Source organism: Halichoerus grypus, chromosome 5, assembly GCF_964656455.1.
Source record: "Halichoerus grypus chromosome 5, mHalGry1.hap1.1, whole genome shotgun sequence".
NCBI lineage: Eukaryota > Metazoa > Chordata > Mammalia > Carnivora > Phocidae > Halichoerus > Halichoerus grypus.
Window position 1 is genome coordinate 87,345,202 of NC_135716.1, and position 72,089 is coordinate 87,417,290.

Below are 72,089 nucleotides of genomic sequence, written 5' to 3' on the forward strand. Positions count from 1 at the left end.
GGAGCAGAATGGTGGTTGCTGTTGGGGACAGGGCTCCCTGGTGTTCTAAATCCCCAGCACACTCCTTTGTGCATTGAACAAGCTTCACAAACACCCACTGATTGGGGCTGGGTGAAAAGATCCTGGGATCCAAATCCTAGGACACTGACAAGGAAGACATGCTCTTACCAACCTCCTTGTTAAATTAGAAAGATATATACACAAGATGTATTCTCTGGTTTTGTTTGTTCTGTTTCTTTAAGCGCTCTATAGTGCTATTTACGTCCTTCACTCTGCGGCAGAGAATTATAACCAGACGGGATCATTTGGAGTGATTACTGAAAGGTGCTTCATGAGGATGAGCTAGCTCAGAGAGGAACCAGCGCCTTGTCAGGAAGAGAGGAAGGCCTGGGCATTTGGCAAATGTTTACTAAGTGGCAGGCCTCTCAACTCGGCCAGCTTACCAATGTAACATGATACATGGCCCGGCAGAAGCACTGGTACCCATAATACAGGCCAGGACGCTGATGTTCAGACAAGCTGGGCAATTGGACCAACTACACAAAATGGGACACAGCAAACCCGGGGATTCTTCGCTCTAAAACCCACACTCTTGCCATGATATCACACCGAATTTTGTACCAGAGGACCTGTGATAGACTTGTGATTGTCACTCACCAGCCAGTGGCCTTCTTTCTGAGGCTCCAATTTCCTCCCTCGCCTCAAGGGAGGGAGTGTTGGGCCACTAGGTGATGCTGGCTGGTTCTCCGGTTTGGGTCTCAGTGGCCAGCCGGCTGTACCTGTCACCGCTAGTCTCTGCAGCCCTCTAGCGGTGCTTTGGAGGATGTGGAGTGGCGCCTTACCTTCCCGTTGCCATATTCACAAAGGGCAGATGCGGGGTGTCTGGGAGCTCGGCGCCCTAAGGCCTTCACTGATGACCAAGACAGATGATGGGGCTCAGAGGAGCCCTAGAGACAGAGATGAAGAGACCGGTCCAGAGCACTGCTATTTTTAAAACTTTGGTCCTGTTTGTTCTACGCTATATCGGGAACTCTCACTCACTCTTGAATGATAAAGAGTGAAAACCCCAAATGTGGATTAAAATTTTCATTTTAAATCCATTTGTGGGATGTACATATACCTGCCCTTGCTTGCCTCCCACCGGCTCTATACCATGAGGCCATCTTGGCGCCAGAGGGAGTGCCAAGAAGACGCGTGGTAGGCGGCACACGCAGGGTCAGGGTCTGGCTTTGCTGCCTGTGCACATCACTGACATCACTGGTCATCTCACCTCTACACGCAGAACGTCTGATCGACAAAATCAGGGGATCGGTGGTAGAGCCCTTGCAAAGTCTGACATCTTATGCGTGTGCCTGGAGTGACTTCTTCTTTAGAATGGCAGAGTTTTACCATCCCATCCAGTCTTTCATTTGGCTATTCTTGCCAACGGAAACATGCTTTTCCGAGAGCTGGGATAGAGGATGTTAGGTAAGGATCTTATTCGAAGCTATAAAGCAGAGTAAGGGGAGCAAGCATGGCCTCATGTTCCATCTGCATGCTGATGATGCCCACTTCTCCATGCACCTTTTCCCTGAGATCCAGACTTAGCACCTCCCTGTTTACTCCATTTGGAAGTCTAACATATTTCAAACGTAACATGGCCAAACAGAGCTATTGATTCCCCACTCACAACTATATTCCCACATCTCAGCCTTCCTCACCTTAGCAAATGGTACCACCATCTACCCAGGAACTCTGAAAGCCCTATTGGATTCCTTTCTTTCACTCATATCCCTGCACCTAGGCTTTCAATAAACCCTTTGGCTCTACCTATAAAATATATCTCAAAGCTGACACTTCTCCCATCTCCACTGGCTGCTAGAACACATCATCTTCTCTCCACCTAGGTTACAGCCGCAACCTCTTTTTTTTTTTTTAATTCTTAATATACTATCTTTATTTTTTTATTATTATGTTATGTTAATCACCATACATTACATCATTAGTTTTTGATGTAGTGTTCCATGATTCATCATTTGTGTATATTACCCAGTGCTCCATGCAGAATGTGCCCTCTTTAATACCCATCACCAGGCTAGCCCATCCCCCCACCCCCCTCCCCTCTAGAACCCTCAGTTTGTTTTTCAGAGTCCCATTGTCTCTCATGGTTCGTCTCCCCCTCCGATTTCCCCTCTTCATTCTTCCCCTCCTGCTATCTTCTTCTTCTTTTTTTTTTAACATATAATGTATTATTTGCTTCAGAGGTACAGATCTGTGATTCAACAGTCTTGCACAATTCACAGCGCTCACCATAGCACATACCCTCCCCAATGTCCATCACCCAGCCACCCCATCCCTCCCAACCCCCACCTCTCCAGCAACCCTCAGTTTGTTTCCTGAGATTAAGAATTCCTCATATCAGGGGCGCCTGGGTGGCTCAGTTGTTAAGCGTCTGCCTTCGGCTCAGGTCATGATTCCAGGGTCCTGGGATCGAATCCCACATTGGGCTCCCTGCTCTGCAGGAAGCCTGCTTCTCCCTCTCCCACTCCCCCTGCTTGTATTCCTGCTCTCGCTATGTCTCTCTCTGTCAAAAAAATAAATACAATCTTTAAAAAAAAAAAAAAGAATTCCTCATATCAGTGAGGTCATATGATACATGTCTTTCTCTGATTGACTTATTTCGCTCAGCATAACACTCTCCAGTTCCATCCACGTCATTGCAAATGGCAAGATTTCATTCCTTTTGATAGCTGCATAATATTCCATTGTGTATATGTACACCACGTCTTCTTTATCCGTTCATCTGTCGATGGCCATCTTGGCTCTTTCCACACTTTGGCCATTGTGGACATTACAGCCGCAACCTCTTAACCGGTCTCAGACTTCCATGCTTTCCCTGCAATCCATCCTCCATCACGATCATTCATAAAAGCAGAGCAGAGCACCCCCTTGCTTAAATCCATCTAGCAGTTATGCCTTTGCACATAGAATCGAATCTTAAAGGCCTTATTTTGCTGTTTCCTGAGTGTCTGCCCATCCAACCCTGCCACTCTCGCCAGCCTCCCTTTCCTCCCCTTGCCCATCACTCACCTCCTGTTGTTCTGGCCACCCTGGCCTTCCTCTGTCCTCAAGATGCCACAGTCTTTCTCTTCTCAGGGCCTGTGTGGGCTTCTCTGCCCCAGAGTCTCTTCCCCTAGATCTTGGTATGGCGTCCCCCTTTCTCTCCATCAGTAACACCTCTTCATCTCAAATGTGACCTCCTCTGAGCAGCCATCCCTGGCCACTTCACTGAAGCAGTCCCTCAGTCGCATCCCCATATTTAGTGTTCTTTCTAACCCTGATGCATGCCTGGTATTATTTTATTTATTTGTTAAGAGTTAACAGGACAGGGTGCCTGGGTGTCTTAGTCGGTTAAACGTCTGCCTTCAGCTCAGGTCATGATCCCGGGGTCCTGGGATCGAGCCCCGCATCAGGCTCCCTGCTCGTTCACTCTCTCTCTCTGTCAAATAAATAAATAAAATCTTTTTTTAAAAAAAAGAGTTAACAGGACTCTCACACTAGACTGTAAGCCCCTTTAGGTCAGAGAGTGCGCTCATCTTGTTCACCGGTGATTCTCCAGTGCCTTCCCTTGTGCCTGTCACAAAGTCGGTGTTCAAAAATACTTGGTGAGGAGCTAACTGACAAGCTGGTAGGCACAGCTTGCTTCCCTAACTCTTAACTCTACAGAACTGTGTTCACCGTCCCAGCACGTGCTTTTGTCATCCAGAGGAAAAACATTTTCCAGTCATGGCACCTTTGCCCCATTCTCTAGTCTTAATTGAACACACTTCCCCGGAAAACCTGCTCTGGCCCAGCAGAGAGGGAAGCAAGGAGGGGAAGTGTATATGTGTGCATGGTGACTGTGTATTTATGTGTGCCCACGTGTGTGTTAGGGGGGAGAGCCGGGATTTCATTTTAGAGTTGAGCGTGGTAAATGATTTTCAGTTGCCTTCTCCACTACTGTGAGCCTAACTTAGTGTAAATAAAGCACCAGGTGGCAGCAGGGGAGTATTACTGCACTTCCTTCCCAGGGAATCGCCTGCTGTATGACGTGGACAGTTAGATACCCTCCTGCACAAAGAGCTTGCGACCAATAGATGGATTGGTTGTCCTTATATAAAGGTCTATATCTTCATTATCACAAACATATGCACTAAGTGCCCTTCTCTGCAAGATATTAGGCAAGGACTGTAGATTCTTAGCAGACCGGGGGGTGGGGGGGGGGCTTGCTTTGTGCAGATAAGGGGAATGTGGATGGCTGCACAAGCCCGGAGCAGGTAAAGGGATGGTCACATATTGCAATTATTTGCTGCCTTGCTGTTTAGTTTATTGTTTGTTTCCTCCTCTAGACTGAAGGTCCCTTGAGGGGAGGGACAAGTCTTTCACCTTTGAACTCTGAAACACATAGCAGAGAGCCTATCACATCACAGGGGCTTAATAAATATTTGTTGAAAACATGAGGAAAAGAAGTTAAAAAAATAAAACTGAGAAGGAAAAACAATGAACATTGTACAGAAAGAAGTTAGGAGCATGCCTTGTATGAAATACATGAGTTGCATGCTCTTAATCCCAGTTTATGGTCATGTTCTTTCTTCTTTTTGTCCTCTTCAAGAAAAGGCAAGAATCCTGCCATGCCTGACTTCGGTGGAATATTGGCCATCTAGAGGAGCTCTTCAGATCAGAAAGTCCAGTTGAATGAGTGAGATTACTAGCCAGAGAAAATCCTCAAGACATATTTTCATTTAGCTGATCAGCACCGCCCACCGTTCTTAGAGCTAAAAAGCATCAGTGTGTGCCTGGAGACCAGATTCTGTGTTTTCTTTTCTTTCTTTCTTTTTAAAAAATTTTTATTTATTTATTTGAGAGAGAAAGAGAGCACGAGCTGGGGAAGAGGCAGAGGGAGAAGGAGAAGCAGGCACCCCACTGAGCAGGAAGCCCTACTCAGGGCTTGATCCCAGGACCCTGGGATCATGACCTGAGCAGAAGGCAGATGCTTAACTGGCTGAGGCACCCAGGCGCCCCAAGATTCTGTTTTCAATCTTTAGCATCTTAGTATCTTTATTACTGCCCACACCATGAAAGACAAAGGGCATGCAGCTTACTTCTCAGCACTTGAGCTTCTCTTGAGGTGAGGTTCCCTTCATGTCTTTTCCATGTCAACCCAGCGCCCCCAGCCCCACAGCAGAGGGGTCCGAGAGCAGGTTTTTCCTCTCTGGGTGAAGAGGTGGTGGGATGAGACAGAGACGACTGACAGCCTTCAGAAAGAGGAGAGGCAGACAGGAAGAGAGCCCTAAGCCAGAGAAAGCTGTCGTCCAGGGCAAGGGACAGAGGAGGACACTGGGAAGAAGGGAGTTGAGGGTGTCTTAGGAGAGGTTAATGCAAGAGCAGCTTTCTCCAGGTCACCTGCCTAAACCTGCAAGTGCAAATTAGATTTCAGATTAGATTTATATTCTGTTCAATTTCATTCCTAAATACAGCTTAAATTCTAAGGACAGAATCATTCCTATGTATTCTCTCCATTCCCCAAATCCTGTTTCCTCCTCCAGTCCAGGGAGTCTGAATTCGAACTTCCTTTAGTGAGAGGGAAAGTCTTTCCTTCCACAATAATGGATTAAAAGTCTTAAAACTGCCAACAGAGGTAGCACACTGGTGCGAATGAATGTCAAAACATACCTGAAAGCTCCTTTCCTGTTGTCTAGGGGGAGGGGAAGGAACCATAGAGGAGAAAGCAGGAACTGGGGACTCTGGCCAAGTGGTTTCTCTTCATCCCTGTGCTGAGAAGAGAGGCTGTGGACCAATCCTCTCTGCAAAGAGCAATGCAGGCATTTCAGCAGCGCCTAATCTCTATTTTCCCATAATCTGTTCCACTTTTATAATAATTTCTAAAAATGAACACAAGCATTTTCTGAATTGTGGATGATTCCCTCTCTCTCTCTCGTTCTTTTAAAGATTTAATTTATTTATTTGACAGGGAGAGAGAGAGCACAAGCAGGGGGAGCAGCAGGCAAAGGCAGAGGGAGAAGCAGGCTTTCCGCTGAGCAGGTAGCCCAGTGTGGGGCTCGATCCCAGGACCCTGCGATCATGACCTGAGCTGAAGGCAGACGCTACAGAAAAACTGCATATGGCCTCCTAGTTTTGGTGCCTGGGTTTGTGTGTGTTTGTGATCACATTCCTGCCAAGTGAAGGCCAAACAATACCTCCAAATTATCTATAGATGAAGGTTTTCTGCTAGTTCAGGAAAGTAAAAGTGCTGGGAGAATTTTCATCACTACCATGTGACAGAGAAAAATCGAAACACCAAACTTGAAAGAATCTGTGCATGTCAGTGAGTATAGCATTTGTATTGTACTCATATTTTAAGTGTTTTCCTTGTATGCCTTGTTCATACTAACTTACTACAGTTCAATAGCAGAAAATAAGTCAATATGCAATAACTAATTTGCTTAAAAGAATTTTTTTAAATTACAGTTTTTTATTTGGGAGGGCTACACCCCTACATTGATTGACCCATCCAAAAATAAATCTGTGGTTAAATGAACTCCATTTTTAAAAAAGAAATTTATCAGCGATGATATGATAATTCAAATGCACAGTCAGAAAAACCAAGTTAATAATAAGATGTTATGTTTTTACCAATAAGCCCCGCATTGGCTCTTCAAGCATTACAGCTCCCCTTTGGGAATTTACAGTACATGTTAGCCTACTTTTACATGAGAAAACTGTTTAAGTACGCCTGCAGTTTTCCAAAATTATTTGACTACATGAAACTATTTTTCATGGAATAATCACTGAGATCTTACGAAGTTCTCCAGAACACAGTAATGAAGAATTGTTCTAGACTAGGGAAAAGCAGATCACACACTTCTCACTGAGGAGATAAGCAAGATAACCAAGTCTGAAGCTTTGATGGGAATGTGGTTCCAGGAGGTGGGAGGAATTAAAAAACAGAAATGTTTTCTTCTGCGAATGCTAATGATTCCTCTGAGGAAGGAGAGGTTGGGAGCATATTGAATGTCCAGGGTGGCTGTGCAGGCTGCTGTCCAATCTACAGCCAAACCTGATGAGGACCACTTGTAGAAGCGAGAGAGACACACAGACAGGGATGCTTTCTTCAGCGTGGCCTAAAGGAGTAGACATTGGTGAAAGTTACTACAGAGCAGATTTCCCTATTTGTCCAGATGTCCAGAGATGAAATGACTGCACAGCACACGTGCTGTCCCTGAGCAGCTCAGACAAAGGCTGAATGGCAATGCGGATACAATTCAAGTATCAATTAAGTGGTTGGGATCAATGGTTTTTAACCTTGAGTTTCTACGAGTCAACTCTTTTGTGATCAAAATTGAGATATGTACCCAAGATAACAATGTACCCTACAGGATCATAAGAACACTTAAGTGATCATCGTGTATTAAAATGTTGACTCCTTAAATCCTCCCCAACAACCCAAGGAGGGAGGCACTGATTTTATCCCCATTTAATGGATGAGTAGCTGTGATGAGGAAACAGTCATGCACATCACTGTCCCTTTAAATTAATGACCACAGACCTCAAGTGGGCACTGATGCTGCCCAGCTATCAAACTACATCTCTCTTCCATTTACTCTTCTCTCCTCAAATCTCCAGCATCTCCCCAGTCCTCGCTCACAGACGATCCTGGTACTTCCTGTGTCATAGAGAAAATTGGAGTAATCAAAGGAACTTCCACAATACTCCTACCAACTCCCATGCATTCTGCGCCCCCACTGTTCCTCCAGCTGAAGGACCTACACACCTAACTAGACCAACTCTCGCACCTGTGCGCCAGATCCCACACTGTATCATCTACTCAAGGCCCTCACTCAGCATTATCCCCTCTTCCTCCCACAGTATCAATTGTCTTGTGTGACCAGTCATTTTCATCATATGCATTCTGCCATTTCTCTTATTTTTGAAAAACTTCATTGCTTTCTCCCTTGCCTTTCTTAACCCCATCCCCCTTCCAGCTGTACCACATTTCTTCTTTGCTTCCCTTTATAGCAAATGCCTCAGTCAGCTAATTGCTAATGCATCCAATTCTTCTCTTGCCATTCTTTCATAAACTGACTCCAATCAGGCTTTCACCTCCACTACGCCGCCCAAACTGCTCTTGTCAAGATCACCGGTGGCTGCCAGATGGCTAGATCCAATGGACACGATCTTAGTCCTCTCCCCTGACCTATCTACAGCATTTGACATCATTGGTCATTTCTTCCTCCTGGGAACACCTTCTGTGCTTGGCTTCCTGGTAACACACTTTTAGCTTTCTTCCTCCCTCACGGGCTGCTCCTTCTCCATTATGTTGCCTGGTTCCTCCACTTCCTCCAGACCTCTTCATTTGGAAGTGCTTCAAGGTCCAGGTTTTGAACTACTTCTTTTCTAATTTCCCTGGTCACCTCACCTAGTTTTATGGTGTTAGAATGTCACCTAAATGCTGTGGACTCCAAATGTGTCTCGGGCCCACACCTTTCTCTTGAGCGCCAAGCTCTTATACTCCACTGGCTACTTGACATCTCCAGTTGGATGTCTAATAGGTGTCTCAAATGTAACAACACTAAGCTTCGGATCTTTTTCAGTGAGTGCGATGCTGCACTGCCCGCATCCCCTTTCAGGATGGAGGCTCCTATCTCACTGGATCACAGCAAAGCCCCCGCCTGAGAATTGCTCTCAGCTGAAAGGAGCGGTCTTGCCTAACGTAACATCCTCCTTGGAGGAATCTCCCTTCCAATGTCTGCTTGGTGTGGGAGCTACAATGGCCTGGTCCCCTTGCCTTGATTTAAGACAACTCTTAAGAGTCATCTAGCTCCACATGAGATCAACTGAAGCCTCTGTCAAAACTGGATCACTTCTCTGTCTGCCCGACCCTACTTCTCTCACTCTCATTACAGGTGGGGCCCTGCAACACTAATCCCTGTCTCAGATCTGTTTTCTGGGGAATATGGCTAAGATAGTAAATATTGAGAATGTTCCTAGGAAACAGACTCTGAAAAAATATTTTGGAACTAGATCACCAGCTTATTGGCTGGGTGTGAAAGCCTCATAACTGGTGGTAGGTGGAGTCCTTGCTATAGTGGTTTTTAAAGCTACCATCATCAATTGTTCTATCAGTGATTGAGAGGGGTGTTGATATCTCTACTATAATTGTAGATTTATCTACTTCAGTTTGATCAGTTTTTGATGCTCTGTTATTAAATGTATACACGGTTAGGCTTGTTATCTTTAATCCTGGTTATATATCTTATTATGAAGTATAGTTTGTTTCCCTTTGTCTGGTTTAGTGATGTGAGTCAGTAAGTTTCATTTTTAGTCTCATATTTGCATATGTTTCTTTTTGTTCAGGGCCCCATTTAGATATACCTTTGCTGAGAAGCTCCTGAAGACAGAATTTATTATTACCTCTGGCAATCATAATGAGCATGGAATCCACTGAGCACAGACTGCATGTGTTTGTTTTAATTTTATTGAGCATAGATTGCATGTATTAATTTATATATGGATTGGCTGCTCTTGGGTCAGACATATATCTGTTGTCCAAAATATGTGCGTGTTGGGTGGGGAGGGGGAGGGCTGACATGATACAACATGACTGTACAGGGCTACTCCTTAGTTAGGGCCTATGGATGTGCCATCCCCTTAATGAAAAGTGGAGAACATGTATACCATCGATGACTAAATATAAGATGAACCTGAAATATAAGATGATTTTCCTTGTAAGATTTATCCATGTTGCTTTTTCCTTAGCTGCAGCTGGGGTGCTCAGTCTTTCCAAGGAAGCTAAGGCCACTGGGGTGAGGCCCTCACTTGACCTGGTGACTAGCACCACACTCGGCAGTGCCCGCTCAGCAACTGCCCACACCATGGCCTCCCTCTTGGAGCTTGCCTGCATCTACTTGACCCTCATCCTGCACGATGATGAGATGACTGTCACGGAGGATAAGATCAATGCCCTCCTTAAAGCAGCAGGTGTAGATGTTGAACCTTGCTGGCCTGGCTTGTTTACAAAGGCCATGGCCAATGTCAACATCGGGAGCCCCATCTGCAATGCAGGGGCTGGCGGACCCGCCCCAGCAGCTGGTGCTACACCAGCAGGAGGTCCTGCTCCCTCCACCAGGTCTGCCCCCACTGAGGAGAAGAAAGTGGAAGCAAAGAAGTAAGAATCAGAGGAGTCTGATGATCACATGCGCTTTGGTCTTTTTGACTAAACCTCTTTTGTAACCTGTTCAATAAAAAGTTGAACTCTTCAAAAAAAGATTTGTCCATGTTGTTGCATGTAGCTCTAGCTTATTCACATCCTGTTTAATATTGCATTGTATGAATATACCATATTATCCATTTTTCAGTCGATATTCATATGGAACTCTATTGCTTTTCAAACTGTATTTAAAATCCTTGTTTATTCTGTCATACAACAGATAAAATTGTGAGGTCATACTTTTAGGAAAAATTACTAAATATATAAATTTCTCTCCACCCCCCCCCCCACCATTTCCATCAGGGATAGCTCTTGCACATCTAAATATTATTTGTTTGATATCATTTAAAGCTAATTAATCTTTTGCCACCTGAAGTGCTTGGTAGTTCAGAATAAAATAATTAAGAGTGTGCTGTAACAGGAGGCTTTGCAAATAGCCTTCTTTTCTGAGTGGGAGTATTGCAAGAGAAATGAAAAACATGTCCACAAAGTACTTATACACAAATGTTTATAGCAGTTTTATTCCTAATAGACCCAACTGGAAATGACCCAAATTTCTATCAACGAAGTGAATGGATAAACATATTGTGGGATATTTATACAATGGAATACTAATTGGAATTTAAAAGTAAAATTATTGTTATACAAAATCTCAAAAACATTTGGTCATTTTTGGAAGATCACACCTTCACTAGGTTGTGAAAGCCAAGCCAAGCCAAGCCAAAAGGGGAGTGGGTTAGGGTAAGGTGTGGCTATATTAAAATGACAAGAACAGTTTTTTGAGGAAGGAACATTTGAGGTAAGATTTTAAGAATGACAATGAGCCAGACATCAAAAAAGCTGGGGGTAGTACTCTAGCTAATGGAACAGCAAGTGCAAAAGACTGGAAGGCAGGAAAGGTCATGCTTTGTTGAAGAAGGGAGACCCCTTGTGGCTGAAGTAGCAGATAGAAGAAAAGACTAGGAGCCAGGAGTAGAGTTGGTATAAGGCTAGAGAGAGAGGCAGGAACTAGGTTATGTACACCTCTACAGCCTATGGTAAGGGACATACTCTTAAAATCAAACCTACTGGGGTGCCTGGGTGGCTCAGTCGTTAAGCGTCTGCCTTCAGCTCAGATCATGGTCCCAGGGTCCTGGGATCGTGCCCCACATCAGGCTCCCTGCTCCGTGGGAAGCCTGCTTCTCCCTCCCCCGCTCCCCCGCTTGTGTTCCCTCTCTTGCTGTGTCTCTCTCTGTCAAATAAATAAATAAAATCTTAAAAAATAAAAAAAAAAATAAATACAAGGATAATTTGGCAACATGTATTTAAAAAAATAAATAAAATCTACTGAGGAATAATGTATATAAAAGATAATATTTATGTATAAATATATATATAATTTATATATTAGTATATTATATATTGGGGCAAAGTGTATATTATATATAGGGATATAATATATATATTTGTTATATATAGTTTAGTTATATGTTATTATATACTGAGGTATAATATGTATTATATAAGATATTATATATATATATATATATATATTTTTTTTTTTTAAGTAAGCTCTAGGCCCAATGTGGGGCTTGAACTCATGACCCCAAGATCAAGAGTCACATGCTCCACCAACGGAGGCAGCCAGGTGCCCCTAGGATATAATATATGTTTATTATATATATAATAAAATGCACTCATTTGAAGTATACAATTTAGTGAGCTTAACATAAATGTCAAATATGGTTACTTCAAGTAACCACTATCAGGATCCAAATAAAGAACATTTCCAGTACCCAAAGAATTCTCTTCTTCCTCATTCTAGCGGACATTATCCATCCTCAGTCCTAGCCAACCTAGGCGATTGGCTTTGCCTATTGTAGAAGTTCATATAAAGGGAATCATCTGAGCTTCTTTTGCTCAGCACAAATATGCCAATATAGTTCAGTTGGAATTCAACAAAATGCTGGAACAATTGTATATCCATATGGAGAAAAATCAACCTCAGCTCTTACCTAGCACCATACTCAAGACTTAATTCAAATTTATCTGTACACCTAAGCATGGCAAAGCTATAAAACTTCCAGAGGAATACATAGATAATCTCTGTAACTCAGTAGTAGGCAAAGATTTCCTAGTTCAGACACTAAATAAGACAAAAACATTTAAAATGACAAAATTGGACTTCATCAAAATTCAAAACCTCTAAAGTGTCTGCTTTTCACAAGACACTTAATAAAAGGAAAAGTCACAGACTGGGAGAAAATATTCACAGTATGTATATCTGACAAAATGTGTATGGCATATATAAAGAAATCTTAGGGCGCCTGGGAGGCTCAGTTTGTTAGGCAATTTGGTTTCGGCTCAGGTGATCTCAGGGTTGTGGGGTCTGCTGAAGATTCTCTCTCTGCCTCTGTCCCCCTGCTCTCTCTCTCTAAAATAAATAAATAAAATCTTAAAAAAAATAGAAATCTTATGACTCAATAATAAGATGAAAATCTAATCAAAATGGGCAGAAGATTTGAACAGACCCTCCACAAAAGAAGATATATGAATGGCCAGCAAGCACAGGAAAAGATTCTCTGTATCTTGAGTGCTTAAAAAACCAAAAATTAAAACCATAATGAGATATCAACATTGCTATCTCAATATATAGCTAAAGTTAAAAATATTGACAGTAACAAGTATGGGCAAGAATGTGGAGCAACTGGAATGCTCGTATATCAGACTACAGCAACTATTCTGGAAAACAGTTTGGTGGTTTCTTGTATATAGCTTTTTAAGATTTTATTTATTTATTTGGCAGAGAGAAAGAGACAGCACAAGTAGGCAGAGAGGCAGGCAAAGGGAGAGGGAGAAGCAGGCTCGCCGATGAGCAGAGAGCCTGACCCCAGACGCCCCTGGTGGTTTCTTATAAAGATACACTTACCATATGCCCAGATTTTAAGTCCACTTTATCTCTACTATTTATCAGCTATGCTTTTTGTTGTTGTTGTTAGGAGTTGCTCTAAGGTTTATAACCCACACTTTTAGTTTATTATAATCTACCTAAATGCTATTATCCCACTTCACAAATAATGTCTGACCCTTACAACAGGATGCTTTCTGTAGTCTCCTCCCATCCTTTGTGCTGTTGGCATCACTGATTTTATCTCTGTTTGCTATAGACCCCACAATACATTGCTAATGGTTTTGCTTTAAATGGTCCATTATCTTTGAAAGAAATAAAAAGATGACAAAGAAAATTGTTTTACTCTTATATATACCATTTCCAGTATTTTCATTACATGTATAAATCCAATTTTCACCTGGTATCCTTTTTCTTACACTTGAAAATTTTTCTTTAACATTTCTTGTTTAGACTGGCTTATGATGAATCCTCCTAGTTGTTTTTTGTCTGTTCACTTTTATTTTTTTAAGTACCAATAACTTATTTATCTGACTTAATATGCCATATAGATAGTAGGCTTTTAATAAAGGTATTTGACTTTCACATATGCATTAAATTGGCTTTTAATAATCTTTCACTGGTCAGAAAAAGCAAATAGTTTCCATAATTATTGCAAGGTAGAATCTTATTTTAAGATATTAATTATTTATGATTATGGGGGGGGAGAGCAGGAGAAGGAGAAAGAGAATAATCCCAAGCAGGCTCCATGCCCAGGGTGGAGCCCGACGTGGGGCTCAATCCTATGACTCTGAGGTCATGACCCTGAGATCATGACCTGAGCTGAAATCAAGAGTCAGAAGCTTAACCAGTTGAGCTACCTAGGTGCCCCTCTGATTATTATTAATTAAGGAAATAACTAGGGTATGCCATTTTGAGGAGAAGATTGGTGGGGCAGAAAAACGGAGAGGTTTTTTTATTATTTTACTAACATAAAATATTGGGTGGGCTTATTGATCACCAGATTGATAGACTGATAGATGAAACTGATTCTATTGTAAATCCTAGAGAAAACAACTGATTCTTTAAAAGTGTGCAAATTTTCTTCTCAAATGAAAAGGGCACAGCTGTAGTATATTGCCAGACAGATATAGATGTTTATCAACCAATTTAGACACATAGAAATGCTAAGAAGAATCAGGTAAAAGTTGTCATTTAAACTGAGAAACTTAGACTCTAGTTCTGCAAAAACTGCGTCAGAGGGCCTTCCACATTAATACTCAGGAGTTTTTTTTTCTTGAACTAGTTTCACAATGGAGAAAGGCTTTTTCTTTAAAAGTGCAATGAAGGGGCACCTGTGTGGCTCAGTTGGTTAAGTGTCTGACCCTTGATTTTGGCTCAGGTCATGATCTTGGGGTCATGATCTCAGGGTCCTGAGATTAAGCCCTGCCGTGTAGGCTCTGCACTCAGTGGGAAGTCTGCTTCTCTCCCTTTCCCTCTGTCCTTCTACTCCTCCCCCGGCATGTGCATGCTCTCTCTCTCTCAAAATAAATTAAAAAATCTTTAAAAAATAAATAAAAATGCAATTAAAAGATATTCATTTATTACACTTATTTTTATTTATATTTCTGTAATAGCAATACATGTATATGAATATAATGTATAAAATAAGCATAATATATAACAGAAGATATATAATATATTAGAATACATATAATATATATAAACATATTTATATATCTGCTATATAAATATAGCAAAAAATGTGCCATGATTAGACCCTTAGAGTTTAGAAAGATAACTGTCATTATTGTGGAGAGTGGGGAGTAGAAGCCGCGGGGTATGGGGAGGCATGGGAAAGAGGCTGGTAAAAAAAAAAAATCAATTGAATAATTAAGTGTAGTTTGGTTCAAGAATAAACATTTTTTGAGGGCTTATTATGTGCATACAGAAGACCTGTCTTTCAAGAGCTTACAGTCCACTTGGAGAAACAGCTAAATAGTAATTTCAATTAAAATATGTTCAGCTTTATTCTTGAAAAATATTTTTCACTGGTTATAGGTTTCTTAATGGACAATTTTTCTAGAACTTTAAAGATGTTATTCTATTGTTTTCTGGCTTGCACAGTTTCTGACAAGGCATCCATGATAATTCTTATCTTTGTTACTCTGTATGTAATGTGTCTTTTCTTATTGTTAGTTTCAAAACTTTCTATCAGATTTTCTTTCTTTTAGCAATTTGATCACGTCATACTTAAGTGATAATGTGTGTATGTGTCCTGCTTGTTGTTCACTGAGTTTCCTTGATTCGTGTGTTGATAATTTCATAAAATTTAGAAATTTTTGGCCATTGTTTTTCCAAATACCTTTTCTGTTCCCCTTCTCTCTCTTCTCCAGGGATTCCAGCTACCTGTATGTTAGGTCACTTGATATTGTCTCACAAATTACTAAAGCTTTGGGTTTTCTCCCAGCCTTTTTCCTTCTGTGCTTCACTTTGCATAGTTTCTGTTGCTACGTCTTTAAGTTTACTGATCTTTTCTTCTGTAGTTTTTAATTTGCTATTAGTCTCACAGTGAACTTTATTTCAGATATGGTATTTTTTATCTTTAGAAGAAGTTTTATTTGGTTCCTTTTTATGTCTTCCATTGCTCTTCTCATTATGTTCATGTTTTCTTTTACATTGTTGAACATATGGAACATATTTATAATAGCTGCTATAATGTCTTTATTTGCTAAATATATCATCTCCCTCATTTTTGGATCTGTTTATACTGACTGTTTTTGTCCTGAAATTGCATTTTTCTCCTTCATCTTACATATGGTAAATTTTTAATTGGATGCTGGAAGTAATGAATTTTATATTCTTGAGTTCTATATTTTGTTACATTTCTTTAAAGAATGATTTTTTTTTTTTCCTATCAGTTTAAGTTAGTTGCAGATCAATTTGATTCTTTTAAGGCCTGTCATGAAATTCTTCAAGACAGGTCTAGAGGAGCCTTCAGGGCTAATTTAGCAACATTTCTTCTTCTTTTTTTTTTTTAAATAGGCTCCATACCCAGTGTGGGGCTTGAACTCACAACCCTGAGATCAAGAGTCCCATGCTCTACTGACTGTGGTAGCCAGCACCCCAAATTGAGCTACACTTCTAAGGTATGGCTCTTCTGGTATCCAGTGATGTCTCTACACTTCGCATTGTGGAAACTAGAATGATTTCTGGACCTGGGAATAATTTGGCTTACTGTTCTTTATATCTGCCTGGTGATTGGTCCTCCCCAGGGGTGATTCTTGCCTAGCCTCATGGGGTTTCTCCTTATGCATGCATGAATTGGCATTCCATCAAAGACTCAAGGGGATGCTAATGTTAATTTCTAGAATTCTTTCTCTGCATAACTGCCTCCTTCTGAATATCTTGCTCCACAAATTCCAGGGTTCCTAACCTCCCTGTACTCCTCTTTCTCCTCAAAAGAATAAGATGGGCTCATAAGACTGGGCTTTATTTGGATTCTCCCTCCCAGCACTGCAGTTGGGAAATTACCTTTTGGCAGGAAGCCTTGAAATGGTAGGGCCTACTTTGTTTTCCTTTTCTTAGGGATCCCTGTACTACATCTTGTCCAATATCTGAAATTGTTGTTTCTGATATTTTTACAGTTTTTTTTTTTTTTTGTATTTCTGATGACCTATCCTTTTACCTATGCATGACTGGAAGAGGAATCCCAGGAGTATACATTTTATTTCATTCTAAGAGAAATACACATAGAAAGTGGTCTTTCTGAGGGAAGGCAGAGGAGTATGTGATTACTGGTTTATATTTTCAAAATATCATTTTAGTTACCTTGTAGAAAACAAATTGGAGTGAAATAAGAGTAGAATCAGAAAAATGAGTGAAAGAATAGTGCTGGAATCTAAGTAAGAGTTTGTAGTGGCTAGGCCCAGGTTTGTGGTAAGGTCGATGAGATAGTCTTCAGAAACACAGACTCAGTCATAGATTGACTACTCAGTGTGGTTTGGGAATTGCACGATGGTGGAAGACAAATAGAGGGACAGATAAAAGGATGGGGGCATCAATGCCTCTACTTTGAACATACATAGTATGTTTGTGATGCTTATCAGACATCTAGGAGGAGATGTCAGTAGGCAATCATGTCTGTAAGTCACACTCTCAGGAGCAATGAGACCAGAGAAACAAATTTGAGAGTTGTAGACATACGGGTTTTAAAGTTATGGGAATGGATAAAGCAATCTTAAGGAGGTGGATGGTTAAAGTACTAAAACTTGACAGCCTCTCAGGTAGGGCATGTGGTAGATTTCTTAGTTTATTTGTAAATATCCATCTCTGGAAAATCAGAGAAAATCAAGCAGATATTGGCTTTAAATGTGTCAAATGTTCAATGCAGATCGATTTGGTAATGGACATGTAGCAGATGTTCAACAAGTTCAGGTTCCTGAAGGAATAATTCATTACAGTGTGGAAGGCAGGACTGATCCTGGTGGCTGTTACTATGAGTGTGTTCCCCAGGAGAGTTGCCAGGTAAATAACCAAGAAAACCAGGAAGAACAAAGCCTGTAGTTTGGATGGTTGGAAAATCCTAAGAAAATGAATTCAGTAACATCTGTTTGATCGTTCATTTCCAATGGTGTCACAGCGACAAAACAATAAAAAAAAGAAACCATAATAAAATACACCCCAAACGGGTTTGTAAACTTGTGAGTTTTGTCAAATGACTTTGGTTGCAAAGCAGCCTGGACATGAAAGGAAGACTGCAGGGCTGTCTTCAGGGAGACCATCGCTGCTCCTCACTAGACAGACCTTGCTGGCTGAAACCCAGGCACCTCCCACGTGGGCTTCTGTGGCTCCTAGAGGGTAAGCATAAATGCAGATTTGGTCCAAACCTGTGTGCGTCTCTGCATTAGAGTGAGCTCATTTCTCACTAGCTATGCAAAAACCTCCCTCCTGCCATTGCCCTCACTATATTATATAATTTATTTATATAAATGTCTTTTTATTATTATGAATATGTGTTTATAGATAAAAATAATAACAAAAATATACTTACCACCCACAAAATCAGTTTTATTTCAATGTATTTCTTTCTATTCTTTTTTTTTTTTAAAAGATTTTTTATTTATTTATTTCACAGAGAGAGACACAGTGAGAGAGGGAACACAAGCAGGGGGAGTGGGAGAGGGAGAAGCAGGCTTCCCGCGGAGCAGGGAGCCCAATGCGGGGCTCAATCCCAGGACCCTGGGATCATGACCTGAGCCGAAGGCAGACGCTTAACGACTGTGCCACCTAGGCGCCTCTCTATTCTTTTTTAAAAAAGATTTATTTATATATTTGAGAGAGAAAGTGTGGGGAGGGGCCAAGGGAGAGAGAGAAACTTTAACAGACCCCTCCCTGAGCTCAGAGCCAGATGCGGGGCTCCATCTGAAGACCCAAAGATCGTGACCTGAGCCAAAACCAAGAGTTGTATGTTCAACCAACTGTGCCTCTTGGGGGCCCCTCTTTCTATTCTTATTCTCTTTTCTTTTCCCCTTTTCCCTTGTCCATTCTCTTTCTCTGTCTCTCTATTTATATCTGAATATGTATCTGTCGCTTCACAAGATAGAGCTCTTAGTTTATATCCCATTTTGTATCTTTTTTTATACTAATGCCATAGTACAAACATTTTTCTATAGCTTTCAATATATGTGAATCTACAATTTCCAGTGGCCACATAACATTATATTATGTGGAGGTATACATTAAAATATATTTAATTAATCTCATATTATTGAACAGTTAGGTTGTTTTCATGATTTTGCCATTGTACTATATGATAAGCATCTTTTATATAATTATTTATGATCCTTTGCTAATTTCTTCAAGATGACAGTTTGGTTCTGTGCTTTTTAACAGATGTCTCGAAATTTTTTTGAGGGAAGCAATTTTTGTTTTGTATGGAGTTTATCTTTCTTAGTAAGATTAATTCCCTTTTTAGAGTTTATAAGTATTCAGAAATTTTAATCAACACATTAGTTTTAGGACAATTTCTTTGATATATTTCCTCATCGATAAAACTGAAAATAAAAAAACCAAAATTTCGCCTCTGTCAAATATTTTGTCTTTCCTAAGGGAGGAGTCAAAATGATCACCCACTTTCTATTAGTTTATTCATTTAAACTTGGAGCCAACACTGGGTTCTTTCCCAGTGTATCTGTTCTAGATTCGAAGTCAGTGAGCTGCAGTGGCAAGAGCAGGCTTTGGGGCAAGGTAGATTTGAATCCTGGCTTTGTCACTATGATCATGGACAAGTTATCTCTGTAATCTCTGTAAGTCTCAGTTTATTTATTTAAATGATAAAGATCATAGTATCTATCTCATATGTTTTTTTAGAAGGATTAAATTTGATTACCAGTTAGCCCATGTAAAAATCTCTTAAGATACATATACTCCTCAGATCTATCTTCCAAATGCTTCCCACATGTGTTCTCACCAGACCTACTACTAACTCCCTAGTCCAGGCTACCATCACCTGCCCCCTGGCCTGTGCAACAGCCTCCTTACTGACCTCCCCGCCTCCACTCTTGTCTCTATTAGTCCATTCTCATTATAGTCGCCAGAGTGAGTGACTTTATACAGATGGTCCCCAACTTACAGTGGTTAAACTTATGATTTTTCAACTTTACAGTGGTGTGAAAGCAATAGGCATTCAGTAGAAACCCTACTTCAAGTTGTGAATTTTTATCTTTTCTGGGGCTAGTGATATGCAGTGCCATTCTCTCTCGTGATGCTGAGCAGGGGAGTCCTAACTCCCAATCAGCCAGGTGATCACAAGGGTGAACAACCAATGCAATCACAACCATTCTGTACCCATTCAATCATTCTATTTTTCACAGTACAGTATTCAATAAATTACATGAGATCTTCCACACTTTATTACAAAATAGGCTTTGTGTTAGATGATTTTGCCCAACTATGGGCTAATGTGTTCTGAGCACACTTAAGGTAGGCTAGGCTAAACTATGATGTTCAGTAGTTTGGGTATATTAAATGCATTTTGACTTACGATATTTTCAATTTACAATAGGCTTATTGGGGTGTAACCCCATAGTAAGTCAAGGAAGATGTGTAGATATAAGTCCTGTCTTCTTGTGCTCAGTTTTCCAGTGCTTTCTCATCACACACAGGAAAAAGCCCCCTATAACCTAGCTTCTGAGGCCCGTATGATCTGGTCCCCAACTACTCAGAGATTAATTCTTACCACTCTTCCTATTCTCACTTGGCTTCATCCACACTAGACTTGTTGCTGTTTTCAATTACACCAAGCATGTTGCCACGTTTTTTTTCATATATACAATGCAAATTTATTCAGTCTTTAAAAAGAAAGACATACTGCCTTTTGCAACAATGTGGATGAACTTTGGGGACAATATGCTAAGTAAAATAACCCAGACACAGAAAGTAAAAAACCAAACAAACAAACTTCATGGTATCACTTACATGTGGCATCTTAAAAAGTTGAATACTGGAAACAGGGTAGAACAGTGGTTACGAATGTCAGGGAGTTGGGGGAAATATGGAGAAACTGGTCAAAGTGTTACAAAGTTACAGTTATAAACATGAATAAGCCCAGAGATCTAAAGTACAACATGGTGACTATGGGTAATAAAACTGTATTAAATAGTACAATTTTACAATGAAAGGATATTTCAGATGCTTTTATAAAAATGCTAATAATGAAAAGATGTATATAATTATTAGAAATAAAATAAAATGAAATAAAGACACATATGTAACATAGGTTTGTAAGAGAGCTACTAAGCATGTTCCCACTTGCTGTCCCCTCTGCCTAGAATTTTCTTTCCCTATATATTTGCACAATTCTTTCCTCTTTTCCTCTTTCCTCCCATGTCACTTCCTTGGGGAGGGTTCCTCTAACCTCTCCAACTGTAAGAGAACCCCTTGCTGCCCCTTAGTCTCCTTTATTTCTCTTTATAACACTAACCATTATCTGACATTTACTAAGACTTTAATTTCTATCTTCCCAAACAGAATATAAATTCTGTGAAGCCTGGGAATCTCCCCAATTTTGTTCAGTCTTAATGCTTACTATCTGGAATAGTAAACATATCTGGAATACTGAAAGATGCTCAATACATTTTCTTGAATAAATGCATGAATGAACAAATAAATGAATATACATTTTTTCCCAAATGATTCTGGAATCCAGTACATGTTTCTGGGTTAAGTCTAGCTTAATTTCTTTCTATTTTATCTAATTCTATCTTTTCTAGTCTTCCTGGGTATCCCTCCTTTATTTTAGGAAAGCTGTTATCAGTTACAACTCAAAATGGATTCTGTCCTCCTTCAGTTCAAAAATACTTCAGGGGCTCCTCATTCTCTATAACTGTAGTTCTCAAACTCAGTGCATATCAGAATCACTCAGAGGACTTCTTAAAAACAGATTTCTGGCCTCATGCCTAGCTTCTGATTCAGGAGGTCTGGGTAGGGACTGAGAATTTGCACTGCTAACAATTTCCCAGGTGAGGTTGTTGCTTCTGGTCTGGGGACCAAATTTGGAGAACTACAGCTCTGTAGAATTCAAACATCTTCACACAGTGTGCAAGTCAGGATATCATAGTGGTTAAGGTAGAAGAGACAGGGCAATCCAGTTCTACCATTCCCTAGCTTTGTGACTTTAGAAAGTTTATCTTATCTCTTTTGCCTTAGTTTCTTCATCTGTAAAATGAGGACAATTTTAACAGTAGTGCTTTCCTCTTAGATTTGTTGGGAAGTTAAATCAGAGAGTACCTAGAAAGCACTTAGCACAGGGCTCTGTAGAATAATCCATCCAAAAATGCTTATAGTTCTTCAAGGCCTTTCAGGAGCCTGCTTCTACCTCTTCACTTTCAAAGTACTAAGTGGGGATCTTTCAAACACCAATTGTTTTCACCCTTTTGTTCCTTGGCTCATAGCTTTTCACTGTCTAGGATGACTTTGCTTTCATTCTACTTTTTCCTGGTAAATTGTTACTCTTCCTTTAATAATGAATTCTGACAGTGCATCAATCTGAAAGCATTTTCTGAGTTTCTTTGATGGGGCTAGGTGTACCTCCATGTGGACAGTTTGCTGTCTATCTTCTATTTGTGATGTATATTTGTGGTGATGGTCCCATGGCAATGATGGTGAAGTTCCTACTTTGCTCTGTTGACTATCTCTCAGATGGACACATTAACAGTTAAATATAATAAAAAGTGAGCCCAATGATAGAGAAATTCCTAGAGCATTATGGGAGCTCAGAGGAAGGACAACATCCCTGGGCTTCCATTTACAAAAACCCTAAAGAGTGACACAAACTACCAAAACTGACTCACTAATTCCACATTCTCTCCACATACTCTTTCAAACTATTTAAGTTTTTATTTCTATCAGTTCATCAAAGTGTACCTTGTACAAGTCACCAATAACTTCCATGTAACCAAATCCAATCACCATTTCCAAGTGCTTATCTTACTTGATTTATTTGATGAAAGCAATTGTTTAGTTTCATTTGGCTATGGGACAATACTCTGGATTCTCTTCTTACCATATTGAATAATCCTTCTCCGTCTTTTTGATAGCTTCTTGCTATCGTCTGAATGTGTTCCCTCCAAAATTCACATGTTGGAATCTGAACACCCAGTGTGATGGGAGATTTTGGGAGATGAAGCTCTCATGAACGGTATTAGTGATTTTGTAAAAGATCCGCCATGTGAGGCTATAAGGAGTAGTCTTTGACCTGGGAGAGGGCCCTCACCTGATCATGTTGTCACCCTGACCTGAGATTTGCAGCTTCCAGAGCTGTGATGAATAAATTTCTGTTGTTTACAAGCTACCAATATGTGGTATTTTGTTATAACAGCCTAAGTGGACTAAGACACTTCTCATCTTCTTGAACTCTAAATGTTGGACTACACAGAGCTAAGTTATCAAAATCTTTTTATTTTCTTATGGACTCTCACATCCTATGTATTCTCATCCATTCCTATGCCTTTACATTTGTATACTGATGACTTCCAAATCTATATCTTCATCCCTTTCTTCTTTTGCTGAACCCCATACTCATATATCCAAATGTCTTGAATTAGATTGGTAGTAGTAGAGGTGGTAAAATGTTGTCAGATTTTGAATATATATTTATGTTAAAGAAGACAAGCTTTGCTGATGGATTTGCAAAGTCAAGGATGACTTTAAGATTTTTTACCTGAGTAATTGTTAAAATGGAGGTTCCAACATATATGTATCTAATAACAGAAACCCAAAATGCATAAAACAAAACTTATAGAATGGAAGAGAGAAATAAATGATTCAACAATAATCATTGGAAACTCCATTACCCCACTTTCCATAATGAATAGAACAACTAGGCAGAAGATCAACCAGGGAGTAGAAGACTTGAACAACATTGTGAACTAATAAGATCTAACAAACATATATAAAATATTCCACCTGTCTTAGTCTGTTTGGATTGCCCTAACAAGATACCACAGATTGGGTGGCTTAAATAACATACATCTATTTTCTCACAGTTCTAGAGGCTAGAAGTCCAAGATCGAGGTGCCAGAAAACTGGGTTTTTGGTGGCACCTCTCTTTCTGGCTTGTACATGCCCATCTTCTTGCTGTGTCCTCACATGGATTTTCTTCTGTGTACACATGGAGAAAAAGAACTCTGATGTCTTTTCCTCTTGTTATAAGAACATCAGTCAGGTTAGGGTCCCATTCTTATGACCTTATCTAACTTTAATTATCTCCTTAAAGGCCCTACCTCCAAATATAGTCAAATTGGGGGTTCTGGCTTTTGCATATGAACTTTATGAGCACACAATTCTGGCCATAATATCACCCAATAAGAGCAAGATACACATTCTTCTTATGTACACATGGAACATTCTCCAAGATAGATCATATGGTAGGCCATAAAACACACCTCTGTAAATTTGAAAGGATTGGAATTATACAAAATATGTTCTCCAATCACTGTATAATAGAAACCAATAACAGGAAGACATTTGAGAAATTCACAAATACATGGAAACTAAACAACACACTCCTAAGTAACAAATGAATCAAAGAAGAAATCACAAGGGCAATTAGAAAATGCCTTGACTCTGGGAGGAGCAAGATGGTGGAGGAGTAGAAGACCTAAATTTCGTCTGGTCCCAGGAATTCAGCTAGATAGGGATCAAACCATTCTGAACACCTATGAACTCAACAGGAGATCGAAGAAAAGAATAGCAGCAACTCTCTGAACAGAAAAGCGACCACTTTCTGGAAGGTAGGACGTGCAGAGAAGTGAATCCGAGGTGATATTCAGGAAGATAGACAGCAGGGGAGGGGGCCTCCATCAGCCACTACTGGCAAGTGATAGAGCAGTGGAGCACAAAATTGGAAATTTTAGAAGTCGGCTCTGCTGAGGGATATTGTTCCAGTGGCTAAGCAGGGGCTGGGACCCTCACTGGGACAGTGGTGTCTCAGGACCTCGGGGTCACAGAAAGACCCGGGGTGCCTGAGTGTGGCAGAGCTCCCAGGTATCGGAGCAGGGAAGCCAGCTGCAAAGACAGACCTGAGCTGCGGGCTCTCAGCTTGGGGTTGCCATAAACCATGATCTGGGGCACAGTCGGGCCACTGCTCCTCCAGCAGGGACCCAACAAGTGGCAGATCCGGGGAGACTCCCCTTCCTTCCGGGGAGGAGCGGCACAGAGGTGCACCACAGGGATCTGCTGGGTTCGGAGACTCCACACCGAGTGGGGTGCCAGAGATAAAAATGCTTGGTCACAGGCTGGGTGAGCACGGAGTGCGGCTGGAGATGGGGAGACAGGAGTGATTGACTGCTTTTCTCTGGGGGCACACTGAAGAGCGGGGCCCCAAGTTCTCGGCTCCTCTGGGGCGGAGATTGGGAGGCCACCATTTTCACTCTTGTCCTCCAAAGCTCCATTCCTATGCCTTTACATTTGTATACTGATGACTTTCAAATCTATATCTTCATCCCTTTCCTTGCTTGCAGAGAACAAAAGCTCCCGAGAGCAAACCTGAGCAGATGACTTAGCCTGGACTGGCAAGGACGGGACAATTCTGCCTCTGACAAAGACATTTGGGAACCACAGCAACAGGCCCCTCCTCCAGAAGATCAGCAAGAACAGCCAACCAAAACCAAGTTTACCAATCATTGAGAAGGGCAGAACTCCAGCGCTAAGGGAATACTGCACATAGAATTCATGGCTTTTTCCCCATGATTCTTTAATCTTTCAAAGTTAATTTTTTTTAACTGTTTTTTTTTTTTTTTGGATTTTTCTTTTTCCCTTTTTCAACCAACAACTTATCAATCTTTTTTAAAAAAATCTTTTTTATTTTTCATTTTTAGAGTTGTATTCTATCCCTTCATAGTAGTTAACCTTAGTTTTGGTATATATATATAAGTTGTTCTCTTTAAAATTTTGGGATACAGTGTCTTCTAACAGATCAAAATATACCATAAATCTCTAGTGTATGGCTTTGTTCTAGTCTCCTGCCTGATCACATTTTCTCCCCTTATTTTTTTTTTTTTTTTTTAAAGATTTTTTTATTTATTTATTTAACAGAGATAGAGAGAGCACAAGTATGCAGAGCAGCAGACAGAGGGAGAGGGAGAAGCAGGCTCTCCGCCGAGCAGGGAACCCGATGTGGGGCTCGATCCCAGGGCCCTGGGATCATGACCTGAGCCGAAGGCAGCCGCTTAACCAACTGAGCCACCCAGGCGCCCCCCCTTATTTTTTTTTTTTAATCTTCTCTTCTTTCTTTTTTCAACCAACTTCTTATCAATTCCTTTTAAAAAATCTTTATAATTTTCATCTTTACAATCATATTCCATCCTTTCATCGTATTTACCTTTATTTTTGTACATATATAAGTTTTTCTTTCTTTAAAATTTTGGGGGGCACTTTCTTTTAACAGACCAAAATACACCCAAAATCTAGTGTGTGGCACTGATCTATGCACCAGCCTGATCATATCTGATCATATTCTGTTTTGTTGTTGTTTGTTTCTTTTTTTTATCTTTTACTTTTTCTTTTTCTTTTTTCTTTTTTCTTTCTTTCCCTTTCTTTTCCCCTGGTTTCTGGTCTCTTCTGATTTTTTAGTCTATATTTTTCTGGGGTTGTTGTTACCCTGCTAGCATTTTGTTCTCTCATTCATCTATTCTCCTCTGGACAAAATGACAAGATGGAAAAAATCACCTCAAAAAAAAGAACAAGAGGCAGTACCAACTGCCAGGGACCTAATCAATATGGACATTAGTAAGATGTCAGAACTAGAATTCAGAATGATGATTTTAAAGATACTAGCTGGGTTTGAAAAAAGCATGGAAGATATTAGAGAAACCCTTTCTGGAGATATAAAAGAACTAAAATCTAACCAAGTCGAAATAAAAAAGGCTATTAATGAGGTGCAATCAAAAATAGAGGCTCTAACTGCTAGAATAAATGAGGCAGAAGTGAGAATTAGTGATATAGAAGACCAAATGATGGAAAATAAAGAAACTGGGAAAAAGAGAGATAAACAACTACTGGATCATGAGGGCAGAATTCGAGAGACAAGTGATACCATAAGACAAAACAATATTAGAATAATTGGGATCCCAGAAGAAAGGGAAAGAGAGAGAGGGGCAGAAGGTATATTGGAGCAAATTATAGCAGAGAACTTCCCTAATTTCAGGAAGGAAACAGGCATCAAAATCCAGGAGGCACAGAGAACCCTCCTCAAAATCAATAAAAATAGGTCAACACCCCGACATCTAATAGTAAAACTTACGAGTCTCAGAGACAAGGAGAAAATCCTGAAAGCAGCTTGGGAGAAGAGATCTGTAACCTACAGTGGTAGAAACATTAGATTGGCAACAGACCTATCCACAGAGACCTGGCAGGCCAGAAAGGACTGGCATGATATATTCAGAGCATAAATGAGAAAAATAGGCAGCCAAGAATACTATATCCAGCTAGGCTGTCATTGAAAATAGAAGGAGAGATAAAAAGCTTCCAGGACAAAGAAAAACTAAAGGAATTTGCAAACACGAAACCAGCCCTACAAGAAATATTGAAAGGGGTCCTCTAAGCAAAAAGATACAGGGTATCAGATTGGATAAAAAAACAAGACCCATCGATATGCTGTCTGCAAGAGACTCATTTTAGACACAAAGATACCCCCAGATTGAAAGTGAGGGGGGAAAACAGTTTACCATGCTAATGGACACCAAAAGAAAGCTGGTGTGGCAATCCTTATATCAGACAAATTAGATTTTAAACCAAAGACTGTAATAAGAGATGAGGAAGGACACTATATCCTACTTAAAGGGTCTATCCAACAAGAAGACCTAACAATTGTAAATATCTATGCCCCTAACATGGGAGCAGCCAATTATATAAGGCAATTAATAACAAAAGCAAAGAAACACATCAACAACAATACAGTAATAGTGGGGGACATTAACAACCCCCTCACTGAAATGGACAGATCATCTAAGCAAAAGATCAACAAGGAAATAAAGACTTTAAATGACACACTGGACTAAATGGACTTCACATATCTATTAAGAACATTCCATCCCAAGGCAACAGAATACACATTCTTCTCCAGTGCCAATGGAACATTCTCCAGAATAGATCACATCCTAGGTCACAAATCAGGTCTCAACCAATACCAAAAGATTGGGATCATTCCCTGCCTATTTGCAGACCACAATGCTTTGAAACTAGAACTCAATCACAAGAGGAAAGTCGGAAAGAACTCAAATACATGGAGGCTAAAGAGCATCCTACTAAAGAATGAATGGGTCAACCAGGAAATTAAAGAAGAATTAAAAAAATTCATGGAAACCAATGAAAATGAAAACACAACTGTTCAAAATCTTTGGGATGCAGCAAAGGCAGTCCTAAGAGGAAAGTATATAGCAATGAGCAGATGACTTAGCCTGGACTGGCAAGGATGGGACAATTCTCAAGAAACAAGAAAGGTCTCAAGTACACAACCTAACCCTACACATGAAAGAACTGGAGAAAGAACAGCAAATAAAGCCTAAGCCCAGCAGGAGAAGAGAAATAATAAAAATCAGAGCAGAAATCAATGAAATAGAAACCAAAAGAACAGTAGAACAGATCAACAAAACTAGGAGCTGGTTCTTTGAAAGAATTAACAAGATTGATAAACCCCTGGCCAGACTTATCAAAAAGAAAAGAGAAATGACCCAAATCAACAAAATCATGAATGAAAGAGGAGAGATCACAACCAACACTAAAGAAATACAAACAATTATAAGAACATATTATGAGCAACTATATGCCAGCAAATTAGATAATCTGGAAGAAATGTATGCATTCCTAGAGATGTATCAACTACCAAAACTGAACCAGGAAGAAACAGAAAACCTGAACAGACTTATAACCACTAAGGAAATTGAAGGAGTCATCAAAAATCTCCCAACAAACAAAAGCCCAGGGCCAGATGGCTTCCCAGGGGAATTCTACCAAACATTTCAAGAAGAATTAAAACCTATTCTTCTGAAAATGTTCCAAAAAATAGAAATGGAAGGAAAACTTCCAAACTCATTTTATGAGGCCACTATTACCTTGATCCCCAAACCAGACAAAGACCCCCTCCAAAAGGAGAATTACAGACCAATATCCTTGATGAACATGGATGCAAAAATTCTCACCAAAATACTAGCCAATAGGATCCAACAGTACATTAAAAGGATTATTCACCACAACTAAGTGGGATTTATCCCTGGACTGCAAGGTTGGTTCAACATCCACAAATCAATCAATGTGATACAATACATTAATAAAGGACAAGAAGTATATTATCCTCTCAATAGATGCAGAAAAAGCATTTGACAAAGTACAGCATCCTTTCTTGATCAAAACTCTTCAGAGTATAGGGATAGAGGGTACATACCTCAATATCATAAAAGCCATCTATGCAAAACCCACAGCCAATATCATTCTCAATGGGGAAAAACTGAGAGCTTTCCCCCTAAGGTCAGGAACGCAGCAGGGATGTCCACTATCACCACTGCTATTCAACATAGTACTAGAAGTCCTAGCCACAGCAATCAGACAACAAAAAGAAATAGAACACATCTGAATCGGCAAAGAAGAAGTCAAACTCTCACCCTTTGCAGATGATCTGATACTTTATGTGGAAAACCCAAAAGACTCCACCCCAAAACTGCTAGAACTCATACAGGAATTCAGTAAAGTGGCAGGATATGAAATCAATGCACAGAAATCAGTGGCATTCCTCTACACCAACAACAAGACAGAAGAAAGAGAAATTAAGGAGTCGATCCCATTTACAATTGCACCCAAAACCATAAGATACCTAGGAATAAATCTAACCAAAGAGGCAAAGAATCTGTACTCAGAAAACTATAAAATACTCATGAAAGAAATGAGGAAGACACAAAGAAATGGAGAAACGTTCCATGCTCATGGATTGGAAGAACAAATATTGTGAAGGTGTCAATGCTACCTAGAGCAATCTATACATTTAATGCAATCCCTATCAAAATACCATCCACTTTTTTCAAAGAAATGGAACAAATAATCTTAAAATTTGTATGGAACCAGAAAAGACCCCGAATAGCCAGAGGAATGTTGAAAAAGAAAAGCAAAGCTGGCGGCATCACAATTCCGGACTTCAAGCTCTATTACAAAGCTGTAATCACCAAGACAGCATGGTACTGGCACAAAACCAGATACATAGATCAATGGAATAGAAAGAGAGCCCAGAGATGGACCCTCAACTCTATGGTCAAATAATCTTCGACAAAGCAGGAAAGCATGTCCAATGGAAACAAGACAGTCTCTTCAACAAATGGTGTTGGGAAAATTGGACAGCCACATGCCGAAGAATGAAACTGGACCATTTCCTTACACCACACACAAAAATAGACTCAAAATGGATGAAAGACCTCAATGTGAGACAAGAGTCCATCAAAATCCTAAAGGAGAACACAGGCAGCAACCTCTGCGACCTCAGCCACAGCAACTTCTTCCTGGAAACATCACCAAAGGCAAGGGAAGCAAGGGCAAAAGTGAACTATTAGGACTTCATCAAGATAAAAAGCTTTTGCACAACAAAAGAAACAGTCAACAAAACCAAAAGACAACCGACAGAATGGGAGGAGATATTTGCCAATGACATATCAGATAAAGGGCTAGTATCCAAAATCTATAAAGAACTTATCATGCTCAACACCCAAAGAACAAATGATCCAATCAAGAAATGGGCAGAAGACATGAACAGACATTTTTCCAAAGAAGACATCCAAATGGCCAACAGTCACATGAAAAAGTACTCAACATCGCTTGGCATCAGGGAAGTCCAAATCAAAACCTCAATGAGATACCACCTCACACCAGTCAGAATGGCTAAAATTAACAAGTGGGGAAACGACAGATGTTGGCGGGGATGCAGAGAAAAGGGAACCCTCCTACACTGTTGGTGGGAATGCAGGCTGGTGCAGCCACTCTGGAAAACAGTATGGAGGTTCCTCAAAAAGTTGAACATAGAGCTACCCAACGACCCAGCAATTGCACTACTCGGTATTTACCCCAAAGATACAAATGTAGGAATCCAAAGGGGTACATGTACCCTGATGTTTATAGCAGCAATGTCCACAATAGCCAAACTATGGAAAGAGCCAAGATGTCCATCGACAGATGAATGGATAAAGAAGAGGTGGTATATATATACAATGGAATATCATGCAGCTATCAAAAGGAATGAAATCTTACCATTTGCAATGACGTGGATGGAACTGGAGGGTATTATGCTGAGGGAAGTAAGTCAATCAGAGAAAGACATGTATCATATGACCTCACTGATATGAGGAATTCTTAATCTCAGGAAACAAACTGAGGGTTGCTGGAGTAATGGTGGTTTGGAGGGATGGGGTGGCTGAGTGATAGACATTGGGGAGGGTATGTGCTATGGTGAGCACTGTGAATTGTGTAAGACTGTTGAATCACAGACCGGTACCTCTGAAACAAATAATACATTATATATTAAAAAAAAAAAGAAGAAGATAGTAGGAAGGGAAAAATGAAGGGTGGGAAATCGGAGGGGGAGATGAACCATGAGAGACTATGGACTCTGAAAAACAAACTGAGGGTTCTAGACGTGAGGGGGTGGGGGATGGGTTAGCCTGGTGATGGATATTAAAGAGGGCATGTACTGAATGGAGCACTGGGTGTTATAAGCAAACAATGAATCATGGAACACTACATCAAAAACTAATGATGTAATGTATGGTGATTAACATAACATAATAAAATAAAAAAAAGAAAATGCCTTGAGATGAATAAAAAGGAAGATACAAAATACTGAAATATATAGGATTCAGCAAAAGCAACAACAGAGGGATATTTATTCATATTTATCTTCCTTATTTTAAGGAAGAACAAAGAAGTACAAAATGTATACTTGGAAAACTACAGACATGGAAAGATATTAAAGAAGGCTAAATAAATGGAAATGTATCCCATATTCGTGTATTAGAAGATTTAAATTATTAAGATAGTAGTACATCCTAAATTGATCTACAGATTCAATGTAATTCCTCAATAAAATCCTATCTGATTTTCTTCTGCAGAACTTGACAAACTAATCTTTCTTAAAAAAAAAAAAAAGATTTATTTATTTATTTTGAGAGCGAGAGCATTGGGGGGACGGACAGAGGGAGAGGGAGAGAGAATCTCGAGCAGACTTCCTGCTGAGCATGGAGCCTGGTGTGGGGCTCAATCTCAAGACAATGAGATCATGACCTGAGCCAAATTAAGAGTCTGATGCTTAAGCGACTGAGCCACACAGGTGCCCCTGATAAACTAATCTTAAAACTATTAGGGAAGTGCGAGAGACTCAGTAGCTAACACAATGTTGAAAAGTAAGTACAAAGTTGGAGGACTCATGCTTTCTTTTTTTTTTTAAGATTTTATTTATTTGACTTGATTATTTGTTTTTTGGGTATTGAGTTTGAGAAGTTCTTTATAGATCTTGGATATCAGTCCTTTATCTGTAGTGTCATTTGCAAAAATTCTCCCATTCTGTGGGTTGCCTCTTTGTTTTGTTGACTGTTTCCTTTGCTGTGCAGAAGCTTTTTATCTTGATGGAGTCCCAAAAGTTCATTTTCGCTTTTGTTTCCCTTGCCTTTGGGGACGTGTCTTGAAAGAAGCTGTTGTGGCCAATGTCGAAGAGGTTACTGCCTCTGTTCTCCTCTAGGATTTTGATAGATTCCTGTCTGACATTGAGGTCTTTCATCCATTTTGAGTTTATCTTTGTGTATGGTGTAAGAGAATGGTCAAGTTTCATCCTTCTGTATATAGCTGTCCAATTTTCCAAGCACCATTTATTGAAGAGACGGTCTTTGTTTCCATTGCAGGTTTTTTCCTGCTTTGTCAAAGATTATTTGACCATAGAGTTGAGGGTCCATATCTGGGCTCTCTATTCTGTTCCATTGATCTGTGTGTCCTTTTTTGTGCCAGTACCATGCTGTCTTGGTGATCACAGCTTTGTGATATAGCTTGAAATCAGGCAACGTGATGCCCCCAGCTTTGTTTTTCTTCTTCAACATTTCCTTGGCAATTTGAGGTCTTTTCTGATTCCATACAAATTTTAGGATTTTTTGTTCCAGCACTTTGAAAAATGACATTGTTATTTTGATTGGGGTGGCGTTGAAAGTATAGATTGCTCTGGGCAGCATAGACATTTTAACAATGTTTATTCTTCCGATCCATGAGCATGGAATGTTTTTCCATCTTTTTGTGTCTTCTTCAATTTCTTTCATGAGTGTTGTGTAGTTCCTAGAGTATAGATCCTTTACCTCTTTGGTTAGGTTTATTCCAAAGTATCTTATGGTTTTTGGTGCTATTGTAAATGGAATCGTTTCTCTAATTTCTCTTTCTACAGTTACATTGTCATAAATGGGCAGAAGACATGAACAGACACTTCTCCAAAGAAGACATACAAATGGCTAACAGACACATGAAAAAATGTTCATCATCATTAGCCATCAGGGAAATTCAAATCAAAACCACATGAGATACCACCTTACACCAGTTAGAATGGCAAAAATGGACAAGGCAAGAAACAACAAATGTTGGAGAGGTTGTGGAGAAAGGGGAACCCTCTTACACTGTTGGTGGGAATGCAAGTTGGTACAGCCACTTTGGAAAACAGTGTGGAGGTTCCTCAAAAAATTAAAAATAGAGCTACCCTATGACCCAGCAATTGCACTCTTGGGTATTTACCCCAAAGACACAGATGTAGTGAAAAGAAGGGCCATATACACCCCAATGTTCATAGCAGCAATGTCCGCAATAGCCAAACTGTGGAAAGAGCCGAGATGCCCTTCAACAGATGAATGGATAAAGAAGATGTGGTCCATATATACAATGGAATATTACTCAGCCATCAGAAAGGATGAATACCCAACTTTTACATCAACATGGACGGGACTGGAGGAGATTATGCTAAGTGAAATAAGTCAAGCAGAGAAAGTCAATTATCATATGGTTTCACTTATTTGTGGAACATAAGGAATAGCATGGAGGACATTAGGAGAAGGGAGGGAAAAATGAAGGGGCAGAAATCAGAGGGAGAGATGAACCATGAGAGACTATGGACTCCGGGAAACAAACTGAGGGTTTTGGGGGGGGGATGGGTTAACCTGGTGATGGGTATTAAGGAGGGCGTGTATTGCTTGGAGCACTGGGTGTTATACACAAACAATGAATCATGGAACACTGCATCAGAAACTAATGATGTACTGTATGGTGACTAACATAACATAATAAAATTAAAAAAAAATAAATAAAATTTTCATTCCTATCTATATCTTAAAAAAAAGATTTTATTTATTTGACAGAAAGAGAGAGAGAGAGAGAACAAGCAGGGGGAGCAGCAGAGGAAGAGGGAGAAGCAGACTCCCCATGGAGCAGGTAGCCTGATACAGGGCTTGATCCCAGGACCCTGGGATCATGACCTGAGCCAAAAGCAGCCACTTAACTGACTGAGCCACCCAGGTGCCCCAGACTCATGCTTTCTAATTTCAAAACTTACTAAAGCTACAACAAAGGCAGTATAATACTGGCATAAAGAGAGACATATAGATCAATGAAATAGAACTGAGAATCTATAAATAAACTCACAATCAGTTGATTTTCAGTAAGAGTGGATGAAAATTTAATGGGGAATGAATAGTGTTTTCAACAGATTCTGCTGGAATAATTGAATATCCACATGTAAAAGAATGAAGTTAGATTCTTACCTTATACCATATAAAAATTTACTCAAAATGGACCATCGATCTAAATGTCAGAGCAAAAATTATAAAAGACTTAGAGAAAATATAGGAATAAATATTTGTGGCTTTGGGTTAGGCAAAACTTCATTAGATATGATACCAAAAGCACATGATAGAAGAAAAAATTATGTTACTTGGATTTCATCAAAATGAAAAACTTTGGGGGCACCTGAGGGACACATTTGGTTGGACCACCTACTCTTAGTTTCAGCTCAGGTTGTGATCTTGGGGTCGTGGGATCAAGCCCTGTGTCCGGTTCCGAGCTCAGTGTGGAATCTGCTTGGGATTCTCTCTCCTTCTTCCTCTGCCCCTCCCCCTACTCTCTCTCCCTCTCTCTCTCTAAAATAAATAAGTAAATTAAAAAAAAGAAAAGAAAAACTTTTGTGTTTCAAAGGAAACCGTCAGAAAAGTGAAAAGGCAATCCTGTATACCTGAAACTAATATAACACTGTATGCTAATTAACTGGAATTAAAATAAAAACTTAAAAAGAAAAGGCAATCCATAGAATGTGAGAAAATATTTGCAAACATGTATCTGATAAGGGAAATTATATTTGGACAACATGAAGAACTTTTACAACTCTAATAAAAAGATAATACTATTTAAAAATGGGCAAAGGATCTGAATTGACATTTCTCCAAAGAAAATATGCAAATGGCCAATAAGCACATGAAAAGTCAATTGTACATTGAAGATGAAGGAAGAGTCCATGAGTTGAGGGATATAGGTGGCCTGTAGAAGCTGAAAATGTTAAGGAAACAAATTCTTCCCTAGAGCCTCTGGAAGGACTGTGGCTCTGCTGACATCTTGACTTTTGAACATCTAACTTCCAGAACCAGAACATAATAAATTTGTGTTGTTTTAAGACACTAAATTTATGGTAATTTGTTACAGCAGCAGTAGTAAATGAATAAATATGTAGACTGCATGGCTAATTGCAGTGTGTCCAGAATCTCTACCTTGAATTTCTTAAATTCTTTTGCAATTGAGCTGGAGGCAGTTCTAAAATAGGTGATTAAGTGCTGCTCGAAGGTCAAGGGATGGTAGTGTGGGTAAGTATATTAGCATGTTTTATAAGTACATTCTACCACAAGGTCACTTAGAATGTTGTTAGTCATGTTAGGACATTGGTTGGGGTACTGCAGAACCCAGAGGACATCATGGTAAACTCACACCAATAAAGACATCTGAAAGGTTGTCTTCCATTGCCTAGATGAAGATGAAGTAAAAGGTATCCTAGATATCTAATTTCATGAAGAATGGTACTCTCGTAGAGAAGGCCTTGGAGGCTTATGCTCAGGGGAGCTGGTAATGGTCCCAGATGATGACTGCATGGTGACCAAGGATTCCTGGCAGATCTTTGATCTTCATTACTTTTTTTTATCTTCATTATTTTTCTTTATGACGATCAGTAGGATGTCAATGTGTAGGTATGTAAGAACTGACATCTCTTTCAAAAGCAGGAGTCAATGATTTGGAGCAATGAGTCTATTTGCTGGGCCCATGGACCACAGATAGATTGCAAAGCCACAGTGCTATATATGAACATGTGTATGAATATGTGAGTAGATGTGTGTGGTGGTGATGTGTATATGTGGACTGTTCTTCAATCTATGGAGAACGCTTCTGAGAACACTTCTCTCCATAGGCAAAGGGATAAGATCTAAAGTTAAACAATGGACTAGGATCCTTCAGGTTAGGGTCAGGTCATGAATCATAGACAGCAGAAGTAAAAGATAAACTGGCTCAAAAGGATTCAATATAAGAATGGCTACAGCATAAAGGTTGTTAATGTTTCCGAGACACTGGTGAACATTTCCAAGGGCTGCATAGGTGCTGAGGGAAGAAGGGCACTTAGATTCTGAGCTCTGAAGGCAATAACTGACTAGCAGCTGCATATGTATCTTTGGAGGGAGGTCCCTGCCAGGCTGCAAAGACAACCTGCAACTGGGGGCAACTCCGGGAAGCTGCTGTCAGGCTCCCAGCTTGTTTCTGGGGCATCAGGTGAGGTGCAGGGAATCGATTGCCTCTGGGGTACAAAACTTGGCTGTGGGAATTGTGTCAGACCTGCCTTTTTGGACAACTTTTTTGGGGACAAGCAACCAAGTACTTATGCAACAGGGGCCTCAGAGAATATTTTTCTACCCTTTCTGGACCAGAAGGGAATCCAGGATCTGCATGGAAACCAGACTTAGGTATGAGAGTGGGGCATCTGCAAGGGGATGAAGGAAGACTGGGAAGTAGAGGACATTTCGAAGGAAATATCCTGGGGTTGTCAGCCTTTATTGGATCATGATCCACTCTGATGACCAGATGAAATCCAAAGACTAAGAAAAATGAATTTACCTACATTCATGGAATTTTGTATATAATTTCAAAATCACAAAATCCATTGACTTTTCTTAGTGGTCAGGAGATCCTGACATTCAAAATTTCTCACTTAGACCTGGAGGGTGGGCAGATGTCCAACTATGTTTGAAGGGAATGGTCTGTAATTGAACATAGAGGTTTTGGAGACTGGAGAAAGCCTTTGCAGCAATAGTTCACAGCGAGGGAGCCATTTTTAGAGTATCCTGGAGCCTGTGAGTGGGTATGGATTTGTTGAATAAATTTGGATAGTTCAGGAGTAAGGGAATGCCATTAACTGATACGCAGATAGAATGAAGATAATGGAATCATTTTTGGAAACTTAAGGTGTTATGGGCCATCCATGAGAAAGTGCCCAGTCAGCAATTAAAAACATAGGATTGGTACTCAAGAGAAAGGCTGAAGGTAACAGTTTGAGTAGTTGGCATAAAGGTGGAAGCTGAAAGCATTGCTATGTGTGAAATGTGCCAGGAAGGGTAGTTTATCTGATTATAAAATGATGTTTTTGAAGTACTTCGTGATATTCAAAGCATATATACAAAATAAGGTACCCTTCTTATTCTTTATTATAAGAATTCAACACATATGATTAAGAGACAAAGCTTTCATTAAAATTCCAATCTCAGCCTCAAGGATCTTAACGTGTTTAAAATTCAATAGAAATTTGATACTGAAGTTAAAATTAAACAATTCTTAAAGCTAAACTTACATGGTGGAAACCCAATAAGTTGGAGGCCATAAATAAGAAATAAAAATTTGCTTTGTCAAAATATGAAATCTCTATTGAGTAAGCTGAGGGGGTTAAATTTTCCATATTAGTGTCAATATGTTTAGGTTTTCATTCATAACTTACTTGGTTTACTTGTAAATCTGTAAGTTTTCCCAGTGAATCTCTTGTGTGATTAGCACTATTTGAGAAGTTGAAAAATGCTTATTGAATTGTAAGTAATAATCTCCTCATCCTCATGTTTAATTGAGGCAAGTATATGTTGGCATAGAGGTTTGATTTTTGGGTTTTTGTTTTATTTTTTTTTTAAAGATTTACCTATTTATTTGAGAGAGAGTGTACAAGTGGAGAGGGCAAGGGAGAGAGAGAGAATCCCAAGCTGACTCTGTGCAGAGCACAGAGCCCAAAGCAGGGCTTGACCCACAACCCTGAGACCATGACCCGAGCCAAAATCAAGAGTGAGACATTTAACTGACTGAGCCACCTCGGCACCCCAAGGTTTGATTTTTAAATTTGTTTTTGTTTTTGTTGTTGCCATTGTATTAATTTTTTGCTTTTCAATTCCTTGTTTCAGTAATTTAATCTGAGAAAACATTTAATAACTTTTAGGAGTAGTGAGCTCCTCATCACTGGAGATGGCTCCAGAGGCTGGACTGCCACATCTATTGAGATGACTCTTATAGTTTCTACTAACCATGAGTTTTTACTGTCATACTAGATGTTTATACAATGTAAATATGATATTGTGAAGAGTTTGAGAATTTCTGGTTCTCCTGAGTGGCTCAAATCAATTATTCCTGAAGAATAGAAGACAAACCCTGGGGTCAGGTGTTCCCAATACTGGTTTCAAATTATCCTCTGATTTGTTATTTTCAGGATCAGAAGTCCTCTGATAAATCCTTGCATTTACAAGTAACACAGGATTTTTTTTTTTTTTCCATTTTGGCCATCTTAAGTACCCAGTGAACAGATGTAGCTCTCCATTTCAGCACCCTTGCAGTTTTCTTTCTGTTCCCTAAGAGGAGAGATTGTCATAATAGGCCACTCTTCTTAACTTTCCCCTTTATTGTATTGTTTTTTCATTTTAACCACCATGTGTCTGACTACTGGGCACTGACAGTGAATTCTCTTCAGTGGACCAAAGTCATTCCATCCTCTAGGCCAAGTTTTGCAACTTCAGTCATCTGCAGAATCCTGCCTTTCTCTGGAGAACTGTGTACATCTAACAACCCTTAGACATCCTGGGGTGCCTGGCTGGTTCTGTCGTAGAGCATGCAACTCTTGGTCTCAGAGTCATGAGTTCAAGCCCCACATTAGGCATAGAGTTTAACATGAAAAAATGCTCCACATCACTTGTCATCAGGGAAATACAAATCAAAACCACAATGAGATATCACCTTACACCAGTTAGAATGGCTAAAATTAACAAGACAGGGAACAACAAATGTTGGTGAGGATGTGGAGAAAGGGGAACCCTCTTACACTATTGGTGGGAATGCAAGCTGATACAGCCACTCTGGAAAACAGTGTGGAGGTTCCTCAAGAAGTTAACAATAGAGCTACCCCATGACCCAGCAATTGCACTACTAGGTATTTACCCCAAAGATACAGATGTAGTGAAAAGAAGGGGCACTGGCACCCCAATGTTCATAGCAGCAATGTCCACAATAACCAATCTGTGGAAAGAGCCAAGATGTCCTTCAACAGATGAATGGATAAAGAAGATGTGATTCATATATACAATGGAATATTACTCAGCCATCAGAAAGTATGAATACCTACCATTTACATTGACATGAATGGAACTGTAGGGTTTTATGCTGAGTGAAATAAGTCAATCAGAGAAAGAAAATTATCATATGGTTTCACTCATATGTGGAATATAAGATACAGCACAGAGGATCATCGGGGAAGGGAGGGAAAACTGAATGGGAAGTCATCAGAGAGGGAGAAAAACCAAGAGAGACTCTTAACTATAGGAAACAAACTGAGGGTTGCTGGAGGGGAGGCGGGTGGGGGGGATGGGGTAATTGGGTGATAGGCATTAAGGAGGGCATGTGATGTGATGAGCACTGGGTGTTATATGCAACTAATGAATCATTGAACACTAAATTAAAAACTAATGATGTACTATATGTTGGCTAATTGAATTTAAATTTAAAAAATTAAATTAAAAATAAATAAAAACCCTTAGACATCTACATAAAAAGGGTTTCAACTAAGCTCAGGAGCCAGAAACCTTTATCCTATTATGGACATTTATTCATCCCACAATATGCACTGAGTACCTGCTTTATGTCAGGTCAATTTTAGGCACTGGAGTACTAGAAATAAGAAGACACAGTTGCCCCCCTCAGAAATCTCAGACATATTGTTGGTTATACTGCAGTGTGGTTCTAAATCCCAAGTTACTATTTTCTGCTTTTCTGGGCTTCCTTCTTTGCTGGTTCCCTAATGGCCAGCCTGCACTTTCCATGTTCTCCTTACAGTCATACATGCAAACAAGCCTCTCTTTTGTATTTATTGAATAAGTAGCTGATTTTGCTGCTCTGCCTGGATTTTACAATCATAACCACAACCCATCTACTTACTTAGATTCTACACATGCACTTTTTCCTTCACTTGAGCTGGAGTCCTGGTACTTACTGTCCTTGTACAGACCTTGCTCTTAAACTCCATATCATGCCTTTCCTTTTCTTTTGACTCACCGACCTAGACTCACCTGTGTTTCATCATTCAGAGCTATGGTTCCAACAATACACCACTTTCTCAGTACCAACCCATGCTCTGATCGAAACTGCTTTCCCAAATGCTACACCTTCTGTCTTCCCCATAGTTCCCTGTGGTTCATAGCTTCCCCAGTATTCTGCTTGACATTGTCGATGACTTGGTACTAACACTAACTGCCTCTGGAATATAAGAAAAGAAAAAAAAAAAACAGCAGTTCTTCAGGGCAAAGTTATGCCTCTAGGTCAAAGGAAAGGCAGTAGGCTTGGTAATCTCACAATAATTTACTTGTCGCAAACAAGTTTGCAACAAAACTAGGGCAAAAACATCTGATGGTGTCAGATTTAGATGTCAAAAATGCAGACACCATTAATAATTTATGCTATTTTTTCTCACTGAGGAGCAATGATGTTTATTAGGAGACCTCAGAAGTGTCATAATGGAGGTGTGCAAATTGTATAAAATCTGGGCATAACCAACAGCCATCCAAAATAGAAATATTGTATTGGGATTCAACTTTTGCAGCTCAGCTGGATTTTGTTGTTGTTGTTTTTAATGTTTGAATCTGAAGAAAAAGTCTCTTTCTCTTTTTAAAAACTCATACAATTACCAGTAGATTTTATGAAGAACCATTCCTCTTGCTTGGCCCCCAAAACGAAGGTGCCAAGATAGTTTGACATATTTCCATGCATCAGAGTTAATGTCAAAGTGAACCTTGTGTTGTTCAAAAGATCACGTGTACAGGCAGTTTCCAGCTCACAAATAGGTTCTGTTTATAGAACATCATTTTTATCTTGGGCTGCAGGGGTGGTTTAATATTCTCAAATCAATCAACATGATACATCCCATGAATAAAGAAAGGATAAGAGCCATATGATCTTCTCAATAAATGCAGAAAAAACATTTGATAAAATACAGCATCTGTTCTTGATAAAAACCCTCAACAAAATAGGGATAGAGAGAACATACCTCAACATCATTAAGGCCATATATGAAAGACCCACAGCTAGTATCATCCTCAATGGGGAAAAACAGAGTTTTTTCCCTAAGGTCAGGAACAAGACAGGGATGTCCACTCTGACCATTGTTACTTAACACAGTACTGGAAGTCCTAGTCTCAGCAATCGGACAACAAAAAGAAACAAAAGGTATCCAAATCAGCAAAGAAGGAGTCAAACTTTCACTATTTGCAGACAGCATGCTATTCTATGTAGAAAATCTGAAAGACTCCCCCCAAAATTATTAGAACTGATACATGAAATCAGCAAAGTCACAGGATATTAAATCAACATACAGTAACTGTTACATTTCTATACACTGATAATGAAGCAGTAGAAAGATAAATCAAGGAATCAGTCCCATTTGCAATTGCACCAAAACCCATAAGATACCTAGGAATAAAACTAACCATGGGGCGCCTGGGTGGCTCAGTCAGTTGGGCATCCAACTCTTGATTTCAGCTCAGGTCATGATCTCAGGGTTGTGAGTCAATCTCTTGGTTATGCCCAGATTTTGTATCAGGCTCTGTGCTGGGCATGAAGCCAGCTTAAGATTCTCTCTCCCTCTTATCCCTCTTCCTCTGCCCCTCCCCCCCTAAAAAAAAAACCTAACCAAAGAAGTAAAAGATCCATATTCTGAACCTATAGAACTCATGAAAGAAATTGAAAATGACACAAAGAAATGGAAAAACTTTCATGTTCATGGATTGGAAGAACAAATATTGTTCAAATGTCTATACTACCCAAAGCAATATACACATTTAATGAAATCCCTATCAAATACCACCAGCATTTATCACAGAGCTAGAACAAACAATCCTAAAATTTGTATAGAGCCACAAAAACCCCGAATTGCCAAAGCAATTTTGAAAAAGAATACCAAAGCTGAAGGCATCACAATTCCAGTCTTCAAACTATATTACAAAGCTGTAGTCATCAAAACAGTATGGTACTAGCACATAGACAGACATATAGATCAATGGAACAGAATAGAAAATACAGAAATGGACCACAACTATATGGTCAACTAGTCTTTGACAAAGTAGGAAAGAATATCCAATGGGGAAAAAAAAGGTCTCTTCAACAAATGGTGTTGGGAAAACTGGACAGGAAAATGCAGCAAAATAAAACTGGACCACTTTTTTACACCATACACAAAACAAATTCAAGGTGGATGAAAGACCTAAATGTGAGACAGGAATCCATCAAAATCCTAGAGGAAAACACTGGCAGCAACCTCTTTGACCTTGACCACAGCAACTTCTTACTAAACATGTCTCTGGAGGCAAGGAAAATAAAAGCAAAAATGAACTATTGGGACTTCATCAAGATAAAAACCATCTTCACAGCAAAGGAAAAATCAACAAAACTAAAAGACAACCTATGGAATGGGAGAAGACATTTGCAAGTGACATATTTGATAAAGGGTTAATATACTAAATCTGTAAAGAACTTATCAAACTCAACACCCCCAAAATAAATAATCCAGTTAAGAAATGGGCAGAAGACATGAGCAGACATTTTTCCAAAGAAGACATCCAGATGGTCAACAGACACATGAAAAGATGCTCAACATCACTCGGCATCAGGGAAATACAAATCAAAACCACAATGAGATACCACCTCACCCCTTTCAGAATGGCTAAAATTTACAACACAGGAAGCCACAGATGTTGGCAGGGATGCGGAGAAAGGGGAACCCTCTTACACTGTTGATGGGAATGCAAACTGGTTCAGCCACTCTGGAAAACAGTATGGAGGTTCCCCAAAAAGTTAAAAATAGAACTATGCTATGACTCAGCAATTGCACTACTAGGTATTTACCCAAAGGATACAAAAATACAGGTTTGAAGAGGCACATGCCTCCCAATGTTTACAGCTGCATTATCAACAATAGTCAATGGATACAGAAGATGTGTTATGTATATACAGTGGAATATTACTCAGCCATCAAAAAGTATGAAATCTTGCCATTTGGAATGATGTGGATGGAGCTAGAGTGTATTATGCTATATGAAATTAGTCAGTCAGAGAAAGACAAATACCATATGATCTCATATGTGGAATTTAAGAAACAAAACAGATGAGGGGTGCCTGGGTGGCCTGGTCAGTTGAGCATCCAACTGTTGCTTTTCAGCTCGGGTCATGATCTCATGGGTTCTGTGGTCAAGCCCTGCATCAAACTCTGCACTCAGTGGGGAGTTTGCTTGAGTATTCTCTCCCTCTGCCCCTCCCCCTGCTCTCTCTTTCAAATAAACAAATAATTTTTTTTAAAAAAATAAACAAAACATATGAACATAGGGGAAAGAAAAAAAAGAGAGGGAAGCAAACCATAAGAGAGACTCCTAACAATAGAGAGTAAACTGAGGGTGGCTGGAGGGGTGGTGGATGAGGGGATGGGATAAATGGATGATGGATGTTAAGGAGGAGGACATTTGCTGTGATGAACACTGGGTGTTATATGTAAGTGATCAATCATAAATTCTACACTTGAAACCAATTTTACCATATATGTTAACCAACTTGAATTTAAATAACTTGAAATAACAAAAAAAGAACATTTTTAAGATTTGTAAGTGAGGTACACAAAAATTAACTCAAATTGGGTCATATTCCTAAATATAAGAGCTCAAACTATACAACTTTTAGAAAAAAAAAAAAAGGAGTAGGTCTCTGTAACCCTGAGTTAAGCAATAGTTTTATAAATGTGATATCAAAAGTACATGCAAGAAAAGAACAAATAGACACATTGAGACATTGGGGTTAATTAAATTAAAACATTTTGTGCTTCAAAGGACATCATCAAGAATGTGAAAGACAATCCACAGAATGGAAGAAAGTATTTTATTTTTTTTATTTATTTAACAGAGAGAGACACAGCGAGAGAGGGAACACAAGCAAGGGAAGGGCGAGCGAGAAGCAGGCTTCCCGCTGAGCAGAGAGCCCAATGTGGGACTCGATCCCAGGACCCCGGGATCATGACCTGAGCCGAAGGCAGATGCTTAACAACTGAGCCACCCAGGCGCCCGTGAATGGGAGAAAATATTTGCAAACATATATCTAATAAGGAATTTGTACTAGAATATATAAAGAACTCTTACAACTCACTGAATAAAAAGTCAAATAACTCTATGAAAAGATGAGCAAAGTTTCTGAATAGACTTTCCAAAAGAAGATATACAAATGGCCAATAAGCACATGTAAAGATGCTCCACATCTTTGGTCATCAGAGAAATGCAAAACAAAACTACAATGAGATACCACTTTTTACTCACTGGAATAGTTATAATCAAAAAGAGTGATAACTGTTAATGATGACGTGGAGAAATTTGAAGCCTGATGCATTGCTGGTGGAAATGTAAAATGGTATAGCTGCTTTGTTACCTATTTTGTAATGTTTTTGTTTATTTATTTGAGAGAGAGAGTACAAATGGGGGGGGGGGAGTGGCGGAGGGATAAGCAGACTCCCTGCTGAGCAGGGAGCCAGACTCGTGGTTCGGTCCCAGGACCCTGAGATCTTGATCTAAGCCAAAGTCAGATGCTTAAGTGACTGAGCCATCCAGGTGCCCCATGGTATAGCTGCTTTGGACAACAGTCTGGGAGTTCTTCAAAAGGATCCAGAAATCTCACTCCTAGATATGTGCCCCAAAGAAATGAAAACATATGTCTAAGAAAAAACTTGTACGTGAATATTAATAGTGGTATTATTCATACTATTCTCCAAGTGGAAGCAATCCAAACATCCATCAAATGCTGAATGGATAAATAAAATGTGGTATATCCTTACAATGGAATATTATTCAGCATTAAAAAGGAATGAAGTACTGATATATACAACATGTATGAACCCTGCAAACATTATGCTAAATGAAAGAAGCCAGACACAAAAGGCCACATATTATAAGATTCTGTTTATGTGAAATCCATAGCCAAACCCATATATACAGAAGGTGGATTAATGGTTGCCTGGGGCTGGATATGGGAACAAGAACTGACTACAAGTGAAATTAGGGATCATTTAGGAGTGATTAAAATGTTGGTAAAATGAGATTTTGGTGATGGTTATCCTAAAAAATATATATGTGCCTAATAACATAGTTTCAGACTACATGAAGCAAAATTAACAGAACCATGGGGAATGAATGAAGAGGGTGAATGGGATCAAATGTATGGTGACAAATGGCAACTAGACTAATGGTGACCACTTTGTAGTGTATACAAATATCAAATTATTATTTTTTGGGGGGGAATGCATGTAAGCAGGGTGTGTGGGGGGGGAGGAGCAGAGGGAGAGGGAGAGAGAGAATCTTGAGAGAATCTTTTTTTTTAAAGATTTTATTTATTTATTTCTCAGAGAGACAGGGAGAGAGAGAGAGAGCACACAAGCAGACAGAGAGAGAAGCAGATTCCCCGTTGAGCAGGGAACCCCATGTGGGACTCGATCCCAGGATCATGATCTGAGCCGAAGGCAGACGCTTAACCAACTGAGCCACCCAGGCTTCCCAGGAGAGAGAATCTTAAGAGAGAGAATCTTAAGCCCACACAGGGCTCGATCTCATGATCCTGAGATCATGACCTGAACCAAATCAAGAGCCAGATGTTCAACTGACTGAGCCACCGAGGCACCCTAAATATCAAATTATTATGTTGTACACCTGAAACTAATATAATGTTTAATATATCGATTTTACTTCAATTAAGAAATATAACAAAAACAAATCTTACTTTAAAATATCTAGTTTGGAGAAGATAGCAGGAGGGGAAGAATGAAGGGGGAGAATCGGAGGGGGAGACGAACCATGAGAGACTATGGACACTGACAAACAAACTGAGGGTTCTAGAGGGGAGGGGGGTGAGGGGACGGGTTAGCCTGGTGGTGGGTATTAAAGAGGGCACATTCTGCATGGAGCACTGGGTGTTATACGCAACCAATGAATCATGGAACACTACATCAAAAACTAATGATGTAATGTATGGTGATTAACATAACATAATAGTAAAAAATCTACTTTGGAAACAAAATTAACAGAATGAAAAGGAGAATAGACAAGTTAATAATTTTAGTTAAAGATTTGAACACTGCAATTAACCAACTTCATCTCATTGATATTTATAGAACACTATACCCAACAACTGCAGAAAGAACATTCTTTTTGAGTGCATATAAAATCCTAGGATACGTCCATCAGATCTAAAAAATTCTAAGAAAATCACAAAAAACATTGAGTACAAAAATATTTTCAAAGAACAAACTTCTGTCTTCATTGGTCTGGTTTCTATTTCATTGATTTCTGCCAAAATAAACCATATAACTGGGACTTAAAATAAGTCTTAATAATTTTTTTTCAAATTTTTATTTAAATTCTAGTTAGCTAACATATAGTATAGTATTGGTTTCAGGAGTAGAATTTACTGATTCATCACAAGTGCCCTCCTTAATACCCATCATCCATTTAGCCCATCCCCCACCCACTTCCTTCCATCAACCCTCAGTATGTTCTCTATCATTAAGAGTCTCTTATGGTTTGCTTCCCTCTCTCTCTTTCTTTTTTTAAGTTTTTGGAATTATATAAAATATATCTGATCACGATGAAAGTAAACTAGAAATCAATAACAGAAAAGGTAAATGGAAAATCACAAAATATTAGGAAATTAAACAACATATTTCTAAAAACCCATGGATCAAATAAGAAATCACAATAGAAATTTGTGATATTATAGACAGAATTTTCACTGACTTCTCATAGGCAATGGAGGTCAGAAGACAGTAAAACTACATTTTTATTTTATTTTTTCCTCTTTCTTCTGTATTTATTTATTATTGAATTATAATTGACATACAATATCCTATTAGTTTCAGGTATATATCATAGTGATTCAATATTTTATACATTACAAAATGATTTCTACAATAAGACTAGTTATCATCTGTCACCATACAAAATTATTACAATATTAATAACTATGTCCCCTATGCTGTACATTATATCCTCCTGTGACTTACTTAGTTTATAACTGGAAGTTTGTATCTCTTAATCCCCTTCACCTATTTTTGCCTACCCCATCTTCTCCCCCATTTGGTAAACAAGAGTTTTTTTCTGTATCTATAAGTTTGTTTCTGTTGTGTTTTGCTCGTTTATTTGTTTTGTTCTTTATATTCCACATATAAATGAAATCAAGGTATTTGTCTTCTCTGTATGACTTATTTCACTTGACATACACCCTCTAGTTCTATCCATGTTGTTGCAAATGGTAAGAATTCATTCTTTTTATGGCTAGGTAATATTCCAGTGTGTGAGCATGTGTGTGTGTGTGTGTGTGTGTGTGTGTGTGTGTATCTCACATATTCTTTTTCCATTTATCTACTGATGGACACTTAGATTGCTTCCATATTATTGGCTATTGTAAATAATGCTGCAATGAACATAGGAGTATATATATATCTTCAGATTGGTGTTTTTGTTTTCTTTGGATAAATACCCAGAAGTGAAATTGCTATATTGTATGGTAGCTCAATTTTTTTTTTTTTAGGAACTTCCATATTGTTTTCTATAGTGGCTGCACCAATTTACATTCCCACAAGCAGTGTACAAGGGTGCCTTTTTCTCCACCTCCTCATCAACACTTGCTTTTTTTTGTCTTTTTGATAATAGCCAATCTAACAGGTGTGAGATGTTAGATCTCATTGTGGTTTTGATCTGCAGTTCCCTGATGATTACGATGTTGAACATCTTTTCATGCACTTATTAGTCATCTGTATGTCTTTTTTGGAAAAATGTCTATTTAAGTTCTCTGCTCATTTTTTTAAAGCAGGCTCTGTGTACAGCATGGAGCCCAACGTGGGGCTTGAACTCATGACCCTGAGATCAAGATCTGACCTGAGATCAAGAGTCAGATATTTAACTGACTGAGCCACCCAGATACCCCTGCCCATTTTTAAATCAGGTTATTTTTTATGTTAGGTTGTGTAAGTTCTTCTTATATTTTGGATATTAACTCTTAATTGAATGTGTTATTTGCAGATATCTTCTCCCTTCCAGTAGGTCTCCTTTTTGTTTTATTGATAGTTTCCTTCACTGTGCAAAAGTTGTTTAGTTTTATGTAATCCCATTCATTTATTTTAGCTTTTGTTACTGTTTCTTGAGTAGACTGGTTCAAAAAACTATTGCTAAGACCAACATCAAAAAGCTTACTGCCTATATTTTCTTCTAGAAGTTTGATAGTTACAGACCTAACATTCAGGTCTTTAATCCATTTTGAATTTATTTTTGTATCTGGTGTAGGATAGTAGTCCAGGTTCATTCTTCTGCATGTAACTGTCTGGTTTTCCCAACACCATTTATTGAAGAGACTGTTTTTCCTCATTGTATATTCTTGCCTCCTTTGTCAAAGATTAATTGGTCATATATGCATGGGCTTTTCCTGCATTCTCTTTTCTATTTCATTGATCTATATGTCTATTTTTGTGCCAATACCATACTAATTTGATTACTATAGCTTTGTAGCATAGTTTGGAATTAGGGACTGTGATACCTCCAGCTTTGTTCTTCTTTCTCAAGATTGCTTTGGCTATTTGGGGTCTTTTGTGGTTCTATACAAATTTTAGAATCCTTTGTTCTAGTTCTCCAGAAAGTATCATTGGTATTTTGATAGGGATTGCATTGAATCTGTAGATTGCTTTGGGTCATATGGACATCTTAACAATATTAATTCTTCCAATCCACGATCATGAAATATCCTTCCATTTCTTTGTGTCTTCAGTTTATTTCATCAGTGCCTTATAGTTTTCAAGGTAGGGGTCTTTAACCTCCTTGGTTAAATTTACTCTTAGGTATTTTTTCTTTGATGCATTTATGAATGGGATTTTCTTAATTTCTCTTTCTGATAGCTTATTACTCTGCATAGTAATGCAAATAATTTCTGAATTTAATTTTGTATCCTGCAACTTTACTGAATTAATTTATTAGTTCAAACAGTTTTTTGGTGGAATCTGAGGGTTTTCTATATATAGCATCATGTCATCTGCAAATAGTGAATGTTTTACCTCTTTCTTTCCAAGTTGAGTGTTTATTTATTTTTCTTGCCTAATTGCTGTGGCTAGAACATCCACTAACTATGCTGAATAAAAGTGGTGAGAGTGAGCATTCTTGTTCTGTTCCTGATCTTGAGGAAATGCTTTCAGCTTTTTAATCATGTTAGCTGTAGGTTTGTTTAGCTGGCAGACTGGCTGGAGCTGGAATGGGGGTGGACTGTGAGGTACTAGGGCATTCTATGCTGGGGCCACCCTAGCGGGATGGTTGGAGCTGGTGTGGGAATGGGCATGAGCCGGGGTAACCTGGGACACTCTGTGCTGGGGCTGCCTTGGCGAGATCACTGGAACTGGAAGTGGTCATGGGCTGGGGGTGCTAAAGAGCACTGCACCAGGGCCACCTAGGTGTGATGGCTGGAACTGGGGTGGGCATGGGTGGGGAGCCACCTTGGTTTGATGGCTGCAGCTGGTGTGGGTTACGGGCCTGGACCTTGCTGGGCAGCCCTAACATGCTAGCTAGAGGGCCTGGACCCTGCTCCCATTTATGCTATCACGGTGGAGAAAGAATGTAAAGAAAGGCATTTGCCAGCACCTCCAATCTGAGAGAGAGCTCCAGCAGTTCCCCCACAGTTTGGTGAATGCTCTGAGGTTGGTAAATGGGTTTCCTTCACTTATAGTCTAGTTTCCCTTGAAATTGCTGGGGTTTTGGGGTGGGATTTTTTGTCTGTTTTGTCTGTTTGTTTGATTGCTTGTTTGTTTGTTTTTGCTGTGCTCCAGGGTGAGTGAACCTGCATGAGGGCCTCCTAATGATATCCCTCCCTACTGCAGGTCATCACATTAGGAATAGGGTTCCTGTAGTTACCATGTCTCTGTCCCTCCAACTCTTCTCTATGTGGTTCCTGTATCCTTTGCTGTGCAGTTCAATTAGCATTCAGTTCTTCTTCATGTGGAATTACTCTATATGCAGGTGTAAATTCTGTGTGTCTGTGGGAGGAAGTGAGTTCAGGTCTTCCTATGCTGCCATCTTGGATCACCTCCTGGAACTACATTTTTAAAGTGTTGAAAGAAAAAAGCTGCCAACCCAGAATTCTGTATCAAGTGAAAATATTCTTCTAGAATCAAGGTGAAATAATGGCAATTTCAGGTAAAAGAAAACTAAGAGAATATATTGCTAGAAGAGCAGCATTATGGCAGAAGATATGAAAAGACACTTCTCTGAAGAAGACATACAAATGGCTAACAGACACATGAAAAAATGTTCATCATCATTAGCCATCAGGGAAATTCAAATCAAAACCACATTGAGATACCACCTTACACCAGTTAGAATGGCAAAAATGGACAAGGCAAGAAACAACAAATGTTGGAGAGGTTGTGGAGAAAGGGGAACCCTCTTACACTGTTGGTGGGAATGCAAGTTGGTACAGCCACTTTGGAAAACAGTGTGGAGGTGCCTCAGAAAATTAAATATAGAGCTACCCTATGACACAGCAATTGCACTCCTGGGTATTTACTCCAAAGACACAGATGTAGTGAAAAGAAGGGCCATATGCACCCCAATGTTCATAACAGCAATGTCTGCAATAGCCAAACTGTGGAAAGAGCTGAGATGCCCTTCAACAGATGAATGGATAAAGAAGATGTGGTCCATATATACAATGGAATATTACTCAGCCATCAGAAAGGATGAATACCCAACTTTTACATCAACATGGATGGGACTGGAGGAGATTATGCTAAGTGAAATAAGTCAAGCAGAGAAAGTCAATTATCATATGGTTTCACTTATTTGTGGAACATAAGGAATAGCATGGAGGACATTAGGAGAAGGAAGGGAAAAATGAAGGGGGGGGGAATCAGAGGGAGAGATGAACCATGAGAGACTATGGACTCTGAGAAACAAACAGGGTTTTAGAGGGGAGGGGGGAGGGGGGATTGGTTAGCCTGGTGATGGGTATTAAGGAGGGCACGTAGTGCATGGAGCACTGGGTGTTATACGAAAACAATGGATTGTGGGTCACCACATCAAAAACTAATGATGTATTGTATGGTGACCAACATAACATAATAAAATTAAAAAAAAAAAAAGAAAATGCTAAGTAAGGTTCTTCATACTGAAGGAAACTATACAGAAGGAATCTTTATTCTTCAAGAAATAATGAAGGGCATCAGAAATGGTAAGTGTCTGAGTAAATATAAAAAGTGATCTATCAGCTAATTACTGAATTTGGTCCCACTTTAATTTTGTTGAAAACAACTATGAACTACCTAATATCAAGCAGAACACCATGCACCAGTTATCTATCCCAGGGGAGCAGAACACCATGCACAGGTTACCAATCCCAGGGGAAGACTCTAAAAACTTCTTCGAATTGCCTCTTGGTATTGCAGTTGCCACGGAAAACGCAAGGCAGCCAAGCACTGGAAGGAGCAACACTTACACAGGGAAGAGACAGAGTGAGATTAACATCAGTAGGGGTCATTGGTCAGTGGATCTTTCCCCACTACTGACACAGGGCAATTTACCTACATGCAGCCCCCTGAATGCTTCAGGAGGGACCTCACTCTCTCTCCCCATGAAGTCCAAAATACTGAAAGCTGGGGGCAAGTCTGAGGGCCATTAAGATACAAACTTAAGCTTAGCAAAAGAGCACACACTGAGTTTGAAATAGGGAAAAATATTCACACACAAGGTGGTAAGCCCAGCTTAGGCTGTATGGGCTCTTCATATCTTGGTAAGGAGGTATTCCAGGCCCAAGACCCATTCTTACATGGCTGAATGAGAATAAAAGACTGCATGCATAAGATGTTTCTCTCAATAATTAACTTCCTAAAAAGTTACTTTAATTTTTTATTCAGTTATTTAATTTTTTATACTGTTACCAATGAGTCTAATTATTACATTTATTAGGATCCAAAGAGATTATCACAGGAGAACCTGGCTGACTCAGTCAGTAGAGCACACGACTCTTGACCTCAGGGTAGTATGTTTAAACCCCATGTTGGGTATAGAGATTACTGAAAAATAAAATCTAAAAAAAAAAAAAAAGACGTTACCATACCCTGGGGTTGGTGCACCATAATAAGATTGAGAAAGAGTGAGCGTAGTTCTTTTATATCAGTCAGGATTCAGTCAGGAAAACAGAAGGCACTCTAGAGATTTCAAATAGAAAGACATTTATTATAGAGAATTCATTTCTATGAATTTTGGAAACATTGAAGGAACACATGTGGAAGGAAAATGATATCTCCCAAAGATCAGGAAATGTAATAAGCTGCTACCATCCATGCTGGAGCTCATTTGATCCCATGTTTGTCTGTAGTTAATATCACTATTGCAAGATCCTATGCTAGTCTGTAATCACTATCACTGCCAGAGTTGGAAGAAAATGTTTTTACCTTCCCTCTGCTTCATAGTTTGTCATCTGTGTTTTCACTGGCTGAACTTAACACAGAACTCCAGCAGTGAGGGCGTCTTAGAAATTCAGTCTCCAGATTTTTAGCCCCTGTGATTCAGAAGAGAGCATAGAGTGATGAGGATGATACTGTGTGTTAAGACAAATATCTGGCATGTTTACCACTTTGGTAAGTAACCCACATACACCCTTAAATTTCAACTTAAACTTCTAAGCGATAATATAATGGCTCTCCCTGACATGAAGCAATTGTCCCTCACACAAGAATACTCTCACCCTCCTTTCAGACTGCAGTGTCCCAAAACCTCACCAGTCATATTCTTCTCTAGGTGAGTTTTATTTCTACTTTAGTCACAATTCATTCTAGATATCCTATAACTAAAGGCTAAATAATTAAATTAACTGTCCACCAACACTCTTTACAAAAATAGCAAGAAAAATAAGGGAGAAAATACGTACTTATATATGCATATATAGGGAGCAAAAAAGAAAGGAATTAAGCATGGCTGCTGTGGTTCTTATATATGTTATGTCCTGTCAAAGGCTTCAGAGAGCATCCCTATCTGCCACTGCCACTTGAAGTACCACTGGATCTGCTGGGTCACATAGATCAAGTGGTAGAACAGCTTGCAATGACAGCCTGGACATGTTACAGAGCCTTCTCTTATTTTAGGACCCCCACAAAAGTAGTAGGTTTTCAGATAAATTGGTAAAGGGCCAGACTAACACATCCAAATGAGAAATATGTGGCCTCTGAAATCCAAAAAGGTCTACCAGACTATGTGCTTTTTTTTTTTTTTTTTTTTTTTTGGTTAGAGGAGGGGCAAGGTACAATTTATCCTTCATCTTTTTTTTTTCTGCCGATTCAACCTAATTTCTAACAGCATCTTTTTTTTTTTAATTTTATTATGTTGTTAGTCACCATACAATACATCATTAGTTTTTGATGTAGTGATCTACGATCCATTGTTTTCATATAACACCCAGTGCTCCATGCACTACGTGCCCTCCTTAATACCCATCACCGGGCTAACCAATCCCCCCTCCCCCCTCCCCTCTAAAACCCTGTTTGTTTCTCAGGTCCATAGTCTCTCATGGTTCATCTCTCCCTCCAATTCCCCCGCCCATTTTTCCCTTCCTTCTCCTAATGTCCTCCATGTTATTCCTTATGTTCCACAAAAAAGTGAAACCATATGATAATTGACTTTCTCTGCTTGACTTATTTCACTTAGCATAATCTCCTCCAGTCCCATCCATGTTGATGTAAAAGTTGGGTATTCATCCTTTCTGATGGCTGAGTAATGTTCCATTGTATATATGGACCACATCTTCTTTATCCATTCATCTGTTGAAGGGCATCTCGGCTCTTTCCACAGTTTGGCTATTGCGGACATTGCTGCTATGAACATTGGGGTGCATATGGCCCTTCTTTTCACTACATCTGTGTCTTTTCACTACATCTGGGTAAATACCCAGGAGTGCAATTGCTGGGTCATAGGGTAGCTCTATTTTTAAATTTTTGAGGAACATCCACACTGTTTTCCAAAGTGGCTGTACCAACTTGCATTCCCACCAACAGTGTAAGAGGGTTCCCCTTTCTCCACAACCTCTCCAACATTTGTTGTTTCTTTCCCTGTCCATTTTTGCCATTCTAACTGGTGTAAGGTGGTATCTCAGTGTGGTTTTGATTTGGATTTCCCTGATGGCTAATGATGATGAACATTTTTTCATGTGTCTGTTAGCCATTTGTATGTCTTCTTCAAAGAAGTGTTTGTTCATCTCTTCTGCCCACTTTTTGACTTATTTGTTTTTTGGGTGTTGAGTTTGAGAAGTTCTTTATAGATTTTGGATACCAGCCCTTTATCTGTAGTGTCATTTGCAAATATCTTCTCCCATTCTGTGGGTTGCCTCTTTGTTTTGTTGACTGTTTCCTTTGCTGTGCAGAAGCTTTTTATCTTGATGAAGTCCCAAAAGTTCATTTTCGCTTTTGTTTCCCTTGCCTTTGGAGACATGTCTTGAAAGAAGTTCCTGTGGCCGATGTCGAAGAGGTTACTGCCTATGTTCTCCTCTAGGATTTTGATGGATTCCTGTCTCACATTGAGGTCTTTCATCCATTTTGAGTTTATCTTTGTGAATGGTGTTAGAGAATGGTCGAGTTTCATTCTTCTGCATGTGGCTGTCCAATTTTCCCAGCACCATTTATTGAAGAGACTGTCTTTTTTCCATTGCATGTTTTTTCCTGCTTTGTCTAAGATTATTTGACCATAGAGTTGAGGGTCCATATCTGGGTTCTCTATTCTGTTCCATTGGTCTATATGTCTGTTTTTGTGCCAGTACCATGCTGTCTTGGTGATCACAGCTTTGTAATATAGCTTGAAATCAGGCAACGTGATGCCCCCAGCTTTGTTTTTCTTTTTCAACATCTCCTTGGCGATTCGGGGTCTTTTCTGATTCCATACAAATTTTAGGATTGTTTGTTCCAGCACTTTGAAAAATGTCATTGGAATTTTGATCGGGATGGCATTGAAGGTATAGATTGCTCTGGGTAGCATAGACATTTTAACAGTGTTTATTCTTCCGATCCATGAGCATGGAATATTTTTCCATCTTTTTGTGTTTTCTTCAATTTCTTTCATGAGTGTTTTGTAGTTCCTAGAGTACAGATTCTTTACCTCTTTGGTTAGGTTTATTCCGAGGTATCTTATGGTTTTTGGTGCTATTGTAAGTGGAATCGTTTCTTTAATTTCTCTTTCTACAGTTGCATTGTTAGTGTATAAGAAAGCAACTGATTTCTGTGCATTGATTTTGTATCCTGCCACATTACTGAATTGCTGGATGAGTTCTAGTAATTTGGGGGTGGAGTCTTTTGGGTTTCCACATGAAGTATCATGTCGTCTGCAAAAAGAGAGAGTTTGACTTCTTCTTTGCCAATTTGAATACCTTTTATTTCTTTTTGTTGTCTGATTGCTGTTGCTAAGACTTCTAGTACTATGTTGAACAACAGTGGTGAGAGTGGGCACCCTCGACGTGTTCCTGATCTTAAGGGAAAGGCTCTCAGCTTTTCCCCATTGAGGATGATATTCGCTGTGGGTTTTTCATAGATGGATTTTGTGAGCTTGAGGAATGTTCCCTCTATCCCTATACTCTGAAGAGTTTTAATCAGGAAAGGATGCTGTATTTTGTCAAATGCTTTTTCTGCATCAATTGAGAGGACCATATGGTTCTTCTCCCTCCTCTTATTAATGTGTTCTATCACATTGATTGATTTGTGAATGTTGAACCACCCTTGCATCCCGGGGATAAATCCCACTTGGTCGTGGTGGATGATCCTCTTAATGTATTGTTGGATCCTATTAGCTAGGATTTTGTTGAGGATTTTGGAATCCATATTCATCAGGGATATCGGTCTGAAATTCTCCTTTTTGATGGGGTCTTTGCCTGGTTTGGGGATTAAGGTAATGCTGGCCTCATAGAATGAGTTTGGAAGTTTTCCTTCTGTTTCTATTTTTTGAAACAGCTTCAGTAGAATAGGTATTATTTCTTCTTTGAATGTTTGGTAGAATTCCCCAGGGAATCCGTCAGGCCCTGGACTCTTGTTGGGGAGGTTTTGGATCACTGCTTCAATCTCGTTACTGGTTATTGGCCTATTCAGGTTGTCAATTTCTTCCTGTTTCAGTCTTGGCAGCTTATAGGTTTCCAGGAAGGCCTTCATTTCATCCAGATTGCTCAGTTTATTGGCATATAGTTGTTGATAATAATTTCTAATAATTGTTTCTATTTCCTTGGTGTTCGTCCTGATCTCTCCCCTTTCATTCATAATTTTATTAATTTGGGTCCTTTCTCTTTTCTTTTGGATAAGTCTGGCCAGTGGTTTATCAATCTTATTAATTCTTTCAAAGAACCAACTTCTAGTTTCATTGATCTGATCTACTGTGTTTCTGGTTTCTAATTCATTGATTTCTGCTCTAATTTTAATTATTTCTCTTCTAATTCGTGGCTTAGGCATCGTTTGTTGCTTTTTCTCTAGTTCTTTAAGGTGTAGAGTTAGTTGGTGAATTTGGGATTTTTCTATTTTTTTGAGTGAGGCTTGGATGGCTATGTATTTCCCCCTTAGGACGGCCTTTGCAGTATCCCATAGGTTTTGGACCGATGTGTTTTCGTTCTCATTGATTTCCATGAATTGTTTAAGTTCTTCTTTGATTTCTTGGTTGACCCAAACATTCTTGAGCAGAGTGGTCTTTAGCTTCCAAGTGTTTGAATTTCTGCCAAATTTTTTCTTGTGATTGAGTTCCAGTTTTAGAGCATTGTGGTCTGAGAATATGCAGGGATTAATCTCAATCTTTTGGTATCAGTTGAGACCTGATTTGTGACCCAGTATATGGTCTATTCTGGAGAAAGTTCCATGTGCGCTCGAGAAGAATGAGTATTCTGTTGTTTTAGGGTGGAATGTTCTGTAAATATCTATGAGGTCCATCTGGTCCAATGTATCATTCAAAGCTCTTGTTTCCTTGTTGATTTTCTGCTTAGAAGATCTGTCCATTGCTGAGAGTGGAGTATTGAGGTCTCCTACAATTAACGTATTGTTATCGATATGACTCTTTATTTTGGTTAACAGTTGGCTTATATAGATGGCTGCTCCCATGTTGGGGGCATAGATATTTACAATTGTTAGATCTTCTTGTTGGATAGACCCTTTAAGAATGATATAGTGTCCTTCTGTGTCTCTTATTACAGACGTTAGTTTAAAATCTAATTTGTCTGATAAGAATTGCTACCCCAGCTTTCTTTTGAGGTCTGCTGGCATGGAAGATAGATCTCCATTCCTTCACTTTCAGTCTGGATGTATCTTTAGGTTCAAAATGAGTCTCTTGTAGGCAGCATATGGATGGGTCCTGTCTTTTTATCCAATCTGCAACCCTGTGCCGTTTTATGGGAGCGTTTAGGCCATTCACGTTGAGAGTGATTATTGAAAGATATAAATTAATTGTCATCATGTTGCCTATGAAGACGTTGTTTTTATAGATTGTCCCTGTAAATTTCTGTTGTAGATCACTCTTGGGGTCTTTCTCCTTTTATAGAACCCCCCTTAATATTTCTTGCAGGGCCGGCTTAGTGGTCAAATATTCTTTCAACTTCTGCTGGTCGTGGAAGCTCTGCATCTCTCCATCCATTCTAAATGAAAGCCTTGCCAGATAAAGTATTCTTGGCTGCATGTTCTTCTCATTTAGTACCCTGAATATGTCTTGCCAGGCCTTTCTGGCTTGCCAGGTCTCTGTGGATAGGTCTGACGTTGTTCTGATGTTCCTCCCTCTGTACGTAAGGAATCTCTTCCCCCTAACTGCCCTTAAGATGGTTTCCTTGGTTCTAAGATTTGCAAGTTTTACTATTACATGCCGGGGTGTTGGCCTGTATTCCTTGATCTTAGGAGGGGTCCTCTCTGCCTCTAGGACTTGAATGTTTGTTTCATTCCCCAGATTAGGGAAGTTCTCAGCTACGATATGCTCAAATACATCTTCTAGTCCTCTCTCTCTTTCCACTCCCTCCAGGATTCCAATGATTCTGACATTGGAATGCCTCATGGTGTCACTTATTTCTCTGATTCTATTTTCATGGATTCTGAGTTGTTTTTCCCTGGCCTCCTCTTTTCCCTTTTTATCTATTATATTGTCTTCCAGCTCGCTTATTCTCTCTTCTGTCTCAGTTACCCTAGCTGTTAGATTATCTAGATTGGATTGGATCTCATTGATAGCATTTTTAAGTTCTGCCAATTCCCCTTTTATTTCTGCCCTTAGAGACTCTATGTTGCCATTAATTGACTTCTCCATTCTAGCCATTGTCTTCACAATTGCTAGCCTGAATTCCATCTCCGACATCTTGGTTATATCTGCATCCATTTGTAAATCTGCAGCATAAGTCATAATCTCTGAGTCTTTTCTGTTTTGGGGGCTCCTCTTCCTAGTCATTCTGTTGATGGGTGTTTGAGGGAATGTATAGAGTCCAAATTATTGACCAGAACCCAAGCAAGATGCACCTGTTTTCTTGGGACCTTAGGGTTGCTGGCCTCTTGTTTTCCCAGCCTGTCTTCTGCGGGAGGGGCCTGCCGCGCTGTTACTCAGGCAACCCTGTTTGGGCGGAGTTGCCCTGCGCCCCTGTAGCGGGGGATGGGCTCAGTGGGAATCAGTCTTTGGGGCTTTTGTTCTCTGGCGCCTTTCCCTGGCGGCTTTCCGCATCTCTTCCATGAGTCAGAGCAGAAGAGACCGTTTCCAACCCTCTGCCTCAGAGCAGAGAGACCGCAGTCTGTTCAGTGAGCTCTCCAGGCCACACCGTCTCCGTTTCTGTCCGTGCTGCTGCTATAAACTGCAGCGTCCTGGGTTGTGCGCCCCTCCGCAGCGCTCCCAATCCTGCCTCCAGGTCGGGGCACGTCTCTGCCCTTTGTGCTTCTAAAACCGCCAGCCGCTCCCAGTTCACGCGCGCGCGACTCCACCGATCGGGGTTTCCACCCCGGGGGTTGCAGTTCACTGGCACGACCCTGGTGCACCGGGTTTCCGTCTTGGAGGCTGCAGTTTGCCTGCGCGTGACCGTTGCTCCGGGTTTCTGTCGGGGGGGGGGTGCTGCGGTTCATGCACGCGTGACCCCGCTGCTCTGGGTTTCCAGCCCGGGGCTGCCCTAAAGTCCTTTCCTGACGCTACCGGTCTGTGAGTCTGTGCCCGTCCACAGTGCGCGAGGCTGTCACTTACTGGCGGTGTAGGATCCCCACGGCCAGGCACCCTCCCACTGTCGTTTATCCTCCGATATCTGCCCGCAGAATCACGGCTCTCTGCTTTGTACCTCAAAACCAACCGCCTGTGATATTCTGTTTGTAGAGATCCAGATCTTCTTACATCTCAGGCTGGTTTCGTGGGTGCTCAGAGTGGTCTGGTAGATATCCAGCTCAATTCTGGGGATAAGTTGAAATGGGGTCCTCTACTCCTCCGCCATCTTTCCCCCAGAAACCAATTTATCCTTCATCTTATGAGAGTCTCACACCACTGGACCCCTAGAAATTTCACTGAGATGGAAGGCCTCTGAATTTTTGTTAGATTTATTTCCTTATTCCTGACAAACAAATGTCTTACCAATAAGTCTAGAGTGGTTTCTTCTTGATCATTGGGTACAATCTGTTTAATGCCATCAATGTAATGGACCAGGGTATTTTGTGGAAGGCAAAGGCAATCAAGATCCTTGCAAACTAAATTATGACACAGTGCTAGATAGCTGATATACCTCTGAGGTAGGACAGTGAAGGCCTATTGTTGGCCTTGCCTGCTGAAAGAAAACTGCTTCTGACGGTCTTGATTTATAGATTTTTTTTTTAAAGCATTTGCCAGATCAATAGCAGCATACCCGGTACCAGGGGATGTGTTAATTTGTTCAAGCAAGGAAACCACATCTGGTACAACAGCTGCAATTAGAATCACCACCTGGTAAAGCTTATGATAATCCACTGTCAATCTCCAAGATCCATCTGTCTTCTGCACAAGCCAAATAGGCAAGTTAAATGCGGGAGTGATGGGAATCACCACTCCTGCATCTTCCGAGTCCTTGATGATAGCTCTAATCTGCAATCCCTCCAGGAATGCAATATTGCTTTTGCTTTACTATTTTTCTGCATAGAGGCAGTTCTAGTGGCTTCCACTTGGACTTTCCCACCATAATAGCCCTCACTTCACAGGTGAGAGAACCAATGTGAGAATTCTGACAACTGCTATATATGTCTATTCCAACTGTGAATTCCAGAACTGTGTAACAATAGGATGGGCTTAGGGACCCACTAGACCCACTATGAGACAAACCTGAGCTAAAACCACATTGCTCACCCGACCTTCATAAGCCCCTACTCTGACTGATGGACCACAGTGATATGTTGGGTCTCCTGGAATTAATGTCAGTTCCAGTAATCCTTGAAAGGTCTGTTTATTTCCTTTTCCCCAATGTATAGTTACCTTAGTAAAATGCCATAGTTCCTTTTGGGGAAAAACTGGGAGAAAGATTAACAGTATAAATTACCAGGCTTCTTCCTCAAGGAGAACTGGACTTCCCTTTATTCAAGGGGTCTTGAATCTATAAAGTGGCTCAGGTCTGGGAATTGATTGAGGGGTTGTGACTCTGATTTTTATGAAGTTAGACTTATGTTCACTTGACCTAGAATTTTTTGTTTATATAGATCAAGTAACAATTTAATAGGCTTCCTATCTATTTCAGTTCTAGGAAAATCATGATCAACTATCCAACAGCACAAGTCTGTGCAAGTGAAAATAATCTCATTGCTGCTTTGTCTTTTCTCTCCATTATGGTAACCATGTGCACCTTGCCTTTGATGGTTGAGTGCTGCCACTTGGCCCCTGGGATCCAATTACTCCCATTGCATTTAGGTTTCCTAATTCAGTGATCACAGTTCCTCCTGTAAGTTCTGGCCTACAAAGAAGAGCAATCACAGAGCTTTTCAAGGAGGCTGGGGCTTCCCTCACAAATTTATTTCTCACAATCATAGTGAAAGGTGTATCTTCTGGACCCTTCCAAGGTGGATAAGTTGGTTTTAAATGACAAATACACTCTAACATTCCAATCTCTATAAACCCTCAAATCCCTTTTTCTACATTAAACCAAGGCAGGTCTTGCATTTCTAATCTTGCACCTTTTGGTTCATGTTTTCAGCAAGTGGCCAAACAGAGCCCTTTCTAATTCCTGAAGCTGCAATATTAAAAGCAGAATCTTTGCTTATTGAGCCCATATCAATAAATTTGGCCTGATCCAATTTTATATTCCTGACACCATTATCCCACACACTTAGATTCTGGTCCCATACATATTCCTCAGATTTCTGTCTGTATAGGGTAGAAATCTCAAGTCGTTCTTTTAGAATGTAGCACATGTCCACATGAGTCCACAGGCTATTCTGGATCTTTTGTGGTTCTGTAAAAATTTTAGGATTGTTTGTTCTACCTCTGTGAAAAATGCTAGTGGGTATTTGATAGGGATTCCATTAAATGTGTAGATTGCTTTGGGTAGTATAGACATTGTAACAACATTTGTTCTTCCAATCCATGAGCATGGAAATGTTTTTCCATTTCTTTGTGTCCTCTTCAATTTTTTTCATAAGTGTTCTATAGTTTTCGGAGTACAGATCTTTTACCTCTTTGGTTAGATTTATTCCTAGGTATCTTATGGTTTTTGGTGCAATTGTAAATGGGATCGATTCTTTGATTTCTCTTTCTGTTGCTTCATTATCAATGTATAGAAATGCAACCAATTTTTGTATGTTGATTTTATATCCTGTGACCTTACTGGATTCATGTACCAGTTCTAGCAAGTTTTTGGTGGAGTCTTTCAGGTTTTCTCCATAGAGTATCATGCCATCTGCAAATAGTGAAAGTTTGACTTCTTCCTTGCTGATTTGGATGCCTTTTATTTCTTTCTGTTGTCTGATTGCTAGGACTTGGACTTCCAGTACTATGACAAATGGTATTGGGAAAACTGGACAGCAACATGCAGCAAAATAAAACTGGACCACTTTCTTACACCATACACAAAATAAATTCTAAATGGATGAGAAACCTAAATGTAACAATCAAAATCCTAGAGGAAAACACGGGCAGCAACCTCTTTGACCTCGACCATAGTAACTTCTTACTAGACATGTCTCTGGAGGAAAGGGGGAAAAAAAGTAAAAATGAACTTTTGAGACTTCATCAAGAAAAAAGCTTCTGCACAACAAAGGAAAAATCAACAAAACTTCAAGAAAACCTACAGAATAGGAGAAGACATTTGCAAATGACATATCTGATAAAGAGTTAGTATCCCAAATCTATAAAGAACTTATCAAACTCAACTCACCAAAAATAAATAATCCAGTCAAGAAATGGGCAGAAGACATGAACAGACATTTCTCCAAAAAAGACATACAAATGGCAAACAGACACATGAAGAAGTGCTCAACATCACTTGACATCAGGGAAATACAAATCAAAACCACAATGAGATACCACCTTATCCCTCTCAGAATGGCTAAAATTAATAACACAAGAAACCACGGATGTTGGCGAGGATGTGGAGAAAGGGGAATCCTCTTAACTGTTGATGGGAATGCAAGCTGGTGCAGCCACTCTGAAAAACAGAATGGATGTTCCCCAAAAAGTTAAAAATAGAACTATGCTATGACTCAGCAATTGCACTCCTAGGTATTTACCCAAAAGATATAAAAATACAGATTTGAAGGGGCACATTCATCCTGATGTTTATAGCTGCATTATCAACAATAGCCAAATTATGAAAAGAGCCCAAATGTCCATTGACTGATAAATGGATAAAGAAGATGTGGTATATATATATATATATATATATAATGGAATAATACTCAGCCATCAAAAAGAATGAAATCTTCCCATTTGCAGTGATGTGGATGGAGCTGGAGTGTATTATGCTAAGCAAAATGTCAGTCAGAGAAAGACAAATACCATATGATATCACTCATATGTGGGATTTAGGAAACAAAACAGATGAATATAGAGGAAAGAAAAAAAAAGAGAGAGAGGCAAACCATAAGAGAGACTCTTAACTATAGAGAATAAACAGGGTTGCTGGAGGGGAGGTGGAAAGGGATGGCCTAAATGGGTGATGAGTATTAAGGAGGGCACTTGTTGTGATGAGCACTGGGTGTTATATGTAAGTGATGAATCAGTAATTTCTACTCTTGAAATCAATATTATACTATATGTTAACTAGAATTTAAATAAAAACTTGAAACATAGAGGGAAAAAAATCCCTGCTCTCCATGTTGAAAATGGTTTAATATAGTCAATCTTTCACTATTGGGAATAGTGCTATATAGGGGCTCTGAGTTGGTTTCTGCTCTTGGCAAATTGAGCACTCAACATAGTGGTAGTCAGATAAGCCTTGATGAAGGGAAAGCCCATGTAGTTGAGCTCATGGCATGATATCTGTCCTTGCCAATATGACTACTTTGTACATGAGTCTACTGAACAAGCACTTGGGTGGGTTGGGAAAAACTGACTTACCTCTACTGAGCATATTGTCTTCTCCATGTGATTAACAAGAGAAAGGGTCTCTATAATAAGTGTCCTTTAATGAGTATTCCCATAAAATGTATATGATTCACAGTTTACCCCATTCTGAGGGGTTTACTCATATACCTCTTCCTCAGATCCTTTTTTTAAAAATAAACTCTGTGCCAACATGAGGCTTGAACTCACAACCATGAGATCAAGAATCACATGTTCTACTTACTGAGCCAGCCAGGCACCCCTCCTACATGTCCTTGTTAGCAATATTCCAACTAAGTTCCTTGACCACCAATTCAAATCATTGGCCACTGTGAACTGGAATCACTTCATATTTCTGGTCATCTCTCTTTCTAGACAGAAGAGACAATCAGATTTGTGGCTCAAAATTCTACCCACTAGGATTAATTTTTCTCAGTGTCCTGCAAGGCCACTCCTGAGGGGTGCTATAATGTGGTATCAGTCTACCCTGGCTGATGCCAGAGTTCCTTGTGGAACTATCTGTAAAACAGTTTTTAATTTTTTCTTCTTCAGTAAACTGGCCTTGGAGAACTTCCTGTAAGGCCATTCATTTTTGTTGAGGAAGGTGCCAGTACAGTAAAGTAAGGTGTTTGAAAGTCTGAACCACTTGCTGATGTCACTAATTTGGGCCTCCAGGAGTATTTGGAGCCTGATATTGTATATATCACTTCCACTTGATGATGAGGTGCTGTCTCACTTACCCACGTTTGTGGCTTGGTAGATCAGAGAACACATAGTTCATATAAATAGCTAAAATCACATTGTTACTTTTTTCCCATTCTAATGATCAGTCTCTTTGGCAACCCAGTAGCAGCCAGAAGCTATTTCTCAAAGGGATAAGAGTTATTATCTTCAGAAGAGAGCATGGCTTTGCTCTAAATTCTAGGGGATTCTCCTACTGGGGCCTCAAGGCTTTATATGGCAGCCCATATGCCACAGATCCTTCAAACCTCATTAAATCTGTTGGTTCAGAATGTCTGAGAACTGGGTGAGAGTAGCTTTCCATTGTAATGATTCAACGAACAATTTTAGTTACTGGACTTTGGGTTTTTCTTATTATATTGAACAGTAAGATGTCCATTGATTTCAGATCTAGAGGTAATGTGATCATTTAGCCATTGCCAAAGATCTCTACAGATTAAAATATTCTGATTTCTGTGAAACCACATGACCTCTACCACTTCAGAATCCCGCTATCCCCACTGAAATAAGGGAGCCCATTTCAATGATGCCCTCTCCTAGTGTCATCCCCAGGCTGCAGAGGACAGCCACCACAAGCTTTATGAAGATGCTGGTACTCCATTTATCAATGCATTTTGCAGGAGATTTTGGTAAAGAGAATGTACTCTGGTCCCTCCTTGAGTACTTAGTGGGTCTAGGGTAAGAGGGTCATATAAAATAAATCCATTCAACATTTTTATTTCCCTGAAGCTTTGGATCCCACCTTTTACATTTTGTCAGGAATATCCTGGCACCTGAATTTTATTGAGTATAGTCCATCATTGAGTGTAGGTTTCAGTTAACCAACCAAAGAACCTGTTAGACCCCTTCCCAGTTGCTCAAGATAATACACTGAATCCAAAATTTCTAGGAAATGCACCCATGTGAATATATTCAAAATGATCCAGCAATATGTTCTGTCCTTTTTGGTCTAACACCCTAAGAATCCATTGTCATACATATTCTCAAGGCTTTTACCAATAAAAAAATGATAAAATCTTGACATTTTATTTTAGTGTGAGCATTATAATCTCCTGGGTTATACCTTGTGCCATTAGCCTGGGGTATTCTGGAATTGGACCTCAATTAAGAGTCTAGAGGTAATGAAGGATGATAGGTGAGCATCTTAAAGAGAATTGGTGTTACTTGTAAGATAATAGCCTCAGGTGAGGTCGTTATAGGGTTTCAACTAAGGGAAAGTTAGTCTCCTCAGATGGGGGAGGAAGGGTTACTTCTTTTTTTTTTTTTTTTTTTAAATTTTTTATTGTTATGTTAATCCCCATACATTACATCATTAGTTTTAGATATAGTGTTCCATGATTCATTGTTTGTGCATAACACCCAGTGCTCCATGCAGAACGTGCCCTCCTCAATACCCATCACCAGGCTAACCCATCCTCCCAACCCCCTCCCCTCTAGAACCCTCAGTTTGTTTTTCAGAGTCCATTGTCTCTCATGGTTCTTCTCCCCCTCCGATTTCCCCCCCTTCATTCTTCCCCTCCTGCTACATTCTTCTTCTTCTTTTTTTCTTTCTTAACATATATTGCATTATTTGTTTCAGAGGTACAGATCTGAGATTCAACAGTCTTGCACAATTCACAGCGCTTACCAGAACACATACCCTCCCCAGTGTCCATCACCCAGTCACCTGGCAGGGAATTTAATGAAGATTTAGGGGTTCAAGTTCTAAGATTTGCCCAAATCCACTGTATTTTTCCCATCCTAATGATCAGAGTCCCATTCATTCCCAAGTCAGTGTCCTAACTGCTACATAAGAGACCTGGAGAAATTGTGGATTTACAAATTACTTTGTAATTATGCAACCCACAAATTAAGATTTTTGTTCTGAATTAAGCTTCATCAGTTTTGAGAGATAAAAGATTTCCTGGTTGTTTGACCTTGCCTTGAGTGAGGAATTTAAACGCCTGAGCCTGTCATTTTCTTCCTATAAACCTCCCATTGGAATCAGTAATGCAGTCAGTTAATGATTTTGTAGTCTTTATTCCCACCACAAAGGTCAATTTTAGTATTGTAGCAGTAATTTGGTATTTCAATGTCTGGTTTCCAATAGACATTTTATTTCAAACAATGTCTGTTAATAATTTTAAGCAGCCATTTTGTCATTGCACACTATGAATGATTGGATTTCCCATTTTCCCTTGGCTATGATGTCATCAAAATATTTAAACTCCATCAGATCAGATATACAATCCAGACTTCCATCTTTTTTTTTTTTTTAAGAGAGGAAGGTGGGGCAGAGAGAATCATAAGCAGGCTCCATGCCTAGCATGGAGCCCAACCAGGGCTCAATCCCACAACCCTGAGATCATGACCTGAGCCAAAATTAAGAGTCAGATGCTTAACCAACTGAGCCACCCAGGTGCCCCTAGACTTCCACCCCTGAGGGTCAGTTTCCTTGAATGACTCCTGATATAAAATGCTATAGCTAACTAGTGTTCACAGAGGAAATAAAAAACTAATCCAGCTATTTCAACCCTCTTTATAGAAGCCTCTACCCTCCCTATAGAGAGACACTCATTTCTTACTTGTGTGACTTTATGTTTCAAGAACAGCTGTTAAAGGAATCTGTAAACATCAGCTAATGTCACCCAAAAGTCTGTTTCTGCCACTGCAGTGCTAGTCTGCCACTGCTACCAGATCCAGAAGAAGACAATTTCTTCTATATTCTTTTCCTAATCTCTTGTGTATGACTCTTATATTGGCAGAATTTAAAATGGAACCCTGAATGCAATGGAATATTGATCAGCCATCAGAAAGGATGAATACCCAACTTTTGCATCAACACGGATGGGACTGGAGGAGATTGTGCTAAGTGAAATAAGTCAAGCAGAGAAAGTCAATTATCATATGGTTTCACTTATTTGTGGAACATAAGGAATAGCATGGAGGACATTAAGAGAAGGAAGGGAAAAATGAAGGGGGTTGGAATCAGAGAGGGAGATGAACCATGAAAGACTATGGGCTCCAAGAAACAAACTGAGGGTTTTAGAGAGGAGGGGGGAGGGGGATGGGTTAGCCCAGTGATGGGTATTAAGTAGGGCACGTATTGCATGGAGCACTGGGTGTTATACGCAAACAACAAATCATGGAACACTACATCAAAAACTAATGGTGTAATGTATGGTGACTAATATAACATAATAAAAAATAAATAAATAAAAAATAAATTTATCAATCCCCCCAAAAATAATAAAATAAAATAGGACAAATAAAATAAAATGAAATTAAAATAAAATAAAATAAAATAAAATAAAATGGAACCCTGCTGTCAAAGGAGCCTGGGAAATAACCTTTCCAGGATTTCAGCCCCTGTGATGTGGAGAGAACTTAGAAGGACTGAGATGGTGTTGAGAACTAACACAAAATACTTGACACAACATGACTTTGCAAAGTGGAAAAAGAGTACTTGTGGAAAGAAAGGAGAAAAAGATGAAATTTAGGAACTGGTATGTAGGAATTGAGGATCTGGATATAGACTCTAAAACTATGATGTTACAAATATCTTAGATGCGTGTATCACCAAGTACTACATGTTGGTAAACTGAACATAATAAAAAAAAGAAGAAGAAGAAGAAAGAAAGAAAAAGAAGTAGGCAGAAATTAAAAAAAAATCTTAGATATTTTTCATACCTGTTTGAAGACCACTGATCTAGACACTAATATTGCCAACGATCATACACCCTCCAGCCAGTTTCCTCAGGGCACCCTTGACCTCCTTGTTTCTCAGGCTGTATATGATGGGGTTCAACATAGGGGTCATAACACAGAAGAGCACAGAGACCAGGATGTCCACTTCTAGGGAGTAACCTTCTCTGGGTCTGTCATAGTTGAAGTTGGCCATTCCATAAAAGACCACAACCACGGTAAGGTGGGATGCACAGGTAGAGAAGGCCTTGCTCCTACCCTGAGCAGAGGGAATCCTGAGAATGGCAGAGATGATGAGTATGTAGGACACTCCAGTAAACAGGCAAGGGCTCAGGCCAATGGTGGCACTGGCCACATGGAGCACAGATTCATTGAGAGAGGTGTCTGAGCAGGAGAGCTTCAGGAGCAGTGGAATGTCACAGAGAAAGTGGCTGATTTGGTTGGGCCCACAGAGAGTGAGTGTGGCTGCCAGCACTGTGTGTGTCACAGAATTCACCAGTCCACACAGCCAGGACCCAGTCACCAAAAAAACACAGACCTTCACACTCATGAAGACTGGATATTGAAGAGGGTGGCAAATGGCTACCAAGCGGTCATAAGCCATAGCAGCCAATAAGACACATTCAGTGCCAGCACATGTCACGAGGAAGAAAATCTGGGAAAGGCAGCCCTCATATGAGATGGTCTTCTTCTCCCGGAAGAAGTTCACCAGAATGACTGGGATGGTGGTGGATATATAGCAGATGTCCAAGAAACTCAGGTTGCTGAGGAAATAATACATTGGAGTGTGGAGAGCAAGACTGATTCTAGTGGCTGTTATTATGAGCATGTTCCCCAGGAGTGTTGTCAGGTAAATGATCAAGAAAACCAGGAAAAACAAACCCTGTAGTTTGGGGTGGTTGGAAAATCCCAAGAAGATGAATTCAGTGACATCTGTTTGATTGTTCATTTCAAATGGTGTCATAGCTACAAAAAATGAGAAAAATAAAAGCCATAATGAGAATGTACAAAGAGCACCCTAAATTGGCATGTTAACTTGCAAGGTCATATCAAATATGTTGGATATAGAATGGTCTGGACTGTGGAGGGAGGTGTATAAGAAAGTCTTCAGAGAGATCACAACTTTTGAATCAACAAATCCAGCCAGCTCAGCCCCAGAGACCTCCCACAGATTCTTGTGTGGCTTCTGGTGCATGAAAATAAATGGAGATTTGGTCAAAACCTATAATAAACTGATAGTCCTTGTGTTAAAGTAAGCTCATCTCTTTCTGGCTCTGCAAAATCTTCCTCCTAACATTACATGTTTCACTGCATTAAATTCTTTTTTTTTTTTTAAGATTTTATTTATTTATTTGACAGAGAGAGACACAGCAAGAGGGGGAACACAAGCAGGGGGAGTGGGAGAGGGAGAAGCAGGCTTCCTGCGGAGCAGAGAGCCCGATATGGGGCTCCATCCCAGGACCCTGGGATCATGACCTGAGCCGAAGGCAGATGCTTAATGACTGAGCCATCCAAGCGCCCTAAATTCTTTTTTTTTGTAAATGTTTTTTTAAGTAATACAATTTAATTGTGAAAAATTAAGAAAATGTAAAAAGAAATAAAGAATAGAACCACTCACAGAATCAATGCTACCATTCAGGGTATTCCATTCTATTCTCTTTTTCTAGATATGAATCTTGATCTCTACTTCTAGTCTTAAAATATTGGGACTACAATTTCCCACAAATGCATTTTCTTCTATCATAAAAAATAAATTTAATATTTCCCTTTGGATTGAACATTAGATTGCTTCCATTCCTTTTGCTATTATAAACACTAGAATGAAAATTTTCATACAGAAATATCTGTGAACATCTCTGATTTCTTCATAATAAAATTTTATTGGTTTGTTTTATATAAATTGATCTCATTTTTCTCAATAAGGACATTTGTATTTTAGGATTTATAAGACATAAGAAATTTTAACCAATCATATATACTTAGGTAATTTTCCTCATTAAGGTAAACTTTAGTAATCCAAAATTTATCCTCAGTCAAATTTTACATATTTTCTGAAAATATAATTAATGCAAGTACCAATTTTCTATTAAATTATCCATTCTAATGCAAGGCTAGTTCAGTATTCAAAAGGACAATCAATATAATTTACCACATTCACAGACTAAATAAGAAAGTACATTATAATCTCAAAAAAGGCAGAAAAATCATTTGACAAAATTCAGTTTCCATTCATGATAGAAACTATCAGTAAAGTAAGGATAGATATAGACTTTCTAAACTGATAAAGGGCATTGAGCACATATTATGTGCCTGGCACATGATTTGTATTATCTCTTATTACTTTATCCAACAACCATAAGATGGGCACTATTAATATCAGAATACAATGAGGAAACTAAGGAATTAACTTATTTTATAAATGTATTTTATAAATGTTAATTAAATTAAGTTGATTGTTGTTCAGGTCATCTATTTCCTTACTAATATTCTGCTTACTTGTTCTCTCAATTAATGAGAAAGGAGAGTTGAAGTCTCCAACTATAATTGTGCATTTATCTATTTCTCCTTTCATATCTATCAGTTTTTGCCTCATGTCATTTGAAGTTATTTTTCAGAAATATACACATTAAAGATTCTTATGTCTTCTTGGAGATTTAATTTTTTTTAGGATTGTATTTATTTATTTGGGAGAGAGAGAGCATATGCATGAGCAAGGGGGAGGCGCAGAGGGAGAATGTTACCTATTTGTTCCACTTTTTGTTTCTTGTTCCCTCTTTTTCTGTCTCTGTATGCTTAAGTGAGCATTTTTTATGATTATTTTTTATCCCATTTATATACTTATTGTTTTACCTTTTGGTAAACTTTTCTGGTTGTTGCCCTAGGAATTACAAAATACATAGCAAATAATATGAGTCTACTTTCATATTATATACAACTTCAGTGTATTTGTAAGACCTTATATTTCTAATTTCTCCCTTGTTTCCTTTTTGCTATTGTAGTCACATATTTTACTTTTACATATGCTATGAACATGCACTACATTGTTGCAATTTTTGGTTTAAACTGTCAATTTTGAGAATTAAAAATAAAAGTGAATTTTTCTATTTCTCTATGGTTGTCCTATAACAAATTACCACAAATTTGGTGACTTGAAACAAACAAACCAAAATATTCACTCACAGTTCTGAAGGCCTATAAGCCTGAAGTCAAGGGATCAGCAGGGTCATGCTCCCTCTGAAGGCTCTAGAGAAGAATCATTTTTTGCCCTTTCATAGTTTACAGTGTCTCTTGGAAATCCTTGGTGTTCCTTGGCTTGTAGCTGCATGGCTTCAATCTTTCCTTCTCATCATATGGCCTTTTTCCCTGTGTGTATCTCTGTGTGTCCTTTCCTTTTCTTGTAAGGACACCAGTCTTGGAATTCAGGGCCCACGCTAATCCAGTATTACCTTATATTAATTTAAATAATTACATCTTCAAAGACTCTATTTCCAAATAAGGTCAAATTCTGACGTTCTCAGTAGACATGAATTTTGGGGAGATAATACTCAACCCAATACATTTGCCTTCATTTAATGCATTTCTAATACTTAATGATTTTTTTTTAATAAAGATCCAGTTTCTGACCTGTATCATAATCTTTTTCCCTGAAGAGCTTTCATTAATATTTCTATTAGAGTATGTCTGCTGGCAAAGCACCCCCTCAGTTTTTGCTTGTCTGAAAAAAATGTTTACTTCTTTTAATATTTGAAGGCTATCTTTTGAATTGACAGGTTTTTAAAAGCACTTAAAAAAATCCCACGCTACTGTCTTCTTGCTTGCATACTTTCTGATGAGAAGTCTGCTGTAATTCTTATTCATGGGTCTCTGTCAGGTTGGGTTTTTTCCCTGTAGCTGCCTTCAAGATTTTCATTCTGTC

The 72,089-nt window shown here is 39.4% G+C and overlaps 2 protein-coding genes across 3 annotated transcripts; one reads left to right on the top strand and one right to left on the bottom strand.

Moving 5' to 3' along the window:
- Positions 1-9,890: 9,890 nt before the first annotated feature.
- Positions 9,891-10,282, top strand: LOC118540642 (large ribosomal subunit protein P1-like). 2 transcript variants are annotated; one of them, XM_078071701.1, is made up of 2 exons: positions 9,891-9,961; positions 10,037-10,282. In XM_078071701.1, the coding sequence occupies exons 1-2, from the start codon at positions 9,891-9,893 to the stop codon at positions 10,185-10,187; spliced, it is 222 nt and encodes a 73-aa protein (XP_077927827.1). In that variant the 3' UTR covers positions 10,188-10,282. The 2 variants fall into 2 exon arrangements, with proteins under 2 accessions (XP_077927827.1, XP_035955794.2); XM_036099901.2 differs by having other exon boundaries at positions 9,891-10,282.
- A 57,895-nt stretch (positions 10,283-68,177) lies between these two features.
- Positions 68,178-69,137, bottom strand: LOC118540648 (olfactory receptor 5V1-like). Its single transcript, XM_036099915.1, has one exon. It carries the CDS (start codon positions 69,135-69,137, stop codon positions 68,178-68,180), a length of 960 nt encoding a protein of 319 aa, XP_035955808.1.
- Between the last annotated feature and the right edge of the window lie 2,952 nt (positions 69,138-72,089).

Excerpts from the sequence above, each read along its gene's own strand:
- LOC118540642 (XM_036099901.2), top strand. The coding sequence starts at position 9,891 with ATGGCCTCCCTCTTGGAGCTTGCCTGCATCTACTTGACCCTCATCCTG.
- LOC118540648 (XM_036099915.1), bottom strand. The coding sequence starts at position 69,137 with ATGACACCATTTGAAATGAACAATCAAACAGATGTCACTGAATTCATC.